Here is a 72,089-nt window from a genome sequence, read left to right as displayed (position 1 = left end):
TAACATACAACACTTTACAATCAATCCAACGCAAAGGCTAACGTCGAACTAGACATAGGGCTATTACTTGATCACAGTCGAGGGCCCAAACTAGGATAAATCGACTGTCTCTTGCATTTACCATCGAGTTCTGCATATGCTGAAGCCCGAACATACTGCCCCGGGTACCCCCGTGGCAGGCTATCGGTGGTGAAACATTTTTCTTTGAAAAAGCACACATCACCAAGAAGACTTATTCAAGACAGACCACTTCAAGGCCTCACGACAAAAAGAACCCGGACCAATCTATATCCGAGTTCTTTTTGATAAAGAACCCGGGTATATGCTCGGGAGCCCTTCGATAAAGAATCAGAGCAATTTCAGGACAAGACCCTCCAGCTCCTTGTTCCAAACAGCAAGAGGCTCGGGGGCTACATGATGGGAGTACTTTTTCTTCAAAAAAGCACACACCACTCAAAGATCCCAAGAAGCGCTACATGGTTTCACTCAAGAAAGTACTCGAGCGACGCTTGTTCCTGCTCGACAAGACCTGGAGGAACAAAACAAGGCTTCTGGAGTTCAACCATGAAGTGCTTGGGGGCTTGTTGATACTGGACCCACGGGATACACCGCAAGGAAGAGAGGAGATCTAGTTTGATTAGGATTCCTCCCATGTAATCCTAGTAGTAATACCACCATGTAATCCTACTAGAACTCTACATTGTAAACCAACTAGGACTCTGGCCTCCTGACTATATAAAGGAGGGCAGGACTCCTTAGATGTAGGACAGAGATAACATAGAACACTTTACAATCAATCCAACGCAAAGGCTAATGCCGAACTGGACGTAGGGCTATTACTCGATCACGGTCGAGGGCCCGAACCAGGATAAATCGACTATCTCTTGCGTTTATCGTCGAGTTCTGCATACGCCGAAGCCCGAACATACTGCCCTGAGTACCCCTGTAGTAGGCTATCGGTGGTGAAACATCGACAGTACCCTTCGGAGATTGTGGCGACGATCTTGTTAGCATCTTGGGCAGTGGGTCGCGCGTCCTTAGGACGCTCCTCCCCTTTGCCATCGTCTGGCCTATCGTCCTTGTGCATTTGCCATTTCTGCTCCTCATCGTGGAAAGCTTTAGCCATGCCATGGCATTGTCGCATGGTGTGGTTGCTGTTCTTGTGAATTAAGCATGGACCATCAAGGAGTTCTTCGTAGGCAGCATTGAAATTTTGCTTAGTGCGTGGCTTCTCTACATTGTCGGTGGAGTTTTTTGGTCGGCGGTGATGTGGCTATGCAACCCTTGATCCCTCTGGCCGATCATTATGATGGCGTTTGTGATTGTCGTAGCACCTACCACGATCTTCATAATGCCGTTCTTCGTGGTGATCATCATCATGACATGGGTGGCGATCCGAGTAGGAAGCATGAGCAACATCGTCCTTGAACTACCAATTAGCTTCTTTGAAGTCTATGTATGAGTTTGCAACCTTGAGGAGTTTGCCGATGGTCTGGGGCCTCTTGTGGTAAAGTTTGGAGCACAACTCCTGATGGTGATGGAGTCCTCTAGTGAAAGCGGAGATGGCCTCACTGTCTAGCCAATTCATGGGTGGCCACATCAAATTCTGGATGTTGTTGACCTAGGGCTGAGCTGCTTTGATCAGCGCTTGAATCTTGAGTATCTCCAACGTTTGTGGGTGTCTAGCCAACTCATGGGTGGCCACAGCCAGATTGGCACCTGGCATCTGCTCCACTCGCTGATTGTCCACCATGAGGAACTCTTGCTGGAGATTACGGGCGAGAGGCGGCGGGCCACCTTTGGTGGCTTGGGTGGCATTTTCTGCTTCTTCATTGCGACATCATTAGCGATCAGTGTTCCTAGCTTCGTGCTCACGGCGCTGGACATTGGTCTCTCCATCGATAGCAATGCTGTCATAGCTAACCATGAAAAGCTCTCTCCCAAAACCCAGAGGGAAAGATGGGTAGTTGTTGGCAGAGCCCTCGGAGTATGGCTTAGGACTTTTGTCTAGGATGGTGTGGAGTGTTTCATCTAGAAGATCTGTTTGGATTTGCACCATGTTTTCCATTGGCGTAGGCCGGTCGGCCGCAGGGAAGGCGATCTGATAGAGGTCATTGACGTGGCTGTGCTTGGCATTGTCGGTGAAAAGATGGTGCACGGTGTCCTGATAGATTGGACCCGCACCCACTAGCCTGAAAGAATAGGGCTTCGGCATGTTCTTTGTCAAGGGGGGAGTGGTCGGTGTTGAACATACACCCTTTTAGAGTTGCCGTGATCACCAGATCAAAATCTGGCTGCCTTAAATGAAGTGGCCGAGCTAGTCGCTTGGTTGTAGCAGCTTGGTGATCTTGGAGTATGGGAAATTCATCGCTCACTCTAGATTGATGTAAGACCAAATCCATGAGGAGCTGACATTCCGCTAAGCGGTCTATGACCCGATCGATGGATGTGATCAGATCCTCATTGCTGATGGATCTTCTAACCCAGCGTCGGGGCATCAGGATCGAAGATGTCGTTGCAAGTATTGGCATGATCAGTGCAGGGTGATCCTGCACCACTTCCATGATCTCCCCGTTGGCGTCGGGGCCAATGATCCAAATCATGGATCCGACCGTGAAGATCTGGTCTGGCTTGGGAAAGGCCATGGAGCTCAGGAAAGTGACCATCTGGTTGGCCATGGAATCAGAACGCACACCCCCTACCTAGCACGCCACTATCAACAAAATATGGTCAGCAGTCTACCGAGGGGTATGCCCATGGTAGTAGATAAATCGGTGGAGGTGCGCGTAATAGGAGCCAGATGGTGACACAAGCACAGAGATAAGGGATTTAGATAGGTTCAGGCCATCTGATCAACATAATACCCTATGTCCTGTGTCTTTGGTGGATTGTATTGAATATGAGATGCATTCAAGGGGGGTCCTTACCCGTCTTATATAGTCTAGAGGATAGGGTTACAGGTCAGTTTAAATCAAGATCTATTCTGCTATATGGTAAGTATTTATAAGGAATACGATATCTATCATATCCAAATAGATCTTCCTTCATTGCCAAGATATCTTCTGATTGCCTTATGGTGAATGCCGACCAGAGCCGAGCACCATAGGCCTTGATCTTATGGGCTGGATCTCCCCTGGCGGTGCAGCCCATGTCCATTATCGTGGGTACCTAGGGTTATACCCCCCACATCGTCCCCTACGCTCGTGGCATTCTCCTCTAGACATTTTTCAAGGTGTCATCATCATGGCGCCGCTTAGTCTTAGCATCCTGCGGGTAGTGCGCCCGCTCTTGTATCAGAGGATGCTAAGCGCGGAGAGTTTTCCCCTGAATTTTAGGCTCCCCTTGTAGCGTGCCCTCAATTCTTGTTGTTGGGGTCATGTCTTTGTCTAGGGTTACCAAAATGCTTGTTTGATATGAGGGGTTGTTTCCTAGACTCTTTCTGCACAACCGAGAGGCTTTTGCGGTCGTGCGTTGGTTCATGGGTCTTGGACCTTTTGTTTATTTTATGTGACTAAGCCATGATCACATTTCTGGTTTCACATTACCTATTACCCCGGCCATCTACTTTGTTGATCTCTCTAGAAGAGATCATGGACCTCTCATAGTTTTTGAGTCTCTAAAGCTGACCTTAGGCCTGAGGCCTAGGATGCAAGGAAGTGTTAATTAGGGCTTGGCTCTGACTTCTTTTCGGGTCATGGGGACCCAACTCTGTTTTTTCCTTGGCGTCTTTGGCAACCTCAAGAGGTCGTGTTGCCTTGTTAAAAGGCAGGTTTTGGTTTCACCCCATGTGGGGAGAGGCATGTCCACCATAACCACGTGGTCGGAGCGGTGCGCCTCATCAGGGTCTATGGGTAATTCGAGTGGGACCTGATATCCTCCCCAATTGATGTGGTGTTTGGCTGTGCCTCATGTGAGACATCCCATAAATTGTCGTCTATCAATCATGCTAGTCCCCAACCGCCTTTGTAGTGGCTAGAGGGCAAGATGCCTCCCCTCTAGAGGGGGTAAACCCAGGAGACTTCGAAGCGGACAACTCGAACACAGGGAGAGATGGTCATGTGGCTCCACACCACTGATTAGAGCCATGGGGCCCATCTTCTCCCTATCCCTATCCCTTTTGTGGCCTCAAGCCCTTCTAAGGACCAGCCTGATAGAGAGTTTCCTAAGCATGACACGGGGTCATGAATGTGGAGGGCCGCTCGGCATGTGAATCTGGGGCTATCGACCTCCCCTAGCCACGTTGCTTCCTGGTGGTGCCTTCTTGTAAATGGTTTTGCACCATAAAACATGGGCGCGTGAGTCAAAAGATAATGAAAGATATGAGGCTTACTATGGGTATGCTACCATGTTGGCGTCCACTGCTTGGCCTTTCATATGACACTTCCCCTATGCTATGAGAAGGTGGTTAGTAAATGGCAGAGTGAACGTGTGCGTTTGATGTACCTCCTATGACCGTTGCTGGGTCTTGTGTCGCCTAGGAGACTAAACCACCATGTCTTCCACCTCTTGATTACGAGTGCGTCTTTAGGTTTGCACCCGTCTTGAATGTTGACCGTCATCTTCTCCGCCTTAGTCTTCGTGTTGCCTATTTAAGTCGAGGGAGAGGAGGATAGTGCGCCTCATCCCCACTTCTCCCCTTCTTCTAAGTTTTCCTCGACATCCAATCCTAGTTTGAGAATGGTTGTCTCCATTGGGCATCATGGTTCATGGTCCATTCCGACGGTTGCGCCATCGCTGGGAGGGACCTTCAGAGATCGGGCTCCGCCACACCTTGCCGGCGTTTGTCCTCCACGGGTGTTAAGAGGAAGTTCTATGAAGATGGGGAGGAATGATGCCATGGGAGGCTCAGGCCGCTGGGCTTCCCCATGGTTGGCGAGCACGCGGCTCCAAGCTTTGGGTCTAGGAGCATTCAAGCATTGACTCGGCAGCCCGCTTGCTGGCTCATCGCTAGGTGCTCCTCCCCCGCTCTACCGGAAGTGGCATCGGGGTGGTTTCTAGCAGGCTCCTCTTCCTCAGATGTTAGAGGGAGCTTCATGAGGCGATCATCCCCGAGGCTTCTTTTGATAGTCCTCTCCTGCCCGCGATGCAGCTCTGAAGGCTAGAGACACCTTGTACAGGTCTCGCCGCTTTATGAGATGTCTATCATGAGCGGGAGGGGATCCGATAATTATTGTAACCTTAGGTCCATCTAGTCCTGTAGCGTGTTGGAATAGATGTCTTTAGTCGTGGCTTTTAGAAGCTAGTGATCCCAATGTTTAGGACAGTGTTGTAATCGGCGAACGCGTGAGTCCTTGAGGCTCTGATGCGCGTGTTGCTTTTTTTATTTCTCTTTTGACATAGCTAGTGCCAATTGTTTGGACTATCTATCTCAATGATTCTCGACGTGAAGGGGTTTTTCCCCAAGCTACTTAATCTTCGTGTTGTCGACCCTCGCAAATCGTCTTGTTTGTCGCTGTGGGGATTTGTGCCCGCGTGCCACGGCGTGCTCCACCGCAATTGAGAGGGGTAGCGTGTTTGTCGCTCCTCGCTGGGCCTCCCTATGAGGGCTAAAATGTGAGCGATCCATTGGATCGACAGGACGACAGAGGATGATCACAGATTCGGCACGATGCGAGAAGAAAGCGAGAGAACAACATGAGCCCCCTGTAACATCCTAGATGTTAAAAAAGCAATTAAAAACTTTCATGAGCATCATCAAGCATAAACATCAAGCATTGAGTTATAAATGCATTCCATGTTTCAAGTATTTCATTTTATGTTTCATTTATACCATGTCTATGTTGCATATAAGACGTTTCATATGTTGCATTATGGTGTTTCATGTGTTGCATATGTGATGTTTCACATGTTGCATGAAATATGTCTATAATAGAGATTAAGAAAGTTGGTGAACTTATATATGTGAATTTGCTTAAACAATTAAAATTTTGTCAAAGTAAACTTTATGGTTCAAAGTATGCTTTATAATATGGGACCAAACATTGATGATGTATCTAAATCAAATATGTTTAAATTTGATCCCAAAGATTGAATTTAAGGTTGAAATTTCATACTTAAGTCAATTTATGTCTAAGTCCCTGATATCAGTTTTAAAGTTCAAACTTTGGTGAATTATTAAATGAAATTTTATAAATAAAATTTGTTCAAACTTTGTTCCATTGCTTGGTATGATACATGATCTGTGTTACTATGTAATTGGTTGTTAAACTTGATAGATGCTTAGCCTTTAAATAATTACCCAAAAATGTTTGATTAAAATAGCTTTCAAAACCTAAAACTGATTTCAGTTTCACTGAACCTCTGTTCACCGTTCAAAATCTCAAAATCCTTTGATCTTTTGATCTGAAGCCTTACAACAATGTTGAAGATCATGGATTAGAGAGCAAGTTTTATTAAGGTAGTTTTCAAGTTGTTTTGCAAAGCTGTGAGATCAGGAGAGGGGAACAAGGCGGGTTCAGTCTGCTGGATTGGAGCAAAGCTCCATCATCGGTAGCAGGCTACCTACTTGCTGCCAATGGCCACCGCCCCCATTACCACCTTAGCGCATGCAGGACACATAGCTACTTTGGTGGCAAAGCCCAAGCAGGAGCTGGCAACCTCGACGCTTCGCCCTCGCCCACTTAAGCCAGGCCGCCGGTCTTCTTCTCTCTTTTCTCCTCCCTGAGCCGCCGCCGCACAGCTCCAACTCGCCAACGAATTGACCGCCACCAATCCATCTCTACCAAATAGCTTGTAGCTCCAGCTTTGGCTCGCTCTCGCGCACCTCCTTGACCCGCTCACGCTGCTCCTCGCTGCTGAAATCGCCTATCACGATCGTTCCTGTCGCGGCGTCTCGCCATGGCCACTGAGCACCACCTTGCCGTGGCCAGCTCATTCCGCTGCATCTCTCTCCCTCCTATCTAGTGTTTTGAGCTCCGTATTCTACCACGATGCTCATAGGCTCCTTGTTTTTACCTCTACTGCACAGGATGCGCCGAAACGTGAGCTCGCCACCAGGTTCACACCGCCGCGCTCATCCTCACTACCGGTAGCCGCCTTTGCGCCACCTTCGCCTCAACCAAGTAGCTACGCTTGGTCATGGTGAGCTTCTCATGCTGTTCGCCACATCAATTTTACTTCTACCGGTCCTTCATGGCCGGTGCGCTGCTCACCGCGCTGCCATGGCCGCCATGGCTGCGGCCAAGCTCGCGAGGAGCCGTAATCCATTCAACCGTCATCTTTTATATGTACGTTAGGTCATAGGGGAGCCATTGGTGCCCATCCCATGGTCAGAGACCTCGTCGCCAGCGTGCTCCGTCACGTCGGAGTGTCGCCGGTCCACCATGGCCATTGCTGTGCTCGTCGCGGTGCCCCAGCTGCTCTCCTAGGGTTGTGAGGAGGTGCGGCAGAGAGAGAGGACCTCGTTGGAGTGGATTCCGTTACCGGAGGTCTCGCCGGCGATGAGCACTCACCGGTCAGCATTGGCGCCTTGCCGGAGTTGACTCGAGCCCCCATTGTCAGTGGCTGTAGGCAGGAAGGGGTTGTGTGAGAAAGGTTTTAAAAGGAATTTATCTTTTTCTGAAAATGATTAAAAGTGTAGTTTATTGTTTCATTCATAATTAAATAATCTAAGCTGCTAAAATTATGAACTTTTGTGTGTAGCTTTGTTATCATGTAATCTACATAGGAAAATTATGAATTGGTCATTTTCAGTAGTTTTGATATGCTTAGAAATTATCTCTTTTAATTAATAAATGGACCTTGCATGATTTTTATAGGCTAAAATAATTATGATTTAATCATGAAACTTTTTGTGTATGATTTACATGATAATACCTGCCTTCACAAAAAGTTTGGTACTCGTTTGATAAATGTAACTTGGTCAATTAATTTAACCATGTTTAAATGTCTTTTATGAATTAATAAAAAAACAAAATGATTTCTATATATCGTTAAATGACCTTGATGTGAATTTGAGTTTTATTGTGGACCTTGGAACAATTATCCCTTGCTGTTCCTTAGCAACTTGATTGCAATCATGCTAGGCTCATAATCAACTTGTTGTTTAATAATTAAAATGAGTTACTTAAGTAAATAGTTATTAGGTACATGTATGTGATTCTTGTGCTTACTGTTTGTATATCATAATCCTATATGATTTCTTAGGTGTGTTTATGCTAGACGATCTTTTGGGTAATATATATGTGTGATCTCTTTTTAAGATAATGGTTAGTGATTGTGTTGCTTATGCAAGTTTGTTAGTGGATAAATACCACATGTAACCTCCATGTTTAAAGCATGTTTAAGGTATTCATGATAGCTTTAACTTATAAAGGGTAGCTATGCTAAATAATGATTTATGTTGCATGAAGTGTTTGTTTACCTAAGCTTGATGTGCCTTGCTATCCTAGCATGATAAGTTTATGTAATGTTTAGTTAACTAGTTAGTCTTCTAGTGCTTAAATCATATGAGGTAATAGTGCCCTTGTTTGCTAGACTTTTAAAATGTAATATGTGTGCTTTCTTAGTAAGCATGAATGACTTGATAATTAATAATTAGAATACCTTGCGAAGTATAACCCTAATTGTAACGCGAAGGAAAGTTGTATTCAACTTTCTTAGATTAGTTTAAGTTCTGTTATGCACTTGAGTGTCTTTCATCATGCATCATGGCATGTAGTCCATCATGTTAAGCAAAGCATCATTTCTTACACGTAGTACATACCAGTGGTGTTGGTGCCAAGTCTGACCCCTGTGATGTTCTGGGAAATCTAACCTTCTCTATAATGTAGGCAAGCCCTGGTGCATACCACCCTTCTATAGTATTTACAAATCTTTATCACACTTTACGTCTTGTGAAATGTGCATTAAGTAATTAGGAGTTGGTTGAATACCGTTGCTGCATGATTACCTTGATAATACAGGTGTTGGGTTCATAAACCCGGGGTCCTTTGTGGACTGGCTTCCTCGCAAAGGCTCGGCCCAAGCAGACAGTGCATGACTCATGGGCTGGCCCAAATATCTGAACGACAGGGGCACAAGGGTGGTCCGATCACCGACCAGAAGGTCTGGCCAAGGAGGAGCGGCACCCGTTTTCCACCTTTGGCCCACCTCTACGACTAGAGCGCTCACTCTGCCTCTAGCCACCTCTAGACGGTCTCTCCTATCGAAAGGCCTGGCAAAGCACTATCTCCAACTCTGACCCCACGTCTCTGACCGAGGGATGCAAAGACCCTACTCATTGCTCCTCTCCGATTGGTGCAACCAGAGCCGACTAGGACCAACCGACCGGGGACGCCTGCCCAGAAAGGACCAGGAAACAAACAGAGAAGAGCAGGGTAAGGCGCACAAGTCAAACCACGATACCAGGGACTATACCCTATACACCTATAGGAACAGTACTCTACAACTGCCCTAACACAAATAGTGTTGTAGGCATCGACTTTTTACCTATAGTATTGTGGGCGCCATTGACTCCCATACGGTAAGGCTCCTCCACATGCCTCTAGGCATCGATAGCGTTGTGGGCGCTGGGATTTACCGTACTGAGTGAATATGGTAAAACTCCTCACATGCCTCTAGGCATCAATAGTATATGCAGGTACCGACATCTGCCATACCCAAACAAGGCGATGTAACCTCCCACGTGCATCTGACATCCAACAGTGTTGTGGGCGCCTACCATCATCCTGTACCTGCCGGCGTGGGCAGTAAGGCTTAGAAGCATATGTACTCCCTCCCTCTCACTTGTAAGGCCATCCCCTTCATCTATAAAAGCGGATGCGCTCTCTCCCAAGAGAGGAAGTTGATTCAAGTCCATACAAGTTATTCTAGATTCATTAGATCGACCAAGCTCACTAGCTCACAACCACAGAACCACTAGGTTCGGACTTCAAGCACACGCTTGAACACTTAACTCATAGCAGAGCTCCTGTCGCTCTCAGTCCTTCTGACCGGAGCCGACCAGACCTCTTTTACACCCCATCTTTCTCCTTCTCGTTTATAACCCCACTGCAAACTTCGAGCACCTAGGATCAGGAATAAAGTTACCAACCAGCTCAAACTGGACGTAGGGCATGTTGCCTAAACCAATATAAACCCTATGCCATTGAGTACTAGGCCACCTCCGATCATAATGTACGATAAAAACTACAAATATTCACTAGTTCATCACTTTCTGCACCGACATTTGGCGCCGTCCGTGGGGAAGACGTTGTACGCTCAACACTTTTTAGTCATCGGATGACCCACTTTTCCGCCACCCTCGACATGGCGGGCTCAGGCTATACGATTTGCTTCGGCTCATTGGAGTTTCTTGTACTCTCACCTGTTGGGATGTGGGTTCCACCCATTTTTGAGCCATCATAGGCCTTCCTCTTTGGAAGCCTGGACTTCGTTGTCGACCGGCTCGGCATACTAAACCTCCGCGAGGAGGCTCTTGTTCCGACACCCATCCGAGGGGCGCCCTCCATTGGCTCTAGGACGCACGATGACTTCAACAACGCGACATCTGCGTTTCATTTCGAGCAAACTCACTGCTCAAACCCCACTACAAGTAATATGTGTACTGTTATTTACTCTTTATCCACTATCTCCCACCGATCATCCGAAGGGACTATATTGTCCATGCCACAAACACCGTATGATCGGTTCCCCTATGGCCTCACATCTCCCGCGAATGCGTACGCTCAGGGGCTCCGAAGAATGCTGACGCCATCCTCCTCACATCTGAATTTGTGGGAATGGCGAGCAATGCTCCTGCCACCTTCCATGAACTTCTGGATGACGAGGGTGAGAGCGACGGCTCCAGCATCGGCGACATGGCACCTCACCACCGTCCGTCCTGGGAGTGCGCTATGGCGGACGCTCCGGGACAGCCACTGGTGGTTGTGGAATCTACACAGACTTAGACCCCTCTAGACCCGTGTGCAGGGGCCCTTGCATCTACACAGGCGCACGCCGAGGAATTATAACAACAGTGATAGGACCAGCCATTGCCTGCGCCGGCACGCTCGGTATAGCACGTTGCGCCCCATGCACATGGCCCGGTAGGTGGCGCCTAGGGTTGTGCCTGCTAGGTCCAACATGACATCATGAACGAGGAAAACGATCTCCCACAGTTCGCTCAGGCTAGCTAGAACATCGCTGCTGCAGCAATGCTCCTACGTGGTGTTCCTGAGCTCATCGACCCCTAGGAGCGGGTAGTCTACCGGAACCTTTGGGTTCTAGTAGAAGCCGTCACTGTTCAATAGGTGGAAAGCTCTGCATCATGACTCCGACACACGCCCTCTCACCCCATCGTGGGAATGGGGACACGCTAGATGGATCACTCCATTCGCCAGGTGCGGCTCGAGGGGCGGCAACCACGCCACGGTCTGACCTGGCGCCTGCTCCACACCGACCACCGGTACACGAGTGGCCCGGTCCACACCAGGACACTTGTAGCATTGTCAGCAACCAGCATCGGGCCCGGCACGATGATGACATCCATCGGGCTGCAGCAAGAGCAGGCGACACGGATCCCAGCCGAACCATCGAGGGGAGCAGTGAAACACGCCCCAAGCATGGTCGTCGGCCGGATGATCGGAGTCCCAGCCCTGAGGGTCTGGGGCCATGGGCCTTTACAGCACTTCCGATAGCCCACCAACATCACCAAGTACACCGGGGAGACAAACCCCTGTATTTGGCACAAAGATTTTCGGCTTGCCTACCGAGCCAGAGGGATGGATGATGACTATTTCATCATTCAGTATCTCCCCATCTATGTGGGGGAACATGTTTGGGCATGGCTTGAATTCCTCCCACACGACAGCATCCGCGACTGGGCGAACCTCAAGAGGGTCTTCGTCGGGAATTTCCAAGGGACGTATGTCCGCCCTGGGAACTCCTAGGATCTCAAGAGTTGCCAGTAGGAGCCCAGCAAGTCCCTATGGGACTACATCAATAGGTTCTCCCAACGATGCAACTCCCTCCCGATGTCGTCGACGCCGACGTCATCAGCGCATTCCTCTTCGAGATGACCTGCGAGTCCCTGATCCACAAGCTTGGATGCCTGAAGCCCCGTACCACCCGTGGCCTGCTCGACGTCGCCACTAACCATGCCTCCGGTGAGGAAGCAAATGGAGCGGTCTTCAATGGGGGCCAAGACAAAGGCAAGGCCAAGCGCATGGCCCAAGATGAGGGCCCCTCCACACAGAGGGGCAAGAAAAACAAAAAGGACCAGCACCGACCGGACAACACCGCGTTGGTCGCCACAACTGACCGCATGGGCAAGCAGCCCCAACAGGGCCTGCCGGACCACTTCAACAAACTCATGGATAGCCTGTGCACCAACCACGCCTACCACATCAAACACCTCTACAAGGACTGTGAGCTCCTCAAATGTTTCCTACGATAGGCTAGCAGGCCAAAAGAAGGGGACGGCAAAGAGGTGGTAGCCAAGAAAGGAGGCACGGTGGGCAAAGACAAAGACAGTTTCCCTAGCGCTGATGAATGCATCATGATCTTCAACGGATCCAATGTCGTTTGGTCCAAGCGCTAGCACAAGGTACGCTATAGGGAGGCATACGCCACTAAGACGACCATCCCCTCCTTCCTCAGCTGGTCAAAATCTTCGATCACCTTCGATCAGAGGGACCACCCCTCCCACATCACAAGACCGAGACGTTACTCACTAATCATTGATCCCATCGTCCATAAGAAGCACCTCACTAGGGTGCTGATGGATGGACGTAACGGCCTCAACATCCTCTACGTCGACACCCTCGATGCCATGCGCATCCCTCGATCGAAGCTCCGCCTGGTAGGCTCTCCCTTTCATGGGGTTATCTCGGGAGCACAGGCATACCCGCTTAGGCAGATCAACCAGCCTGTCACGTTCAACAACCGAACCAACTTCCGCTCGGAGGTCCTCACCTTTGAAGTGGTGGACTTTCTAGGGTCCTACCATGCTATCTTGGGGCGGCCATGCTACACCAAATTCATGGCAATCCACAACTACACCTACCTCAAGCTAAAGATGTCGGGACCAAATGGCGTCATCACCGTGAGCAGCACCTTCACGTGCGACCATGAGCACTACGAGCTTGCCACTACGATCATCAACTCATCCGAGCTCTTGTGGCTCTGGGAATCATCGATCCTAGTAGTCCTAGACTGCAACAAACCAACCTCCTCGATGGCCTTCCGCCCGCTCAAGGAAACCAAGCCAGTGGGGGTCGACCCCACCGACCCAGCCAAGATGGTGCGAATCGGGACCCAGCTCCTGGCCAAATAGGAATGCGAGCTCGTTGACTTCCTACGCGCCAATCGCGATGTATTTGCATGGCAGCCCTCTGACATGCCATGCATACCATGGGAGGTCGCTGAGCACGCACTGCGCCTCATCCTAGGCTCGAAGCCCGCCAAGCAACGCCTGTGCCGTTTTGACGATGAAAGGCGTAGGGCCATAGGCGAAGAGATCGCCAAACTCCTGACGGCCAGATTCTTCAGAGAGGTATTCCACTCTGACTGGCTTGCCAATCCCATTCTTATTAAAAAGAAGACCGGGAAATGGAGAATGTGCATTGATTATACTAGCCTCAACAAAGCATGCCGAAAGGATCATTTCCCTTTGCCGCGCATAGACCAGATAGTTGACTCCACCTCGGGTTGTGAGATCCTCTCCTTTTTGGATGCCTACTTGGGCTATCACCAGATCACAATGAAGGAGTCTGATCAGCTCGCAACCTCGTTCATCACCCCATATGGTTCGTACTGCTACGTAACCATGCCATTCGGCTTGAAGAACGCTGGCGCCACCTACCAAAGGTGCATGCAGCAATGCTTCACTGACCAAATCGACCCGCTCGATCAGCCTGATCAAGCCGAGCGGCCAAGACCAACGATCATCGTCTATGTTGATGACATAGTGGTCAAAACAACTCAAGCTTGCGACCTGATCACAAACTTGGCCGCAACATTCACGAACCTCTGAAGGTTCAACATTAGGCTGAATCCTAAAAAATGTGTTTTCGGGGTTCCAAAGGGGAAGCTGCTAGGATACATTGTGTCCAAGCACGGCATCGAGGCCAACCCCGAAAAAATCATGGCCATCTCCAACATGGGTCCCATACGCAACGTCAAGGGCATACAAAGACTCACCGGCTGCCTGGCTGCTCTAAGTCAATTCATCTCCCAGCTCAGCGAACGGGGGATGCCACTTTACAAGCTCCTAAAAAAGACGGACACTTTCGTCTGGACTGAAGAAGCTCAGTAGGCCCTAGAGAGCCTCAAAACGTCTTTGACGTCAGCCCCAATCCTCGTCGCTCCTGAATAGGGAGAACCCCTTCTCCTCTACATCGCCGCGCAGCAACCATGTGGTAAGCGCCGCGCTGGTCGTCGAAAGGGAGGAGCCGGGACACCAACTTAAGGTCCAACGGCCCATATACTTCATCGGCGAAGTACTCACTGACCCCAAGGTCCGGTACCCCCAGGTGCAAAAACTCATATACGCCATGCTGATGGTGACCCAGAAGCTCCTGCACTACTTCACCAACCACGAAGTCATGGTCGTCACTTCATACCCACTCGGAGGCATCATCCGCAACCACGACACTGCGGGACGAATCTCTAAGTGGGCACTTGAACTCATGGGCCACGACATGAGGTACATCCCCCGTACTGCCATTAAGTCTTAGGCTCTTGTGGATTTTGTCATCGAATGGACAGAGGTATAGCAACCGACCCCGGACATCACCCACAAGTACTGGACAATGTACTTCGATGGGTCCGTAATGGCGCTCGGCTCGAGAGCTAGAGTGGTTCTGATCTCGCTAGATAGGAGTAGGCTCCGCTATGCCATCCGCCTCCACTTTTAAGCCTCAAACAATGCCATGGAGTATGAGGCCCTCATCAACGGACTACACATCGCCATCGAGCTCGGTGCTACATGACTCTACGTTCATGGTGACTCGGAGCTAGTCGTTGATCAGGTCATGAAGGAGTCCTCCTACAAAAGCCCCCTCATGGTAGCATACTTCCAAGAGGTGTGCAAGCTCGAGGACAAATTCTAGGGGATCGAGCTACATCACGTCCCTCGAAGGGATAACGATACCGCCAATTTTCTTGTGAAATTGGCCGCTAGGCGAGATCCATCCCCAAGCGGGGTCTTCATCAACAACGTCCATGAGCCATCCACCTGCATCCAAGAAGGTCTGATCCAAACACACCCCGATGCCCAGCCGGCACTCAGGGGATCCGACCCCGATGCCAAGCCAGCACTCGGGGGCTCCGATCCCAGTACCTCCATGATGACGTCGCCCGCAAACATTGCCGTATTGGCACTCGATCAAACCGACTGGTGAGCACCGCTACTCGCCTACCTCCTCGAGGAGGTTCTCTCACTCGAAAGGACTAAAGCCCGATGGATTGCTCGATGCGCCAAGACTTTCATCGCGCTCGGTGATGAGCTCTACAAATGGAGTCCATCAGAGGTGCTCATGAAGTGCATCCCCATCGACTAGGGGAAGTAGCTCCTCCTCGAGGTCCATGCCGGGATTTGTGGACATCATGTGGCCCCAAGGTAGCTGGTCGGAAAAGCCTTTCGCCAAGGTTTTTACTAGCCCACCTCGCTACGAGATGTTGAGGAGGTCATCCGTAGGTGCGAAGGATGCCAGTTCTACGCTCAGCAAACCCATTTGCTGGCATAGAAGCTCCAAACCATCCCCATCACCTGACCATTCATGGTCTGGGGCCTCGACATGGTGGGACCCCTCAAAAAGGGCCTAGATGGCTTCACTCACCTACTCATAGCAGTCGACAAGTGCACCAAGTGGATAGAGGACAAACCCATCACCAACATCCGTTTGGAAGAGGTAGTCAAATTCTTCCTCAACGTCATCTACCAGTTCGGCGTTCCAAACTGTATCATCACCAACCACGGTACTAACTTCACTGGAAAGAAGTTCCTAGACTTCAGTGATGGGTATGACATCAGGATCGACTAGGCCTCGGTCGAACATCCATGAACTAATGGTCAGGTCGAGCGTGCTAATGGCATGGTCCTCCAAGGACTTAAGTCGAGCATCTTTGACCGACTCAACAAATACGCTAGGCGATGGGTTGCAGAGGTCCCAGTGATCCTCTGGAGCCTAAGAATGACCCCAAACTGATCCATAGGGTTCACACCCTTCTTTCTAGCCTACAGAACTAAGGCAGTGCCGCCCTCCGACCTCGACCACGGCGCCCTAAGAACGAAGGCTTTCAACCATGACCGAGCCATGGAGGCTCAGCAAGACACAGTCGACCTGCTCGAAGAGGCCCGTGAGACGACCGTCATCCGTTCCACCTGCTACCAACAAACCCTGCACATGTATCACAATAGGAAGATCAGGGGGAGGATACTCGAAGTCGGTGATCTCATACTCTAGAGGACCCAATCAACGAAGGAAAAACACAAACTCTCTCAACCATGGGAAGGGCCCTACACGGTGACTGAAGTAATCCGACCAGACACCTACCGACTGGATGACAACAATGGCAACGTTCTCACCAACACTTGGAACATTGAACAGCTATGTTGTTTTTCCCCTAAATTTGGTCTTACCACTTTTTTAGTCAACACTTGCCCCTATAAAGCACCCCAACCCAAACACTTTTAGCCCATGTCGCTTGGGGGCTCCATGAGGGTGGGTACAATACTGAATACTACCCCTCTTTTTTACTCTCTTTTTTACTATCACATGGTAAACAACTTTGTCCCTGAACGGAAGTGCACTCCTTCTCCTTTGATTGTCCTACATAACTTTATTCTTACTCCTAACCAAATGCACCCCACCACGACCTATGATTACGAGCAGCCGAGCCCCGTGGGCCATGCCTAGGCTCTTAAAAAAGCTACAGCCTATGGAACTAATGGGCATGTGAGAAAAAGAAAGGACAGAAACAATAGCTATGCCAGGATAAAAACAAGGAACGGATAGCAATTCTATCACAAGAGCAGTACTGATGTATTCATCGATACAAAAAATTGTTCACATGGGGACTCACCCACAAACTCAACTATTACATTTTCTACTACTACTCCAAATACTATTGCGGTCGCTCGACGACATTGCCTAAACGCTAAAGGAGAAACCATGGCACACGCCGCCAGACATAACCACTGCCACTGGGGCCCACCCGGTTCCGCTCCCTCGACTTCGGCGAACACAGCGGATACCTCAAGGGACCTGCCCAGTTCCACTCCCTCGACTTCGGCGAGTGCAATGGGTACCTCAAGGGACCTACCCGGTTCTGATCCCTCGACTTCGGCGAGCGCAATGGGTACCTCAAGGGTGTCGCACCCATAGATACTCAGCAGAAGAGCATGGAGCTCCTAACCTTCTCATGCAGTTGAGGCAGCTCCTGGGTAGGGACGCGGCCATCGGGGTATGGCCACCATGGCTAGAAGAGATCTCATCAAACTTTATTAACTGGCCAACCCGAGCAGCTACAGGCGTGGAACCCTCCACCGGCATGATCCTAAGAGACTTCCCCTCCGACAAGGCACGCCCGATGAAGATCCACTAGAGAAAGTCCACACATGGCTCCATCCTAAAGAAGGCCTCGCAGATAAATCTAGCACCGCCCCAGGCAACCTCCAGCTCGACATCATGCTCCAGATTCACAAAAGGATCTATAAGACCTCCCCCTCACTCATCCCCTCTCTCACTTAGGAACCACCATGGCATACAGGCACTGTCGGCAAAGAGGAAGGAGGAGGAGAGACAATAGTTGGAGAATAGGCAAAGGACTATGACGGAGAGCCCTCTCCCTCCCCCTATTTTAGGAAGAAACACGGCAGCCAAAGAGGGGTGAAAGATTAGAGCGAAAAACTCTCTCCCTTCCCCCATTCAATGCGGATGGGAAATGATGGGACACATCCTAACCGATGGGACGCACGCTGACCGATGGAACAATGCCTAGTTAGACAGAACGCCACCTGGTGAGACGAGACGTGGCCTGGGTATGGCCCATCACTATCGCATGACCAGGCACATAAACCAAAACATCACCACACATAGGTAGCTCTCCGCATCCCTAGGCGGGACTTGGAAAAGCCCAAAACAGGATCTCCGTCGGGAGAGACCACCGGGCTTCCTAAGTCAATCAAACGGCTTAGAAAACACACTGAGAGACAGGTAGGGAGCAAAGGGATGCCCCATGTAGGCCATGCCGACTCTATCATGAACGACGAGCACAGGTCCCGGTCGGACATTTTCGACTAGAGCTCTCCAAACCCCGTCACTCAAGTCATCAAGGTAACACTACCAAACCCCCTCTATTTCTTTATAAATCATTTCATACATCCATACGTGCATTCATTCCTTATGCCCGTGCTCCCGGATGATTCAGGTCCTGAACCGCCTAAGGGCTCGGGAACTATGCATCGCACGTGCAGCGAAATGCATCACAACGCTCTGTGTTGTGTCACAAAGCAGCAGTTGCCTCATTCAACATGAGCAACGATAGAGCCATGGGAGAAAAACGCAGATGAGCCCCATGTGGCCCTCGCCTAGTCTGGTAGACAGGGTCATCTCAACCTTCTCGTTTGATCCTAAACCTCTGCCAAGCCTATAGAATCTCCATCGAGGGGAGGCCATTAGGCCACTCGAGTCAGTCTCCGGAATGACCCAGGCATCTATCGGGTTGTAGGTAAAGGAGTAGTGGAATGTCACAAGAGGGCTATGTCAACCCTGTCATGAACGATGGACCCAGATTCCACTCGATCATACCCATTAGCAAACTCACCGAGCACGGCACTCGAGCCCGAGCGATCAGGACAACCGACAAAACTCAGCCTGACCGGTTATGAGGAACCGAGGACGGGGTAATGCACACAATTCAAACCGACCCCTACTAAACCCCAATGGGGCTCGGGGGCTCAAGACACCAAATGCCAAGGTCTGTAACCCCGAACTCGCCCCATCTGACTATGCTCCAACTGCACTCCAAAAACACCTAGATCTGTGACCCCAAACTCACCCCATCCAGCTATGCTCTGACTGCACTCCAAAAACACCTGGGTCTGTGACCCCAAACTCACCCCATCTAGCTATGCTTCGACTGCACACCAAAACTACTGGGTCTGCAACCCTGAACTCGCTCCATTAGGATCCACGAGCTCTAGCTCGTCCGATCCCTATACTAACTGCCTCGGCTACGTGAACTACACCGAGGCCAAGGTCTATGACTCTAACTCACCCGATCCCATGGTGCGCATTGATGCTAGGATCAGCGAGCTCCGCCTTGTCCGATCCCTATACTAAACTGCCTCGCCCAGTCCCATGGCATGCATCGATGCCAGGACCTACGAGCTCTGGCTCATTCGATCCCTATAAAAACTAACTGTCTTGATCCCACGACGCGCACCGATGCTAGGACCTATCTGTGACTCCAACTCGCACAATCCCATGGCGTGCACCAACGCCAGGATCTATGAGCTCTGTCTCCCCCGATCCCTAAAAAACTAAATGCCACGGCTATGCAATGATGCCTTAGTTGATGACTCCATCTCGACTAAAAACACGTACACACGCCCGCTGACAAACACCCCCAGATGATTCTGCCCAAATCACCCAAGGGCTACACTTGCGGGTGCGCTCGTGCATACCCGCTGATAAAACAAAAACCTCCCCCACTGGCAACACAAACCCCCCCCCATACGGTTCTACCTGAACCACCCAGGGGCTTGAGGGCTACACTCGTGGGTGCGCTCGCGCGCACCCGCCGTCAAGGCAAAAAAAAACCTAGACGATTATGCCCAAATCGCCCAGGGGTTCGGGGGCTCCTGTCGGGTTCATAAACCTAGGGTCCCTCATGGATCAGCTTCCTCGCAAAGGCTCGACCCAAGTAGACAGCACGTGACTCATGGGCCGGCCCAAATATCTAAATGACAGGGCAGATGGGAGGTCCGATCACCGATCAGAAGGTTTGGCCTAGGAGGAGCAGCACCCATTTTCCACCTCTGACCGGAGCGCTCGCTCCACCTCCAGTCACCTCTAAATGGTCTCTCCGATCAGAAGGCCTAGCAAAGCACTACCTCTGACTCTGACCCCATGTCTCCGACCAGGGGATGCAAAGACCCTGCTCACTGCTCCTCTCCGACTGGCACAACCAGAGCTGACTAGGACCAACCGACCGGGGACGCCTGCTCGAAAAGGACTAGGGAACAAATAGAGAAAAGCAGGGCAAGGTGCACAAGTCAAACCACAATACTAGGGACTGTACCCTATACACATGTAGCAACAGTACTCTACAACCGCCCTAACACAAACAATGTTGTAGGCATCAACTTTTTACCTACAGTATTGTGGGCGCCATTGACTCCCATATGGTAAGGCTCCCCCCACATGCCTCTAGGCATCGACAGTGTTGTGGGCGCTAGGATTTACTGTACCAAGTGAACATGGTGAAACTCCTCACATGCCTCTGGGCATCAACATTATATGCAGGTACTGACATCTACCATACCCGAACAAGGCGACGTAACCTCCCATGTGCATCTGACATCCAATAGTGTTATGAGCGCCTACCATCATCCTATACCTGCCGGCGTGGGCAGCAAGGCTTAGAAGCATACATACTCCCTCCCTCTCACTTGTAAGGCCATCCCCTTCATCTATAAAAGGGGATGCGCCCTCTCCCAAGAGAGGAAGTTGATTCAAGTCCATACAAGTTATTCTAGATTCATTAGATCGACCAAGCTCACTAGCTCACAACCATAGAACCACTAGGTTCGGACCTCAAGCACACGCTTGAACACTTAGCTCATAGCGGAGCTCCTATCGCTCTCGGCCCTTCTGACTAGAGCCGACCAGACCTCTTTTACACCCCATCTTTCTCCTTCTCATTTGTAACCCCACTGCAAATTTCGAGCACCTGGGCTCAGGAATAAAGTCACCAACTGGCTCAAACTGGACATAGGGCACGTTGCCTAAACCAGTATAAACCCTATGTCATTGAGTGCTAGGCCACCTCCGATCACAACATACGACAATACTACAAATATTCACTAGTTGGTCACTTTCTGCACTGACAACAGGTATCCTTAGTTCTACCCTACTAGTAATTATAGGTCGATACCTTTTATGCTTAGTAATGCTTAGATTCCGATAGATGTAGAATGATGGTTTCATCATTCGTGGGAATAGGCTTTACCTTGTTCTTATCAGCTTTGTTTTTGGACCATGAGAATACCATGATGGTAATAATGATTAAATCGAGACCAGGCAGGACATGATGTTAAGGTAAGTATGGGCAGCCAGGTTCGCCTGGCCATGCTTGTCCCACCTATGTTGATTGAGGACCATACCATTGTAGGCCACCGTGTGGTCGAGACCTTGTAGTACTGGCCACATACTTCAGTAAGCCTGATACCTTAGCTATTCCATTATGGGAAAAGACAACTATGCACCAGGAGTGTGGAGATGGTGAGAGTAGCATGTACACATTCTGTGTACCCACTAGGAGTGGCGTAGGGAGGTGGAGTACTATGCTCTCAGGTAGCACAGACTACTTCATGTTTTGGAGGATCCAAGTGAGGGTTGATATATGTAGGTTCAGGTCCAAACCTAGACCTTGCATATGTCATGTGGTAAGGAAACCCTAGCTGGGCCTAATCGATTCGAATCGTCATGCTCCTCGATGATGGAGACTCGATCCTCTAACCTACATCGTAGTTAATCAATGGAACATGGTTACTTGTGGAAATGAGATGAGAAGAGATGGGATGATTAATGAAGTGCTTGAGCTAGAATAGGTGCTAAGTGGATACTGATAATTTTTTAATACACAGCTAAAAGATTAAAAGTAAGGACCCACTTGTAGTGAGCTTTTATGCAAAAGTAATTCTTGCTCCAAACTTTCCTTTAATCTAGCATGCCCTTGGAGTCTTTTATTTTAGTCGGGTAAGACTTATTGAGTACCGTCAAGTACTCAGGGTTTGTAACCCCTGTTGCAGATTATGACTTGAGCTGCTAATTGAGGTCATGTCGCTGGGATGGTTGAAAGGTCCTTGTTTGGTTTTGGTAATTGAGTGACAACCTAGGTGGACTAATTATGTTTATGTGAGATACACAGGTGATTAGTCCACAGGTACATGTGTGTGAGCAACATATGCCATGAAGGTGAAAATGGCTTGGAGATGTTGCGAAGCTCACACATGTGATAATGAAGGAGCTTAAATGCACATGAGACATGACATTGAGTCATGTGATCAAGGTGGAGAAGATCAAGACAAGACTTGGCTTGATGGACCGGTTGCAAGCGTGAAGGGCAAGTCGAAGGCTTTGGAGTGATGGACCGCGTGGCGGTGAAGCTTGAGCAAGACTTGGCGCCGATAGACGATGGCAATGGTGAAGAGCAAGTAGAGTCAAGATCGATGAACCAATATGATCATGTGATGATATGAAGTGGATCATATCATTGTTGATCGTGTTGGTGCATGTGTTGCATCAACATTGAAGGAGATGGAATGGAATGCGCAAGGCAAAGGTATAACCTAGGGCATTTCATTTCACCGGTCATAGGTGTGTAGAGAAGTTTATGACCGGGTTTAGGATCGATGGCCGTACTATCAAGAGGGGCAAACTTATTTGCATATCGGTCATCTAGTGCCACTCGAGTGATCTAACTTTGCATTGTCGCTAGTATCGAGTGGCGTGGCAAGTTGAGTGGCTAACATCCTTTGGGAAATGATTGTGAAAATGCTAACACACTTACACATGGTGATGTACACTTGGTGGTGTTGGCACATTTACAAGGCGGTGGTGTTTGCAGGGTTGAGATGTGTTTGCAGGATTCGGCGCTTTCGCGAAAATGGAATGTCTATTTTCTATTGCGCCGGATGCAAATTCTTGTGGTTAGCACACTTGAGCAAGGGTGAAGAGAATGGAGAAGATGCTGGCGTCGGTCAACTGACCGAACGCTGGATCTGAATGCACCGGACACTGGAAGGCTGCGTCTGGTCAGGCTGACGTATGGTGATGCAGTAACTGGAGTGTGACCGGACGCTGGCTGCGTCCGATCGCGTTCGACCGGACGCGTCTAGTCATGCTCGGGAGCTTACTAGAAACGACCAGACGCTGGGGGTTTAGTGTCCGGTCAGTTGAGTGCTGCTGCGTCCGGTCAGGTCAAGTGACCGTTGGAATCGGGACACGTGGTCGTCTGTGGGCGACCGGACGCTGAGGTCCAGCGTTCGGTCAACACGACCGGAGCGTCCGGTCGGCTCAACCGTTGCCCAGTGAAGGGGTAACGGCTAGTTTAGCCCTTGGGGCTATAAATAGAAGTGGCCTTCAGCCATGGCTGGTGCTGAGCACCTTGAGGGACTTTGTGTCCATGCTTGAGAGTGCTTAGGAGCCCTCCATCACACATATACTTGATAGTGATCATTCGATTGTGTGAGTGAGCGATTCTAGTGTGATTGCATCATGAGGTTGCATCGAGTGGCACTAGGTGATCGAGTTGCAAGCCGGTGGTGCTTGTTACTCTTGGAGGTTGCCACCTCCTAGACGGCTTGGTGGTGGTCTCTGTCGAAGCGCGCAAGAAGCTTGTGCGGTGCTCCGGAGAAGTGCTTGTGAGGGGCATTGTGCTCGCCCCGCGGGAGCCGCGAAGAGGAACTCTAGTAAAGCGTGTCATTGAGCTACCCTCACTCAAGGGGTAGGTTCTTACGGCGCCCGACGTGCGGGCTTAGCGGGTGATGCTAATTAGCCGCCGAACCACCAAGTGAGCGGTCGACACAACGGGGACTAGCGTGTTGGCAAACACATGAACCTCGGGAGAAAAATCATCGTGTCAACCTTATTCTTCCCGTTGGTTTGCATCCCCATTACACAAGCTTGCAATTACTTTTATACATATTAAGCTTGTGTAGTTGCTCTTGTAATTAGATAGCTTGTGTAGCTTGCTAATTACCTTCTTGCTTGTGTAGCATAGAAGTAGCTCCCTTGCGTGGCTAATTTGGTTTTAGTAACCTTGTTAGTCACATTGCTTAGTTTGTGTAACTAAGTATTTGCGCTCTCTAATTAGGCATTGGTTGCCTTATTATTGAGCATTACTAGTGAGCTTAGTTAGCTTTGTGCTTTTGCTTACTAGCATGTGTAGGAGCTCCCTTGTCGCTTAAAGTACTAGTGGCATAGGTTTGTGTAACCTTGCTCCTAGAATTGTTTAGGAGAGCTCTAGCTAGCCCGACACCTTTGTTGCATAATTGTTATCTTTGCAAGGTGCTAGTGAACATATATAGTGGGGTATAGTCTTGGCTAGACCGATAGTTTTAATTCCGCATTTGTATCGGTTAGCCGACGCGATTAAGTTTTAGAAAAGACTATTCACCCCCCCCCCCCCTCTAGTCGCCATCTCGACCCTTCAACGGTGACAAGCAGTGCTACATCGTAGGACATGTATATGCGCCCTCGTGTGCGGCCTCCATGAGTGACTCATGTCTGGCTACTAGCATGAGCTAGATCGGGTGACTTGGGGATCTAAGCGGCTCTAGAACGGGGGGCTCTAGCGTGCTACTTCCGTGGCTCGCTCCATGGGTTAGTTGTGATTTTCTGGAGCTAAGGGTGAACCTACATGTGTATGTGGACATGTTTGGGCAGAGAGGTTAAGGTCAAAGTGGATGTGACTGACCGATGTACCAGAAGTTGTCATGGGACTGGTTAACGTTGCTCATGGTGTGGTGAGCCCTTGAGTGCCTGCTCATGATGAAGTTGTTGCGATCTTCGGTCCGCGAGCTGATGAGGGCACTTCTTCAGTATTTGGAACGGTCACAGACGGCGTGGATAGACCTCTCAGCTGGCTTTAGGTCGACTCTTGCTGGCTCAATACCGGCGGGCTAGTGAGCCCCCGAGTGTGCCTTCTTTGTGTCCAACCCACTATATCTTCTAGCTAGGAGGGCCCATTTGTTCCAATGTTTGAGGCCTCATGGTGCGACGATGTCGTGAGCATCATGCCCCAACCTCTAGGTGCGGTTGCTGCTTCCGACAAAGAGCTGGCATGACCTATCGCTACGAAAGAGGGTTCTGAGTGCAACGTGGCTTGGTTTGCTTGGTGCGATGCGCGGCGTGCTCATGGGGCCCTCCTCCTTAGATGCATGCGCCCTCGGGTGACAGCTGATAGTTTACGCGGACTTGTTGTATGGCTTGCTCATCATGCAGATGTGGATTCTGGTTCTAGGCCTGGCCCTACATGGCGTGGCATCGTGTGGCCACCTGGTTAACAGCGGCGTTGCTGCGTGGCAGCGGGTAGTTTTGCCGCTCATGTGTGCCCAGGCTCGCTACGTTCCACCGGTGGTGGTGGCGTTGTCCGGGATGTGGCTCTACCGTATTGTCTAGTTTTCCCGCGTGGTAAGTCTGGACTAGGTGGGAGCTGGTGATGGGCGTTGACCTGTTGGTTTGAGCGATCTCATGATTCCATAGAAGGATGTGGCCACCGTGGGCCATTCCTTGGGTGAGATCACCGTGAGCCATGGCCATCTGGTTTCCCAGGTGGAAGTCTCGGCCATGGCCAATAATAAGAGAGGGCACTAGGCCCCTCATGTGGGTGCACTCTAGGATGTAGCCCCAAGGACAGTTCCAAAAGTATGTCCGTCATGGATCATAGGATCCAGACCTATGAGATGGAGGTCCAATTCATGACTGAGGGCGGACGCGAGTGTTGACCCTTCGGCACGGTTGACCACGTGGTTTCCCAAAAGGATGTGGCTGGTTGAGGCCATTCCCGGGGCGAGTTTGTTACAAACCATGGACCTCTGGTTTTCTGGACGGGAGGCCTGGCTGTGGCCGATGGTGAGCGAGGATACTGGCCTCTCTAGGTAGGTGAACTCTAGGATGCTGCCACCAGAGGTAGTTTCAAGAGTGTGTTCGCTATGGGCTACATGTCTTGGGTCTCTATGGCAGAGGTTTGGGCCATAGCCATAGTCGGTCGTGGGTGCTGGCCCTATGATGTTGGTGAACTACTAGTTTTTGCGGCGGATGTGGCCACTGAGGGCCATTCCACCAGTGAGTCCACCGGCAGTGCGAGGAGCTATTGCTTCCTTCTCAACAAACAAGAGTGTGCGACTGTCCCCTACCCAGCATGCCAATTGTCGGTGTTTTATAAACCAGACTAGTAAACTTATTTGATTGCTGCGCTCCTCTAGAAAGACGATAGTAGCATCCAATATACACGAGGATTTATACTGGTTTAGGCCATAGCCCTACATCCAGTCTTAGAGATAATCGAGTACGTGTTCCTCGCTTGAATGCTCTAAAGTTCTTACAATGGGGGTGCAAGAATGGTGGAAGAGATGGAAGGTCCTATGTTAGGCAAAGGGTTGCCTGAAGAGAAGCTCTAGGAGCCCTGCTACGATGGAGAATGAATGGAATGGTAGAGGATTCAGAATGTCTAGAGAGGGTGCCATGGCTACCCTTATATAGAGTTCGGGGCTAGGGCACATACAAAGCAGGAGGTTCTCCTGGCCGAAGGGTCGAGAGCCTGAGGGAGGTCCTAGCTAACTTGGCTTGCAAGCTACGCCATCTTCTGGTGCTCGTTCGATCGAGGCTATCATCATGGTCTTCTGGCCATGTTGCGATAGGGTGTGGCATGGCGCTACTATGCTAACCATGGCGGCACTATAGCCTCGATGATGATTTGTCAGCTGTCCTATGCAACACGGTGTCTATTGTGGCCTTTGTCATCATCTTCGGGTTCCTAGGGGTGTCATACCCAAAGTAGGTAGCCGTCCTGGGTTGTCGTTCGCTTGGTCGCTTCGTGGGCTCAAGGGCCACCATCCCAATCATTGGGGTTGGGGCACTCTACCGGTCTGGATGGCCTCTTCATTGAGCCCCTTGTCATGGATCTCCATCCCATAGTGGGTGGGATCGTACAAGCGTCTAGTCGATCCATATTTAGACAGTGGGTGTCGTACCTGTTGCCACCATAGTGTGGTATTGTCTCATCGGTGCGGCATGGCCCAAGGATGCTGTCTGACCGGGTCGAGGTGACTACCGTCCCCTCGATCCTTGCAGGGTCAGTGCAGTGTGCTCATTCTTGTCAGAGCAGGCGTGCTTATCTAGGATCCACCATTCCCCGTTCCTTCTAGGGGTCGTGATAGGGGAGAGGTCATGTGCCCTTCGAGCGTCATGTGGCTAAGGCAGGAGGAAGGGGTCATAGCTGGCCTCGGCCTTAGCATCCCGTCTGGTTTGCTTGGTTAAGCCAGACCTTGGTCGCTTGGGCCTTTACTGGCTGATACGTTGCGGGCTACGTGGCCTACTTAACTAATCGATGTTTTGAGATACCCCGGGGTTATGACCCCGACAGGGTATGAGATCAAGTCTACCCATATAGACATGTGGATGTACATAATATCTTACTAGGTGAGAGAGACTACGAACCGGTCCTTATGTGACCGAGGCGAGTATCTCCCATAGGAATCCTCTCTAGGAATTCCTACCAAGGCAATTTACCTCCATAAATTATCCTCACTCGCCCCTTGTCGAGGTTTAGTCAAATTTTACCATTCAAGTTCCATAGTTATTATTCTCAAGTTCATAATACTCATATCATATCAAGGTAACCATTACCTTATCATATTATCATAATCAAGTTTATAATTGTAGTTTCATTAATTCATGAGGGGTTTCAAGTAATATAGGTTGGGTTATTATTTAGTGGTGATGGATAGTGGAGGGTTTATGGTGGAGGCTAGCAATATGTGGTGGTGGTGAAAGGGAGGTGGTTAAGGGATGGCATGTAGTGTAGAGGGAGGGGTTAGGTGGGTGTTATGACTTGCCTCCATTCGCTGATGATTATATCCTCGACCAATTCTTGTACCTTATGTTCCTATCTTCGGGCTTCATTGGGTTCTCTCACATCTTCTATCCTACATGGTCTAGCGTCGGCAAGGAAGAGAATACAAACAAGGAAAATAACAAACAAAGCATGTAAAACAAATATAAGCAAACAAACGATCCTAGATGGGTTGGTCCTTATTGGGTGATGGGTTGTTATCTAAGGTTATCACTATTACGCCAGTTTGAAGTAAGATTTGGATAGAGGTATTCCATCCAGAAGGTAGGGCTTCTACAGGTTAGGTTAAGGTGGGTGGTCGGTCTGATGGAAAACCAGACCACATTATTATGTTCACTATTATGTGAACCTAAAGGAGAAAGTCTGACCAAGTCATCATAGATAACTTAGTCTGACTTTTACAGGCCCACCAGGGTTAGTGGCACATACGCACATGCATATGTATATGCCCATGATTAATTAAAATTGGGGAACTAGGTTGCTAGGGTTAGCCATACATAGACGTATACCCGGGTATCGGGCTTATCTATGTATGTATAGATATCCTATTATTTTAGGTGATTGGGTACGGATATATTTGAGTATGTGTCATGGTGTATACACATACGCGAATATATACGGGGTTAACTACAACTATGGTGGCGGCTACTACTACTATTAATATTTAATTAAATATAAGAAGGAAAAGCAATCAAACTAGAATTTAGATGGGCACCGAATAATAGAGCAAGTGGTGTGGATAAATGGAGCTTGAATTTCAAAGAATTTTGGTGGTGGAATGAATTAATTTTGGGGCTAGAATGGAGAAGTTATGATTTATTGAAGATTTAATATAAAATGATATGTGGAATGTAACTTTGGGAATTATTTTTGGAAAGTGGAATAATGGAAATGGGGTGTAAATGCTTGGGTAGGGTCTAGGGTGTACCTATTTAGGAATTTTCTAGGAATTTTTCTATGCCTGGAAAGTGGATTTTCACTCTCCTATGTACACTCTCCGGGTGTACATAGTATTTTCTCCTTGGACAGTGGCTGACGCGTGGGCCAGCACGGGCGGGGTCAGCCTGTGGCACTGTGCGGTGCACCGGGCATTGCACTCTGGGTCTGTGTGGACCGAGCGCACGAAAGGAAGGAAAGGGGAGGAAGAGGGTTGTGGCTGCCATGTGGGGTCAGTGCCATCTACCACTAATGCGTGGGCCATCACGGCTCCACCCGTCTTGATGGTGTAGGCACCGTTGCCCCACTTGACCGAGAAGGGAAGACAGAAGGCGACGGAAAGGAACGATGACGTTGGATTGACTGCAGGAACAGGGTAGTGCCATGGAGCTCACCGGAGTGGACTCCGTCGGCTATGCCCTTGACCGGAGCTCACCGTATGGGGGTGGACGGTGCTTGTAGTACCATGGCGCAACTTCTGGGGTGGTTTGTGGTGGTGGTGGGTGCTTGGGTGGCGGCGGTACCTCACCGAGGCCGCGGCGGTGGCGCGGTGCCGAGCCGGTGCCCCTGCGAGGTGTTATAGTGGGTAAGAGTGGGTGGTGAGTGTTCAGGGTGAGAGCATGGGTGCGTAGAGAGGGTTGTTTGGCTTGATTGTGCATTGGTGGTGGCAGGTAGCGGTGGTGGCAGTGCGGTGGTGGTGGCTTGCGGAAGCAGGGTGATGCAAAAAGGGAAGGAGAAGGCTAGAAGTGGCGGGGCAAGTGGAGGAGGTGTCCAGGAGCTCGCTGGCTACTCTAATCGAGCTGCGACCTACCGGAGAAGGAGACCTTGAAGCTTGCGCCCATGGCGAACACGTCGAACCAAATTGGGGAGAATGAGCTAGCGCTCGGGAGAAGGGGGAAAGAGGGAACAATAGAGGGGAGAGGCGTGTTCTAAACCTAGGTGGAGCTTATGAGGGTGGAGGTTGAAGCGGAGGAGCTCAGGGCAAGCCTATTTATAGGTGGCGGAGGGTCGGTTCGCCGGCGAGATATTTCTCACCGTGCGCCCGGCTATGCTGGTGTGGAGCTGTCTTCACGCACGTGTTCAAGCCCAAGGTGGTGGCGCACAGGGTTCCATTGACTATCCCCTAGTTGGCGGTGAGCTGGATCAGGGCACGTCCATGGCAGTGGCTCTGCTGGTCGACAACTTAGGTGACCTCAGCACAGTGACCATGGTCCCCACGCGTGGGTGTGCTCGGTGGAAACATGCGCTCGGGCGGAATGGCGACGGCGGACGAGGGCGGTAGAGCACAGGAGGTCAACGACGGCGGCAACATGGGCACAGTGCCCCGTTGATGCGTTGGAGAAGAAAGAGGTGATAGGTGGGGTCGTGGTGTCGGTGAGAGAGGAAAGGGGTGTGGGCTTGCGTCGGTAGCTGGGCCGGGTGAGCGAGCGGCCCAAGTGCGAGAGAGAGGAGGAGGGAAAGCGCTACGCAGGCTCGGGCTGGTGGCGCGGGGCGGCCTAGTGTGGAGGGAAAAGGGGAGGAGGGAGTGGGCCGCGGCGCGGGCCAGAAAGGGAGAGGAGAAGAGAATGAGCCTGTGGGAGTTTTTTTCTTTTATGAATTCCCTTTTCTATTTTCCATAAATAAACTAAAGCACATGATGTATGGTTTGAATCCAAATTCAAAGAGGTTTGAAATATGTGGAGCTCGGTGAATAAAAAAAAGGGGGTCAAGGAGAAGTGTTTATGGTGAGGATGTCAAGAAAAATTATTTAGTGCCAAATAAATTCTAGGGCAAACACACATGCACTCGTACAAGCAAACAATTCAAGCAATCAAGCAATCAAGCAATCAAGCAAGCACTTCATCACTCAAGTATTCTAACCTAAATGTGTATGGTGAATTTTGATGCAAGGGTTTTAGAAAATATTTTTTTTTGAAAATGGTTTTATAGAAAATAACTAGCCAAGTTTTAATTTGTTGTAAAGTTTTAAAAATTCAAATTTTTAATGAATTTTAACATGATGCAAAAACACGGGTATTACACTATTGCATGCAGTGCACATACCGTACGCTTTGTTAGATGTATATTTATATTCCAGTCATGCATCCCACTTTAGGTAGCATCGGAATCCCTTTGGATTTTAGGATCCAGATTTCTAAAATCCCGATTCTGGATAATAAAAATCCCTCCCCGTTTGAAAGCTTATTTCCCAATATGCCCTCAACATTGTCTTCTCTGATATCATGCACTTCTACATGAAACAGTCATACATGCATGCTGATCACCCTCTATCCGTCCCAAATACACCCTATGTCCGTTTGGATCCACCGGAGATTTTAGGAATCTAGATTCTAGGCAAAGATTTTTTTAAAAAAATTATGGATGCAAGATTAGCGAGAGATTTTATGTACCGGTTCAAAACATTTTTTGTCTATAATACCCTTGAGCATTTCTTGTCGCTGTTGTACTGCAGTTTGGGATCGTGAACAGGCAAACGTGAGCTCTAGGCCCAAACGTGAGTACTCCCTCCGTTCCAGGAAAAGCGTAACTCTGCACTTTAAATCTTGTCTAAAAAGAATGTAACCATAGCCTTGAGATTAGCTTTCCAGTGGAGCCTGCATATTAAAGAAACCACTGCATGCCTAAAAAAAACTGCCGTAGCCTATCCATCTACAGCCTGTTCGGTTGGCTAGTTCGTATCGTCGCTGGTTCATGAAGAAGTACTGCTGGCTGGTTTGTGTGAGAGAAAAATACTATTCCGACTAAATATTTACGATCGTTTACGATAAGCCACGGCTAAATGAACATGCTGCTATCCAGTGGGACTCAGACGAAGAAGACTCCACACATGGAGGTGGTGAGGTGGAGCTGCCGAGCTCCTTGCAGTCATGCCTTAAAAAATATTGAAGAACGCTCCAGAATGAGAACAATAGAGGAGTAAATGTGTAATTTTATTTCTATGCTAATCTCACCTTGAAAAGTGAGATTCACGTGCTTTCTGAGACGGAGCGAGTAGTAACGGACAGAGTGACAGACTGTGCGGTGGAGGGTCTCGGTAGGGAAGACAAGACATGGGCAATATTGTCTTTTGATGTGCAGAGAGGAGAAGAATCCACCGTTATATGGGTTTCCAAGGATTCCGAGATTTGAAGAATCTGGGTGCCAGATTTTTTTTTTTATCCGTTGCATTATCTCTCCCGTTTGGAGACACCGGATATTCTTGTTAGCTGAATCCCAGAATCCCAACCCCATCCAGACGGGCCCTTATGCAGGTTGTGGACGTTATCGGAGAGATCCCTCTGCTATGGATCCTTGTTTCCCGACAAGGTTTCTGACATACGAGTTCTAATTTTGGGTGTTTATAGTTTCGGTGAAATTTTCGAAATATTGTATTCTTCACTTGGGTCTGAAAAAAAATTATATTAGTAAAAAAAATTAGTTAAATTCATCTTTCGCTCTTTTCGCTGGAGTTCGAAAAAATTAAAGATAAAAATGTTTCACTTATGATAAAGCTACACGACATGAGAAATAACGGAGCGAGTACAAGTAAATTTGTCTTGAACCGTTGTTTCATGAAAATACATCATTATTCTGATCAATTAAAAGACTCAAAAGGTAAGCATAGTAGACAAGACTATCGGCCTGTTCACTGGTTGATTTCTGGGCTGATAAGTCTGGTTAGTGTTGGTTTGTTGTGAGAGAAAAATATTGTTGGCTGGCTGATAAGCCCTGGCTAAAACCAACCAGCGAACAGGCTATATGTCTCAGAGATCAAATCGATGTCCATAACTAAATTTACCTACTCCCTCAGTCCTAAATTATAGGTTATTCTAATTTATTTTTTTTGGAGTCAAAGCATCTCAAGTTTAACCAAATCTATATAATAAATTAATAATATTTATGATACCAAATAAGTATCATTAGATTCTTCATTAATTATATTTTCATAGTATAACTATTTGTGTCATAAATCGTTGCAATTCTCTCTAAACGTCCAATTCCCATCGAGAGCATGCACGCAAAGACTGATAAGTAAACATTTGAGCTCGTGTTTAGATCCAGGGGCTAGAGTTTAGTCCGTGTCACATCGTCGAACGTTTAGATGCTAACTTAGAGGACTAAACATGAGCTGATTATAAAACTAATTACATAAGAGTAGACTAATTAGCGAGATGAATATATTAAGCCTAATTAATTTATGATTAGCACATGTTTCTTGTAGCACCACATTATCAAATCATGGACTAATTAGGCTTAATAGATTCGTGTCGCAAATTAATCTCAATCTGTGCAATCAGTTTTATAATTAGTCTATGTTTAATACTATCATGTCCAAATATCTGATACGATAGGGACTAAACTTTAGTACGAGGAACACCTAACGGCAGTGAATTCGATGCATACTGGATGCATTGTGCTTCCATATATATATATATATATATATATATGCTATAAATAGTTGCCACGTGTCTAGTTTGACCGATCCAATTGCGCGCATCTGCTTACCTCTCATGCGCTCGGCTCCGGGCTCTCTCGTCCGTGGTTTACAGGCTACATGTGTCGGATGCTTGGTGGTGGCCGCCGTACATCAAAGCTGTATATGCATGCGGCCTGTTCATTTCGGCTTATTCGCTTGTATCTGGCTTATAATCTATGGCTTAAATAGTATTTTTCTCTCACACCAAACCAATGAACAGTACTTTCAGTCATGGCTTATAAGTCAATTCAGCCGAAATAAACAGGCTCATGGATGTTGTGTGCATCCAGCACCGAATATTTTTCCCAAACGGCAGTGTAGCATCTTCCTGTCGAGCTCGAGCATACGATTTGTCAGACGACGGGCCCCATATCGAGCATGACCTACGCCTAGCGCCTGCCACGTTATCCGAACTGGCCGGCTGGAGCAAAACGCCAAACCTCACGTCCCCCCCCCCCCCCCCCCCCCCCCCACCGAGAAGGCGAGAACCACAGCCGGTGCACGAGCTCCGCGATGGCGTTGCGGCTCGCCGTACAGGCGCTGTCCGCGACCCTGTTGTCGCGCGCAGAAACCACGACTCCCAATAAGCCACCGAGCAAGAGCAACAGCAAGCAGCAGTCTCAGAGGCCAGCAGGGGCAGCCGCCTCCGCCACCACCACCAGCAGGAGGCGGCTAGCAACGGCGGCGGGGGCGGCGGTCCTGGCGTCCCAGCTACTGCCGCCCGTGGCGAGCAGCGCCGCCGGCACGTTCGACCTGCGGCTCACGCTGCCGGAGAAGTCCAGCGAGGAGGCCGAGGCCGTGGTGCGGACGCACGCGCGCAACCTGCTGGGCGTGAAGCGCTTCATCGACGCCGGGGCGTGGCGGGAGCTGCAGGCGGCGCTGCGCGCCAGCGCGTCCAACCTCAAGCAGGACCTGTACGCCATCATCCAGGCGAGGCCCACGGGGCAGCGCCCTGAGCTCCGCAGGCTCTACTCCGACCTCTTCAACAGCGTCACCAGCGTAAGCGTGCAGCTCGGAATTGTCTTATCTCCGTTGCAGTGCAGGTGGCCAGGTGGGTAATGGCATGGATGTGCTTGCTCATCTTGTGTTCTGCTCTTGGCTGTAGCTGGATTACGCCGCCAGAGACAAGGACGAGCTCCAGGTGCAGGAACACTACGGCAACATCGTCTCCGCCCTCGATGAGATTTTCGCCAAGATCACATAGATGCTCATAGCTCATATATTTAGGCCCTGTTTGAGAGATTTCTTCTCACAAAACAGCTGTAGCTTCTAGGGAATGTTCTGCAGTGTAACAAGAAGCCGTTTTTTCTCTCTTTTCCAGAAACGAATTAGGAGCCGATAAAACCATTATTTGTGGCTTCATCGGGCCAGAGCCAAAAAGAAACCCTGCCAAACAGGTCATTATATTTCTAGGACTAGGATACAAAGACGGAGCACGGATATAGAACTAGGAACTTGGATTGCGTTCACAACTTCACATGCAGGAAGAGCAACAGATGGCGACAGGCAAAAAGGTTCCTTCTTGCTATGTAGCGGGTTCTTCCTAGAGAGAACGATTTAGCAAGTTCTTGTGAGCTTCCTCCGCTACATCTATTTACCCTGCTGTCTGAAGGAGAAACCAAAAAGAATCATAGTAGTTATTTACACGTGCAGCAAGGCCACAAAAACTGCAGTTCCTAAAAATCCTCGCTGTTTAGCCACCAATGTTTAAGGCTAGTTGCAGGGTGGTCTGGAGGCTGGGCAGCTGAAAGGTTTCAGTCACCTCTCCTTTTGCTTTCAGATAGAGAAAGCAGGGGTCCTTGGTAACCCTATTGATCGCCACTTGGTGTGCAAAATGAAGCAGTAATTCTCCATATTTCCATCCCAAAGTCTGCCTAAACTGAAACCTGTTGGCAGTGACCTACCATCCTCTTGGCTCCTCCTTCAAATGGTTGCTTCCAAGAACTTGATCCTGATAATAAGGAACATAAATTGGTCAGTAAGCCAAGAACAACACAGTTGGTGCATTTTGAAGTTCAAGAAAATTCATGAAAGGACCTGAAATCTCAAGGTAAAATGCAGTCGTCTGTGTGGGAAAAGAGTGTTAATTGGCAAACGGCTTCAAATTCTTACCATTGTAATGCCAGGAAGCACGAAGCTAGCAAGGTTTTCATCCACTGACACGCTAAGTGGAGGCATCTTGGTCCTCAGTCCAGGCAGTTGGCTCGTGCTGTTTATAGAAGAAGCATTATTATCAGAGGGAGAAGCAGCTGTATCACAAAACCGAGCCTTTTCAATCATAACTCTAATCTTCTTACAAAATAACTGCAAAGGCGTTTCATTAGATAATGCTTACATTTGTAGAAGATCATTAATGTTCCTTCTTGCCCGATGGAAGAGATCGAAATTGTTATGAGGCTGCAAGGGAGAATAAAGATAACTATGAAATAATGCTCCTCGTGTATTATTGGAGGAAAAAATAATGTTGTTACCTATGCAGTCTAACTGAAATTGAAGGGGTTATGCTATTCTAAAAGAAATATATGCTTTTTCTATTCGGATGTGCATATCTTGCTAATATTGAATAATAGAAATTATGAATTAAAAAAATTGTAAACAGAGTAAGTAACAAAAGGAGAACCATACAAACCTGAAAACTCTGAATATTTGTTTCGATTTGATTAAGAAGCCTATTATTTTCCTCCAGTAGATGCTGCACTGGACGATCTATCTCAGAGGCTACATGATGGAAAATGCGGCATTGTCATATCATATTACAAACAAAGCATTGGTTAAATCTTGTCGAAGTTTAGGACATGAATCTGTTATAGTGCACTACTGAAAACTACAAGGATCTCAAGTGCAATTTATATGAAACAAAATCAACTGATTTACAGTATCTCATTAACCAAGGGAAACAGCATGCTACATGTTTGTATGTAGTTCCAAATACTAGCAAGTAGAAGGCTGTGTAATCTCTAATTTGTTCTAACAAGTTCCACATACCAAAGCTATTCTCATTCATGTTCTTGAATAGTAAACATCCAAAGTGTCAACTTTTTTTATCCCTTTCTGTCACTTGACACTAGACACTGTGACAATATATACAATTATAGGCATCCAAGACTTACAGATAAAAATATATGCATTTAAGATTATATATTAAATATCAAGCTCCAGTGGGGTGCCTACCTGCGATAAACTTAGCAATGGAGTCAATATAAAGTGAAATAGTTCAGTCACTCCAGTATTGGCAGCAGTATTTATCCTCTCAAATGCGAAAATTTCAAATGCCAGATCATAAATTTTGATAATTGCGCAAGACAGTTAACAGCAGATAACAAGAAACAAAGAAGATACATGGAAGCAAACAATTAGACCCGATACTCAAGTAGTCAAGTGACCTACCAACCTCCAGATAGAAACATATTGTTTTGAACATTATGTGGCATAAATGAAGAGGCTCTCATGCCTGTTTGAAGAGGATGATTTGCTCCCCACAGTGCAGGCTCTACAAATTTATCCTGATAAACAACCATAATGGGCACCATTTAAAAATATATAAATGCGAGTGATGTATGAACAGACCCAGTAGATAACTGACATGGTATACAATGACGACAATGTATCTGTGCTCAGCCCCCCTAGGTGCCCCAATGACCCCGCAAAAGAAAAAAAAGAAAAAATGCACGAAAAATTCCACCAGAAACATGGATGGATAGTGATGCAATGATCTATGCTGAAGCAAATTTAAGGGTTGACCAAAATTTGTGCAAACAGAAAAAAAAACTAAAAATCAGCATGCAATTGGGTCAGGTGCAGTGTTCATCTGGATCAGCAACCAACACCAAATCACATGCTGATTCTCTCTTTTTTTTGTTTCTCCTTGCACAATTTTTTTTCAACCTCAATATTTTTCCTTTGAATACATCATTGTATCATCTAACCACCCATATTTTGGTGGAAATTTTTATGTGTTTTTTCTTTATCATGGGAGCATGGGAGCACATGATACATTCTCATATATTGACTTTTACTATACTTTCTATCGACTTCAAATTTGGATTTGGAAACGCGCCTTAACTTTTCGAAGTGAATTATTTCTATTTTTCGTATAATCAGTGGCAGTAAATATAAAGAGAACAATACAGAACAAAGTTCATCAAACAGAAAGCAATATTAATACCTTTCTTTCTTTTGTATTTCTCCCAGTATGGTGTTCTTGGGGCTTCCTTCGTCTTGTATTTACTTTCTTCTACAAGATTTATCCAAATTGTTGGTAGTATTAATATTAAATAAAATGAGTAAAACAGTTAAGTTGGATTGAAAATGCACATTCAAGTAAAGACGGATTGGTGCAGAAATTATCTGTTATTTAGCTAGCTACTAGCTATACTTCTGATGGAACTTCAAAATAAAATAAAAAATTCAGTTCATCATATACATCAAATGAAATAGTTATCATGCATTCATACCTTAGTTGAATTTGAATATTACAGTAACCATATCAATCAAAAGGAATATGTAAGTGAGGGTCAGTTTATTTCAGCAGTAGATTTATTGCAGCTAACAAACATATATATAGAAAAAAAAGGTGGAATACTGCCAGCAGAGAGATGGGCGTGCTTTGTCATGAAATAAGGTCATGCTGTCTTTTGATAGCCCTTCCTTTTTCTTCAGAATAAAAATCAAAAGCGATAGAATAATACACCAAAATGGTACAGTGATTGCCAACTCAGGTCTCACTATGATCATGGTCCAAATGCTCAAGTCTTTTAGATTGAAAACAAAGTCATCTATCATTCATGGTAGTATTAGTATATGCACACATGGTTAGTGGAATTTTATTCAGATCAACTTTCAGATGTAATATAAGTTTTGGCATGGCAAGTCGGAAAACAGATCAAGGAAGAAAGGAACTATGTACGTGTATACCCAAGGAAGTGATTGATATTTATGAACATTTTTGCACAAGTTGCATATATTCAGTGTTCTTACACATTATGCTTCTTATGCGCATAGTATCCTCGTAGTCAGAAATGAAAAAAAAATGGATCCTTTTTTAAAGAAGAAATATCATTTTACAACAGCATTTACAGGCTAGAGACTGCTTACCCCTACCCACTGGCACCTCATTGCGACATCTCTTACTGTCTTGTTCGGTAACGATGCTGCTATCTTTATATACTTCATGATGCCTTGTTCATGAACATATCTGAGAAGTTTTCATGATTGTACACAAAAGAAAACAAAGGGTTATTTTAGCAACGAGTTAAACGGACCCAAACTTCAAGAAGTGATAGAAAAACTTTGTGGCAGCATCGTTCATATAATCTGAATCCATTGGACACAGCACTAAGATAAAAAAAAAAATTCAACAATAACGGCAAAAAATTCTGAAAGGAACAGAATTACAAAACAATATGTATGCATATGATGGTTGAGATAGCTTACTTCTCCATGCCATCTCTCAGAATTTCAAGCTCAAGCTGTGTCCAATCCGCAGCCAGCGGCCCACCATATTTGAGGTTCTGCCCGGAATCTGTTGGCATATTAGATGAACCAGTGGAAACAACCACTGAAGGTGTGGTCAGCATCCCCACACTGGCATCCATCCCAGTGGAACAATCCAGGTATGTTGGCATTCCTCCTGAGCCACTAATGGCTACGCTTGTCTGAAATGAAACTACATGCTGGTTGCAGAGTGGCTGGGAGAATGCCCCAAAGTTCATATTAGGGTCGTCTGCCATCTGTAGGCACAGTAAATTTTCGAGAACAGATTTTGGATCTTCCAGCCTAGAAGGAAGCTCAGCTCCCCCAAACAACTTCAGAGATGCCACAGTACAAGATGAGAGAGCTCCGTTAGCTACAGGTTGCACTGCATTTTTGCTCAACCTGGACGAGTTTGGTGCCTACTGCTCCAAGAACCTGCACATGGCATTAAATATGTCAAAGAAAGTTAACCTTCCAAACTAAAAGATTTGCTTTAACAGAAGAATCTCGAAACTTCTATTTTAAGACTCGGCCTGTTCACTGATTGGTTTCTGGGCTGGTTTGAGCTGGCTGGTGCTGGTTTATTATGAGAGAAAAACACTATTGACTGGCTGATTTGGGCTGGCTGAAAACAACGAGCGAACAGGCTGACTGCCGGCAAAAAAAGGAAGTTCAAGATGTATGTTTCAGAAACAGATTTTCTTTCACTCCGCGTGTATCCAATTCAAAACTGAAACGCTCAGTCAGTTGTGTAACTGACCACCTGCCAAATTATGCTCAAAAAGCTGTGTAACTGACAAATTTTCATAAACTCTATGAAGAACACAACACTAGAACACCAAATGATCAAATTGGTAGGCACAATTAGGCATAACTGAGTATGCTGCATGCAAATCCTCGGAACAACAAAAGTAAGCCCATTAAAAAAAGTAAATTGTGGACAGGGACCTGGCCAGCGTACACCTGCAGTTCATAACTACTAGAAAATGACCTAGGAAAACCAAATCCAGTAGCAGTGATAATGATTAGGAGTACTACAGAAAGTCAGACTCTGAGACCCCGCCAATCAACCGCGGCCGTACAATCTGCACGCAAAGCGCTGGCAAGAAACTGAATTTTCACACGAGCGTTCATACCAAACCCAAAATTTAGTTAAACCACGCACGATTCCGGCGAGAGAAGCAATCCAAAAGAACGCTGGGAAAGGGACGCCGGTCCCGATCCTGCCGGACCAGGATCAACCAAGAAGCACGGGCGGCGACAAGAACAATCATGCTCAACAAACTTACCCAGCCCAAATCCGATCTAATATCTGCTCTCACGCCGGAGCAAGCAGGGACCCCTGACGGAGAAGGCAATTAAGCTAAGGCCGGTCTAATCCTCGCCTGCCTGTGCGTTGGATCGTGTGGCGTGGCGGTGTGCTTGGTGGTGGCGCCTTGGTGCTGGTGGTGGTGTTAAATGGTGTGCCGCCAGCTTTGCGCGCTCCAATGGGAGGGCCGGGGAGAGGCCAGCAGAAAAAGCGGCGGCCCCGGCGCACCAGTGAAACCGTATATGCCCCTCCTCCACTCCAAAAGCAGAGGTCGTGTGCCGATTTAACAACTTGCGCACGCAAAAAGAATCAGAGATGGCGGACGGAAGGGAGGGAGGAGGCGATCTCTGTTGGAGTTCACCGGAGGTCCAGAGACCAGAGCTGCTGCTACCTGCTGCTAATACGGCTCAGCCTGAGAAGTTGTATTACGGTTTTTATGTGTGATTTTTCATAACCTGTTCAGACCAAGAGCATCAAAAGTGACTGCAAAAACTAAGAAACAGCTTCCAAATCTTTCTTGGCCCTGTTTCGTTGGGCTGCCAATCTTTTTGGATGTATAATGCAGTAGTTGGTTAACTTTATTTACTCTTTATTTGCTTTTTTGAATTGCTACTATTCTTATATCTTAAAAAAGTTGAAACTGCCAGAAAACTTCTATTTCAACACAAAATCTAATGCCGGATCTAATGATAACCCAAAATATTAGACATGCTGTAAGATCCGACATTCTAAAAAGTAGTCGAAAACATATCTAAAACGGTGAAAGAACATCGCAAGTGCACCGTTAGGTACATCATAGGCCGCAAATTCTTCACCTCCAGCCCCAGTGCCATGTTGGATGTCTAATTTCCTCTCCACGACTATTAACAATGAGAGCGATGACCCAAGGTTAGTGTCCTTGCAAATAATGGTCATAGATTGGTTCCATGTTGATGAAATTGGTGCTTGTAATGACGGACTCGTCGTGGCAATCACCAAAGTTATTTTAGATAATAACATCTCGACCAAAAATATTTGATTTCGTCGATAATTTATTTAGACTAAATATAAGCAAACTAGATCCAAAGAGCTAAAGAGATGGGTGCCCTCTCTTTTCTTGCCACCGGCGAACTCGCTAGAAAGGAAGAAGGAGAAGGGCCCTAGACAATGACAGTAAGGACTTGAAAGTGGTGACGGCAATAAGGACCAGCAAGGGGAGCAGGGGCAGCAGTGATAATATAGACATCTATTTCGTAGTTTTAGAATTTTACAGATGAAAAATGCAAGAGTGCATTATATTTAAGTCCCACTCCCTCGGTCTGTCTAAAAGTCAGCCAACTAATAGCTGTTATAACTCCCTTCGTCCCAAAATAAAAAATAATCAATTGACCTTGGTTCTCTTACAATATATTTTTATGTTTTAAAGAATCAATGGCATCTACAAATCCATCGTTGCAAGTATTATGTCCTAAACTTATACATAATTTGACTAATTATTAGTCCAAGTTTGTAAAGTTTGAATTTCTCTAGTATAAGTTTATACGCTTACAATTTTGGGATAGAAAGAGTATTAGCTAAATGAATTATTAGTATGGGCTATTTGGATCCGTCTAGTAATAATAAGTAGTTGGAGCGACGTGCATATGAATTATTAGTACCCCTCCACCAACTAATAAACTAATTGTTAGCAGATCTATCGGTACGCCTGTTAGATTCTTATATGCTGATTTTAGCTACTAATTAGCACTAATGAGTCTAAACATACCTTTATTCCATCATTCGTCTTATGATACTTTTTATTGTCTTTCCAACCTTGCGCAGAAGAATTCTTTAGCAAAGTAAGGTAAGACAAACCTTGCTAGGTGAGGAGAGCACTTTGGCTTCCCCTCAAAAGCAAGAAAATCTTGTTCACACTACCCAAATTCAAACAAGCAAAGCATCCAAAAATGATTTCTTCTTCTCTAACCTTGCCACGCAAGGCTAGGCAAAGGTGAGCAAGAGAAGCAATCAAATCCTTAATTAGTAGTTTGTTTCATATGTGAATCATATTTCCTGTTTTGATAGGCATGTTCAACTATAGAACTATAAAAGCTCCTCTGGCTTAGGGCCTCTAGAATTTACACAATTGGATCTTGGAAATAATGAGACTAAACTTTCCTATCAATTTGTTAATTTACGCTTGTTGAACAAAGCATTCAAATTCATGACAAACAACCACAATGTTAAAAATGCCCAAATATAGAAATAAACACCATTTAAATGAATTATGGGTAGGTGTCTTTAAATCTTGAACCATGCAATTCGAGGTCACGATTATATAGTCGATTTTATTTTCCAATGAGACCATTGCGCCAACATCCTGAGGAAAAGGGAAAACATGCGACCATAAGAAGCTTAACTGTCCATAAGCCACATGGATTATGTGGACTATTCCACTAGGAGGATGAGAGAGGAAAAAAATCAATGAGGATGGTACTCATATTGAGCAATCGTGGCCACCTTCCGTGGGATTCGTGACATGTGTCCGGCCCATGCATGCATGCAATGCATGAGAGAGTAATAGTTTTTTTCAACTATTCCTTCCAAATTTAAGCAACAAATTCACCTCCTAAATTTTTATCCCTAGTATCGGCTCCGTCCTCCACCGTGATGTCTCTATTGTCCCGCACTGTCCCCATCGTATTGTATTGCCCGCCACCGTTGCTTCATCACCGCCCTCTAGCATTACCCCCCGTGCCGTGCTGCCCTCCAGCTTGATCATTTCCACTGGCGTCAGCATGATCCCCCTCCCCGGTGTGACATCTTCCCTGGTAGCCCCTGTACGTTCCTCCTCTCCCGGCGGCTCCTCCCCTCCTAGCAGGTGAGATCTTGGGATAAATGAGGGCCATGACAAACATGGCCGCCTTGCCAGGGAGGAATGAAAACAAAGAGAAAGAAAAAAGAGAAAGAAAAGAAAAAAGGAACATGCTGTGGATCCTATGTGTTCGTGTCTATTGAAATAAATTTGCAAACCCATTTCTATTGTGAATTAGGTGCAATAAAAGTAGACCCTAAAATGTACAAGGGTCCAAATTTGTGGTCTCTGCTGAAATTGTTCTAATACGAGAGCTTGTTTGGATTGTTGCCTCCACTTGCCGTACTTTAGTGAGGCATCACGTTAGTTATTAGATACAGTGGTCTGCCATACACCTAGAATCCAATTCTCTCCACTTGGTGCAACCAAGATACCCGGTAACTATTTTCTTGTTGGACCTCGATCGCTGCCATGGTGGTAAAAGTTTTTTTTTGTTTTTGCCTTGATCCATGGTGGTAAAAGTTTGTTGCCCCAGAAAATATGTGGTGAAACTACTTTAACTAATACCCCCAGAAATACTTTAACTAGAATATCAGTTAAAGCAATTTTTATTTATATTGTGGCGATCGAGTGTCCCTTCCTAAACTTGCACTTGCACGTCCTTTTTTGCAAGTGACCGAACCTAAAATTTGCATGTCCTTTTTATTTTTATACTTCCCCCCTTTTGATGATTTTCTAGTGCAACCTGAGACTGAGTGGGCATTCCATTATTCTCTCACAGAGAACCTCCCTTTTTGATCTGAATGTGGACTTGGAATCGGATCCTACTAATTTCCCCGAGAACCAAAACTAAGATCGCATTGCATGTAAAGGCAACACGGCGTGACTCAGCTACCCCAATTACCATCTACCAGGCGGAATCTGCCCTGGGAGGCTGGGACTCGTCTGCTGCGCACAATGATTCACTAGGGTCGTACACCCCCCACCCCCCAAATCTGCTGCAAGTCGAGACAAATTGTTATAAAACATGTTGCTAGCGGTTAGAATCTTTCTCTCTTCGTCTTTCATGATCAACATAGTAGATGAAAGTAGAACACATAGACACAAGAGATAGAGAGACTATTCTTTATTTCTCTCAATATTGGTGACTACAACATAGAGCTCCCATGTGTATATAGTCCTGCCAAGATCTAAGAGTTTGGTAAGAGCCCACATACAAACAGAGTAGGATTAGAATTTCTCTTTTTTCTTTCCTTATAGATTATAGTCCGTATGTTTTACAACACTCCCCCTTGGACGATTACCACGATATGCACATGCCTCATTAAAAACTCCATCCGAAAACCTAGTAGAAAAAATAGTTCTTGGAGAAAATAGTACATCGCATTCGTTAATTGCATTGCACATGTTGACTCATTAAAAACCTTGCGTGGAAAACCTTCAAGTAAAAACTCACATAGGAAAAAAGAGTACAACATTTATCCTTCTTGATCATGTATTCTTCATAATATTCCATTCTTCATGAATAGATATTTATCTTCATGGTCTATGCATAAACTTCAATGTTTTAGCAAATATGATCTACTTGATCTTTGTAATTCTAGTGGTTTTAATTACCTTCAAGGTAGATTTACTCAAATTGCTCCCCCTCATAAAGCCATCATTTGAATTTCATTGTTCAGTCCATATTTTTCATAAATGTGTGCTTAATAATGGTATGCAGTACCATAATACTATATCTTTCAAAATGTTGGCTTACCATTCTTCAATGAATTATAATATGAGTAAACAAGAGCAATATGCTTCATGCATAAATAACCACTTGTTAGTTGTGCAAAACAAATAAAATTTATCCTTCAGGATAATAAATCCTTTTAGAGAATTATGGGAGTAAATAAGTAACAATATTCAGTATCTTCTGCATAGTGCATCAAATTTTATACTAGAGTTTGAATACTTCTCTAGTTCTTACTTAGTGGATTTTCAAATTATATTTTCTATAAATCTTCAGGATTTTGATTGTACCACTAAATAATAAATACAGTCTTGCATTTGGCATTTAGGGGATAATTCAATTGCCAAAATGATCATTATTCTCATACCTTCTATGATATTTACAGGATACCAAAACGTCATTGCTAACTTTACGATATACACTTTCTGAGTGTTTGTATGACACATTCATGGTGTTTATGATTTCTCTTTTGCTTTCTTTCGGGTCTATATTCACTTCAGGGATTAATGATGCTTTTTAAGAATTGACTGGTTAATCCTTCATTGATTAAATTCTTCAAGGATGTTCTCATTCTTAGTGAATAACATTTCTCTTCTATGAGATATATTCTCTACTATACTAGAGATTATTATGTGATATACACAATGAGATAGTGTTATTCACTACAAAGTCATTCGATGACTATTCCTTCTAGGATATGCTCTTCTTAAGACTTTAATATTCATTCAGGAATATATTATACCTTAGACTTCTTAATACTTTGTATGAGATTTAATTTCTATTTGTTGTGGTTTATATTCTTCAGGAACTATATGGATCTTCATGATCCATTTATTAACTGCATATTTCATATTCATTCATTTGATTTACCAGAGATATAGCATAACATTTATTTTTTCTTAGTAGGAGGTTCAACCTCAATTGCATTCTTCATTGACCCGATATAATCGCTACAGATGACTTTGACATAGACTTTATTTTCTGGATCTGGGTTCTCATAAGAGAAATATTTGCAATTATAGAGGTAACATTGTCGACAACTATTATTTTCTCCCAATATTCTCATAATATGAGATTATTCTGTCTCTTTGTTATTTCCCAAATAAGAGATGATTTATTGTTCTACATACCCAACACTAATGATGCGCGCGCTTAGTGTGTTGGATTTCATCTTCATGATGATCCTCTTCATGAGGTGCTTAACCTTCTTCATGAGGTGTTTTCTTCATGAGAATGGAGGAGTTTTATTTTATTTCTATCCAATAAGTAGACACTAAACTAGAATCCACAGGTGTCCCCATAGATTTTAGCTTCATAGTATACAACATTTAGTTTACTACTAGTAAACATAACTTCTGGTTTATAACTTCAAGTTACTACTTGAAAGCATCTAGGCCCCTAGTTGGGTTTCGGTGATTAATGACAATACGTGATTGTTGTGACTAATGTGTGTTTTGCAGAGGCAATTAAGTTAGGTCACAGTAATAGAGATCATTTGGGCTATCATGCTGGTCATGCCCCTACGATGGAAATTATTTCGGTTTTCAAAGGATGGACGATAAGGTTAAGGATGGACTAGTTCTAAGTGTCATTTGTTGTTGAGGAGACACTTAAAGTAGTTTAGAACTTTATTTTTTCCTTTGGTCGTACTATTAAGGGGGTATGGATGGGTAGCTTGACCTAGGTGAGTCTAGTGGGTTAGGTGTGGTGCACACTTGCTAAATCTAGCACTAGGTAGCTCCTAAAAGCCCTTAGATCCATTAGAGCAAACTTTATTCATGTATGATCGAGAGTTGCAAGTGAATGAAGGGTCAAATGCTGATCGGACGCTGGTTCCGGAGTGATCGGATGCTGGCGCAGAGTCCGGTCAGTTCATTTGATTAAGGTGAAATCGTCTAGCGCGACCGGACGCTGAGAGGTGAGTGACTGGAGATTGGGTGCCAGTGTTCGATCGACTCCAGTAAGGTTCTAGAGAGGGAAAATTGTGACCAGACCGGTCACAACTTAAACACTGGAGTTCGGGGAGAACTGACCAGAGCGTCCGATCAACATGATCGGAGCGTCCAGTCACCCCATAGAGGCACATAATGGTTTATTTTCCAACCAAGGTTATAAATACTTCCTCCATTCGTGTGAGGGGGCACTTTTGCTCATTCCAACAGCTGAGAAACACCTTTGAGAGTGCCAAAAAGAGCAAGGTCCTAGTGAAGTGATTGAGATTTGAGAATCCTAAAGAGAGCCCTCATTAGTGAAAGCAAGAGTAGCAAAGTGTGCATCCACCCTTCTCATTAGGCTTGTCGTGGTCAAGTGAGAGTTTGTGCTTGTTACTCTTGGTGATCGCCATCACCTAGACGGGTTGGTGGTGATTGGGAGCTTAGTGATCATCTGGCGGAGCTTGTGGATGACCCAACGGTGTGAGCGGTTGTGGGAGATTCACCGCGATGGAGTGTCGAAGAATTAACCCATAGAGAGCACTTGATCCTTGCACGGATCAAGGGGGAGCTACACCCTTGCGCGGGTGCTCCAACGAGGACTAGTGGGGAGTGGTGACTCTCTGATACCTCGGCAAAACATCGCTGTGTTCCTCATTCTCTCTTTACTTTAAGCATTTACTTCGAGTAATTCAATTTTTGTCATTTACATTCATAGAATTACCATGCTAGAGTAGGATTGGAACATAGGTTGCTAAACTTTTATGCGGTAGATCAATAGAAACACTTTCTAGGCACAATGGATTAATTGGGCTAACCATAGGACTTAATTATTGTAAAGAATTTTAAAAGTAGCTCAATTCACCCCTCCTCTTGGGCATCTTGATCCTTTCACTCCTCTCATTTTCAAAAATATCTGGCATATGCTCCACTTTATGCTTCACAAGAGCATTAGTCAAACTATTATTTGATTTAGTGTGTGATACTATTACTACTCCAAGCTTCAAGGAATATTTTTTTCTCTTAAGACCATTTTCCTTCTATAGAAATAATATTTGGCATTCAATATAGGCTTTCTCTCCCCCCTAATACCAATATTAGATCTTTAATAGCATACTTCAAAAGATACCCCCTGTCATGGGCTTAAAATAATTCAAATTCATGTATCTCCAACTATAAGTGGAGGCCCATTCCTATATGCTATGATGTAGTTTTATGGGAAATATTCACGCACATATTTTAACACGGGGGTTATTATTCACTAAATGCAGCGAGCTAGAATACATAAAATGCACTTAAGAATGTTCAGCATTCCTACAAACTTAGGAATGTTCTTCCCCTGATTTGCACATATCATGGTTTAGAAAACTATTTCATTGTCTACCTTTTTTATTGTTTAGCAAAAAAATGATCCAATTACTCATACATAAAAAATGAACTATATACTTTAAATGTATATAATACGCAATATTCAAAATCACATGGATTTTCTTCTAGAAATTTCTAATTGTCGTTAATACAAAATTCCCAAAATGCCTTTTCTTAAAAAATCCCAAATCATCTAAGTGTGTAATCCACCATCTTAATTTCATAATTATTCATCCCATCAATTGGGTCACTTCTCCATTTAGCTAATTTCATATTAACCAGCTTCCCCTGATCTTAGGCTACTTGGCCATAGACTAATGTATTGCTTATGCATGCAACGCATTGAAAGCAAAATATTTCTTAGTTCAACGAAAACTAGCGTGCTAGCTAGCACATTTAATTATGAGGGGAAAAGGTAGTAGCTAGAAGCTAAGAATATAGCTTCTATGCTAATACTTATGCAGGAGTGGAGAAGTTGCAGCTCAACAAGAGCACAACATAGTGATATACATTTATGTGTAATGTGGAATATTGGTATTCAATCCAATGTAATAGATAACAACAAAATGTAAATGTACAAGCTTACTTGCAATTCATGCAATGTAGAGAAAGTTAATTAGGTCGGAGAGGACGCGGCTAGGACTTTAAGTCCTGATACATGCACTTAAAGATAGATTTAGGAAGGCTATGCCTATTAAATATATATTACCCACATTTTCTTATGTCTTTACCCAAAATTCCTCTCCCTTTTCAAGTAGTAATAAGCTTCAAGCATCCATGAATAATCATTTCAAATGTTCCATAGAATTCAATCATACTCCTAGTATTCAATGATTGTGGCATGAAATTCACATATCCAGTATACTATTCAGTGTACAACAACGAATTCAAGGTAGGACATAAACTTCTAGTTTCTAGGCTAAAGTATTAGATATTTAGTTTTAGGATTATACAATTTCTTGGCTAAATTGATCCTTCCAAGATCAGTTAATATGCCAGTATAGTCCAATTATTCATGTGCTTAAAAAAAATCCAGTTTCCCTTCTACCTACATGGTAATAATACACAAAGAACTATAACCTTCATGTTTAGTTGAGGCTTCTTTCTGGATAAAATTAATGAAAAACTTATTTAGATAGACAAAAATAGACAATTGTTTATATGTGAAACATATAAATCTAATTTATTCCATGAGAAATAAACACATATTAGTTCAAGTAAGAATTGCAACTAAGAATATTAAATGTTTCATATTAGTCTTCAAGCTAATAAAATAACCATTAACCACTTTGAAAGCATCTAGGCCCCTAGTTGGGTTTCGGTGATTAATGATAATACGAGATTACTGTGACTAACGTGTGTTTTATAGATGCAATTAAGTTAGGTCATGGTAATGGCAATTGATTGGGCAATCATGGTTGTCATGCCCCTACGATGAAAATCATTTCGGTTTTCAAAGGATGGACGACAAGGTTAAGGATGGACTAGTTCTAAATGTCGTTTAGAGTTGAAGAGACACTTAGAGTAGTTTAGGACTTTATTTTTCCTTTGGCCATACTATTAAGGGGGGTATGGATGGGTAGCTTGACCTAGGTGAGTCTAGTAGATTAGGTGTGGTGCACACTTGTCAAATCTAGCACTAGGTAGCTCTAAAATAGTCCTTAGATCAATTGAAGCAAACTTCATTCATATATGATTGTGAGTTGGAAGTGAATGGAGGGTCAAATGCTGACCGAACACTAGCGCAGAGTCTGGTCAGTTCATTTGATCAAGGTGAAGTTGTCTGGATGCGACCGGACGCTGAGTGAAATGTGACCAGACGCTGGGTGCCAGAATCCGGTCAACTCCAGTAAGGTTCTAGAGAGGGAGAATCCTGATCGAACACGTTTAGTTAGTGCTGACCGAAGGTTGGTCAGGTTTCAGCTACTGACCGGACGCTGAGCAGCAAAGTGACCGGACGCTGGGTGCTAGAGTCTGATCAACATCAGTAAGGTTCCAGAGGGTAGTTTTTGTGACTGGACTCGTTCGGTCAGTGCTGACCGGATGCTGGCCAGTGTCTGGTCACAACTTAAACTATACAGAGGTGGGTGAATTGACCGGAGCATCTGGTCACCTTGACCAGAGCGTCTGGTCACCTTGACCAAAGCGTTCGGTCACCCCATAGAGGCACATAACGGTTTGTTTTGAATGAGGGGTTATAAATACTTCCTCTATTCACTCAAGGGATCATTTTTGCTCATTCCAACAGCTGAGAAACACCCTTTAGAGTGCCAAGAAGAGCAAGGTCCTAGTGAGGTGATTGAGATTTGAGAATCCAAGAGAGAGACCTCATTAGTGAAAGCAAGAGTAGCAAAGTGTGCATCCACCCTTCTCATTAGGCTTGTCGTGGTCAAGTGAGAGTTCGTGATTGTTACTCTTGGTGATCGCCATCACCTAGACAGCTTGGTGGTGATTGGGAGCTTGGTGATCATCCGGCGGAGCTTGTGGATGACCCAACTCAAGTTGTGAGCGGTTGTGGGTGATTCACCACGACAGAGTGTCAAAGAATCAATCCATAGAGAGCACTTGATCCTTGCATGGATCAAGGGAGAGCTACACCCTTGCACGGGTGCTCCAACAAGGATTAGTGGGGAGTGGCGACTCTCTGATACCTCAGCAAAACATCACCACATTTCTCCTTCTCTCTTTACTTTAAGCATTTACTTTGAGCAATTCAATTCTTGTCATTTATATTCATAGAATTGCCATGGTAGAGTAGGATTAGAACATAGGTTGCTAAACTTTTATGCGTTAGAACAATAGAAACACTTTCTAGGCACAAGGGGTGAAGTGGGCTAACCGTTAGGTTTAATTATTGCAAAGAATTTTAGAATTAGCCCAATTCACCCCCTCCCTCTTTTGGGCATCTTGATCCTTTCAATTGGTATCGGAGCCTCGTGCTCATGTGTTTTAGGCTTAGCTGCCTAGAGAAAGATGTCTCATGAGGATGGACCTCCTCCAATCTTTGAGGGGGATGATTTTCCTTATTAAAAAATCCACATAGAGGCGTATTTAGAAGCTCTAGATGTTGGAATACTTAGAGCCACCTCACAAGGATTCTCAAAACCTCAGGATCCCACGCACCTTCAAGGCGATGAAGTGAACTATGAGAAATAGAATGCGAAGGCTCGAAACATCATCTTTAAAGGCCTTTGCAAAGATGTGTTTAACCTGGTGAGGAACCACAAGGACGCCTATGCACTATGGTCAGACATTTGTGCGCTCCATGAGGGAACTAAGAGCGAGCGTGAGGAATGCTACCATCTCGTTATGAAAAAGCTTAATTCTTTGGAGATGCTTCCTAAAGAGAGTGCTAATGAAATGTACTCACGCTTGAATATTCTTGTAGATGAAGTCAATAGGCTTGGACTCACTCAAATACAACCATCCGATGTCATAAGAAAAATCTTGAGTGTCCTATCCATTGATAAATATGGGCATATTGTGGCCGTGCTTCATCAAGGTGATCTTTCTACTGCTACACCGACTCAAATCTTGGGAAAGACCAATGCTTATGAGATGTACATGCACATCACACCACAAGATGGCTCATCCTCTACCAAGAAGAAAGACAGACTTAGCATTCAAGGCTAGCCAAGAGAAGGGCAAAGCAAGAATTGAGTATGAGAGCTTAAGTGATGATAAAGTTGACGATGCAAGTCTTGTTCTCATGGTGAGAGAAACCGCCAAGATGCTAAAGAAGCTCAACAAGAGTGGCATCAAATTTGATGGCAAGAAAAATAAGTTCTTCACTAGCTCTAGAAGAAAGCCAATCTTCAAGATGGATTGCTACAATTGTGGAGAACTTAGTCATCTAGCACATCAATGCACAAAGCCCAAGAAAGACAAGTAAAAGAATAAGAACAAAGGCAAGAAAGATGACTCAAGTGATGAAGATGAAAAGAAGAAAAACAAGCCATACAAGAAGAAAGATGGCAAGAAGAAGGACTTCCACAAGAAGAAGAAAAATGGGAAGGCATACATCGTCGGTGATTGACTCACGAACATTGATTCATCTAGTTGCTCATCCGATGATGATAATGATAATGAGAAGGTGGCCGCAATTGTGATTGACTCTCCATCATCTTCACTGACACCACCATCATCATCCTCTACACACCTATGCCTTATGGCCAAGGGTGAACGGAAGGTACCAAATAATGATGATAGTAGTTGTGATGATCATGCTAACAATGATGATAGTGATAGTGATAGTGATAATGATGATGAATATGAATCACCTTCATATGATGATCTTGTTAAATTGCTAAATCAATATACTAAGATTATTAGAAAGACTAGAGCTAAGAATGACATGCTAGAAGCTAAGAATGATTCTCTTTTAGCTAAATGTGATATAGCCGAAAAGGCTAGTGTTGAGTTTAGAGAAGCAAATGAAGCTATATCATCCAAACTCAAAGAGCTCAAATCTTCTAAGAAAGAGCTTAAAGATAAACATGATAAACTTAAGGGGACGCATAAAGAGCCCATCACTAGCCACAATATGTTAAAAGAAGAATATACAACTCTCAAGATAAATCATGGTAATCTTGTTATTGCTCAAGAATTTTTATCCAATGAGCCACATGATGCTACTAATAATGTTGTTAAGATTGATATAGCTACATCATGTGATGATTTAATTGTTGAGAGCATTGAGCAAGGATCTAGTAGCAAAGGCAAGCAAGTGGTTGAAATCGACAACTATGATGAGTATGTCAAGCTCAAGCATGATAATGAAAAGCTCAAGAGAGATCTTGAAGAGCTCAAAACCACCAACACTATAGTGCTAGAAACTCTTGATCATGAGGGTGATTTAATTCTTGAGAATGAGAAGCTCAAAGAAGAGAACAAGAAACTCAAGGAAGAGAAAAATAATGATGCACTCAAGAAAGAGAATAAGAAGCTCAAGTTGGAGAAAGAGCATCTCAAGATTGGATTAAGCAAGTTCACAAGAGGCAAGCATCTTAAAAGTGAGTTACTAATGAACACCATCATGAATATAGATAGAAGTGGCATTGGGTACTTGGTAAACTAAGAGAAGAAGGCTCAAGCTCAACAACAACAACACAAGTTAAAGCCAAAGCCAAAGAGATATTTTGAGTGTAAACAAGAAGGCCACTTTGCCCATGAGTGTCAAACTCCACCACCACAATCCTTGTCCAAGCATGCTAGACCCTTTGCTTTCAATGCTCATTACATGCTTAGAAAGGACTCTAGTGAAAAGATAAAAGCTATGTTCTTAGGACCTCCCAACAAAAATAGGCCTAAGAAAATTTGGGTAGCAAAGTCACTTATTGAGAAAGTCAAGGACCCTCAACAAGTTTGGGTTCCTAAAGCTTAATCTCTTATATGTAGGTGAACTACAAGACCAGTGGAAGTCATTAGGTAATTGATTGTGGTTGCACATAACATATGACCAGTGATCCTTGTATGTTCACCTCACTAGATAAAGAAGTAGATGGACAAGAAAGAATCACATTTAGAGATAAGTCAAAGGGAAAGGTTAAAGGATTGGACAAAGTGGCAATATCAAATGATCATTCAATCTCAAATGGGCTATATGTTGCTTCATTGAGTTTCGACTTGCTATCCATTGGACAATTGTGTGATCTTGACTTTCAATGCCTATTTATCGAGAAGGAAGTGGTTGTACCCAAGAAAGATGATGATCAAGTGATATTCAAGGGATTTAGATACAATAACTTATATCTAGTGGATTTCACCTCCGAAGATGCTAATTTGAAAACTTGCCTATTCACCAAAACAACACTTGGGTGGCTATGGCATAGAAGACTTGCTCATATTGGGATGAGCTCACTCAAGAAGCTAATGAAGAATGATTTGGTAAGAGGGTTGAAGGATGTGAAGTTTGAGAAGGACAAGCTTTGTAGTGCATGTCAAGCCGGCAAGCAAGTTGCAAATACTCATCCTACAAAAGCCTTCATGTCAACCATAAGAGTGCTAGAGCTCCTTCACATGGACTTATTTGGACCAACAACATACAAGAATTTGGGAGAAAATCTTTATTGTCTTATGATTGTTGATGACTACTCAAGATACACATGGGTGTTCTTCCTTCATGACAAATCCGATGTTGCATCATGCTTTAAGAAGTTTGCCAAGAGAGCATAAAATGAGTTTGAAGTGAAGCTCAAGAAAATTAGAAGCGACAATAGGAAAGAATTTGACAACATAAACATTGAAGCCTATTGTGATAAAGTTGGGATCAAGCATGAGGTCTCTGCAACATATACTCCTCAACAAAATGGTGTAGTTGAGAGAAAGAACTGGACATTGATCACATTAGCAAGAACAATGCTTGATGAGTACAACACTCCTGAAGCTCTATGGACAGAAGCTATCAACACCACATGTTATGCATCCAATCGCCTATTCCTTCAAAAGTTTCTTGGGAAGACACCTTATGAGTTGCTCAATGGGAAGAAGTTGGACGTCTCTTTCTTTATGGTGTTTGGTTGCAAATGCTACATCTAGAAGAAGCGGCAATACCTAGGGAAGTTTTAAAGACGTTGTGATATTGGTTTTCTTGTTGGTTACTCATCAAAGTCCAAAGCATATAGAGTATTTAATCATGCCACCGACTTGGTTGAAGAAACATATGATATGGAATTTGATGAATCTAACGGCTCCCAAGGACCACATAAGAATCTTGATGATGTAGGTGATGAACTATTGAGGGAGGCTACGAAGAATATTTTGGTTGGAGACATCAAGCCACAAGATGATGAAGATGATGTACAAGTGACTAATCCATCTTCTTCATCAAATGTGCCACAAGATGGTGATAAAGATAGGAGAGTAGAAAATAAAGATACTCATGTCTCCCATGAGCAAATGGTGGTACAAGCACAAGATATTGATGCTCCACAACCTCCCCCTCAAGTGGTTGATAGAAAAAATTCACCTCTACTACAAGCTCATCCACAAGATCTTATCATAGGGAGTCTATCAAAGGGAGTAATGACTTGCTCTCAAAAGCTTGCTTCGTTGAACATCACTCTTTTGTCTCTTGCTTTGAGCCTACTAAGGTAGAAGAAGCTCTTCAAGATCCGGATTGGATAAATGACATGCATAAAGAGTTGAACAACTTCACCCGTAATAAAGTTTGGACTCTTGAACAGCGACCACAAGGTGCAAGAGTCATTAGAACAAAGTGGGTGTACCGCAACAAGCAAGATGATCAAGGTGTTGTTGTGAGGAACAAGGCAAGACTAGTTATAAAGGGGTTCTCTCAAGTTGAAGGGTTGGATTTTGGAGAGACCTTTGCATCGGTTGCAAGACTAGAAGCCATTCATATCCTCCTTGCATATGCATCATATCATGAAATGAAACTATATCAAATAGATGTGAAAAGTGTATTTTTAAATGGCTTTATTAATGAACTAGTCTATGTTGATCAACCTCCCGGGTTTAAAGACCATAGATATCCTAATCATATTTATAGGTTGTCCAAGGTGCTATATGGGCTTAAGCAAGCCCCAAGAGCTTGGTATGAGCATCTTTGGGACTTCCTCATTGAGAAGGGCTTCACCATTGGGAAGGTCAATACCACACTATTCACTAAGAAGCTTGATGGATATATCTTCATTTGTCAAGTGTATGTTGATGATATCATATTTGGATCATCAAATGAAGATTCTTGCAAAGAGTTTGGTGAATTGATGTCGAAGGAGTTCGAGATGTCAATGATTGGAGAGCTTATATTCTTTTTTGGCTTTCAAGTCAAGTAAATGAGAGAAGAGATTTTCATCTCTCAAGAAAAATATACTAATGATCTTCTCAAAAGATTCAAAATGTATGAATGTAAGCCAATCAAGACACCAATGCCAACAAATGGACATCTCGACCTAGATTAGGGAGGTAACACGGTTGATCAAACTCTCTACCGCTCTATGATTGGTAGCTTATTATATTTAACCGCATCTAGGCCCGACATCATGTTTAGTGTGTGTATGTGTGCTTGATTTCAAGCTAATCCTAAGAAAACTCATTTGATTGTCGTTAAAAGAATCCTTAGGTATCTTAAGCACACACCAAGCATTGGCCTTTGGTATCCTAAAGGAGCTATATTTAAATTAGTTGGCTATTCCGATTCGGATTATGCCGATTGCAAAGTTGATAGAAAAAGCACATCCGGAGGGTACCATTTGCTTGGTAGATCACTTGTGTCTTGGTCCTACAAGAAGCAAAATAGTGTGGCTTTGTCCACCGCTGAAGCGGAATACATTACCGCGGGTGCTTGTTGTGCCCAAATACTTTACATGAAGCAAACTTTGCTAGACTATGGTGTAGTTCTAGAAAAAAAATACCTCTTTTGTGTGACAATGAGAGTGCGGTAAAACTTGCTAATAATCTGGTTCAACACTCTCGCACCAAGCACATAGATATCCGTCATCACTTTCTTAGAGATTATGTTGCTAAGAATGATATTTCATTAGAAGGTGTAAGGTCTGAGGATCAATTGGTGGATATCTTCACTAAAACGCTAGATGAGGCAACATTTTATCGGTTGAGGAATGAGCTCAATGTGCTTAACTTTAGCAACTTCACTAGAAAATGAGCTTGTGTTGTCCCTTGCATTGCATTGTAATATACAACATGTTTACTTTATGGTAATGCACTTAGGGATTGTCTAACATCGTTAAGATAAATGTCAAAAAGCGTGTGAAGAAGCTTAACCTTGGATCAAACTTGACAAGCAACTAGAATTACTTTCAAGTATTGCATTGCATATGCATGAATGTTATTTTGTCATTTCTCTTCAATCACCCTTTTATTGCCTATTTTCTTAAAAAGAATTATAGCCTAAAGCAAAATATTTTAAAAATTTTGAGGGTTTGAGAGAGGTCACTCACATCAGTCTCAATTAGTGTTTATTTGGATCCTATTGGACTTGGGACTCGATTGGGAACAGGAAGCTCGAAGGACTAAAGAATTGCTGAAAAGGAGTGACCGAATGCTGGACTGGACAACAGTGTTCTCCCTGCATCTGGTCAGAAGGTGATCCTGTGTTCGGTCAAGCGAAGAAGACAAAGATAGGATCGACCAGACTCTAGTTGCGTCTGGTCAGTTGTGATCGGACGCATCCGGTCGTGGCTCCAGGGGATTTGAACCTCTCTAGAGTCGATTGTACTCTAGGTGGCAGCGTCCGGTCAGTAGAAATCATGCGGGATTCCAACTCTTATCCATTTCCTTTTCTATTCTGTTAGGGGCCACCATATAATGTCGCGTCGTCATCGCCGTTCCTGAGCTAAGCCGCCGCGCCGCATTGCTCCATGCCACCGCATCCCACACCGTCGTGCCCAAGCTACTCCCATGCTCATGCCTCTACTCTGCTGTCGCACCACCACTCTCACGACATTCGTGCCCACACCACCGTAGCACACCCGTGTTGTCCTCTACGCCTCACCTACAGCAACAGCACCGCCATGCTCTTGCCCTAGCTCACACCAGTGCTCCCCTGCCGTATTGCTTCATGCGCCAGTGCCCACATAGCCTCTCCACGGCCGATCCAGTGCTACATTGCCTCACCGAAATCCCAACCCTAGCCTATCCGGTGGTTCCCTGATTCGTTCCTCTTCTCATCAATTCATCGGTTCATCAGGTAGCAAGCCCTCGTTTCCAATTTCATATCTATTTCTTGTTTTCTTAGGGTTTCGTATCTCTAGATGTATATTGAAATTATTCATATATCCAATCTATTCTAACGTGCAACAAGTTAGTGTTTTTTGAGGTCTCATTGGCAGTTGTCAGTCAACTTGGGGCCAAGCTCGCGAGTACGGATCGAGGCCAAGCCTCAGAAGTGACAGTTGGCAGTTGATCTTTGTCAGAGGCAGTAGTTCATTTTAGATGGCTCATGTCAAGAATACCGAAGGTGGTCTAGGTGATGAGGATCCAAGGCCTCTACCTCACTTGCCTACTTATGTGAAAGGCAAGGCGATGAAGAACATCACGATGAAGAAGCGAAAGTATGTAGATGCTGATACAGCTAGAGCAGCCGCAGTTGCAGCCGCCGTAGAGTGTGTAGAGGTAGGAGGTGCTAGGAGTGGAGTCCAGATTATAGATCAACTTTCACCAGCACAGAGAGTAGCTATAGAGCAGGTTGAGTGTCATCATGGTAGTCCAGCTAGGACTATCATGCTTGAGGGATGCCGTGTTGCTTTGGAGGAGACTCAGCCTCAGGGGGAGCCACAACAGCAGACAGAGGAAACAGAGCCGGCACCACAGCTTCACCGCTCTAGTCGTACTTGTACCTAGGTGACACCGAGGACAGAGACACATCGGAGGGGTTCTCGTATGCCTCTCAGACTACAGGGTCCACCTCTAGTGACTCATCTGGATTTGAGGGCCACCATAGCCAAACAGGTGCAGCAGCTCAGATTTGTGCAGTTCGAAGAGTGGTTCCTGCCTAGGAGGGATGAACGTGCTTCTGAGGGGTTCTACACACCACTATAGGAAGATTTTTATAATGCATATCTTAATAGTGGGATTGCATTCAGGTCTTAGAGGGTCTGTTCTATTGAGGCCATAGTAGTAGCAGCTAGAGAGTAGATTTGTCCTCACCTTTCTTACCTGCCAGGGCTGACAGATCTACTTGGATGGACAGACAGATATGTTCTATCTTGGGTCCGAGAGTTCTATGCTATACTTTGGATTGACCCAGGCCACAGGTTTATTCACTTTGCATTCAGAGGCTAGGATTACAGGCTGATGAGCTTCAGGGTCAGGGAGATACTCAGGCTATAGGATTCACCCATCTGTATACATGAGGTTTGCTATGGACATACAGAGCCTCCTAGACGCCCTCATGGCGGTCTTGTGCCTCCTACAGATTTGGTCCGCCAGTGCTTCACAGATCCATTCGGCGAGGAGTCAAGCATGACTCCCATGGATCTTACTCCTATAGCCAGACTGCTAGATGCTATCATGAGGAGGACCCTACTTCCAAGGATGGGATATCATGAGGGATTGACTCACATTCAGCTGTGGCTGCTGAACGCCCTAATGTAGTAGATAGTCTTTGATGTTTGGGATGTTATACTTTCTGAGATGGAGGATACCCTTGCAGAGGGATTTAGAGGACATAGACAGCTTCCATATGCTCACTGGATTACATTCTTGATTCATAGGGCAGTTATAGTGAGGCCTCTAGAGATGTTGGAAGAGTATTCTGGTGCTACTACCGAGTTCCCTGCATATAACTTGACCTAGATGCTCCATCATAGCAGGCCATAGGCACCAAGCCAGCGACGCCATCGCCCCAGAGGTGCCAGAACTATAGCCCTGCAGGATGAGACTATTAGGGGCATTACAGCTACAGAGGAGGAGGAGCTTGATGCTCAGTAGGAGGGTATGGTAGAGAGCGACCCCAGTGACAGCTCAGATGATGACTACCAAGATATCCCTCATATGCCTCCACGATGACATGACCATGAGGCCGACAGCTCTAGCTCACCTCCACCTACACCACAGACAGACCCCACTCTATTTGCTATACTTGAGCGGATGAGGCAGGATCAGGCTCGCTAGGCTCAGGAGACTGTTGCTACATTTGCATAGTTTAAGGCTAGACAGGATGAGTTCCAGCGATAGTAGTAGGCCATCCAGCAGCAGCAGCTCCTCATGCAACAACAGTTACTTGGATTCATGCAGCATATTGTCTCTGCTATTGGAGCTCCACCGCCACAGCATACACCTCAGCTTGGTTAGCATGCCATCACTTCATAGACTCTAGTTGTACAGCCCAATGGGCTTCTGAGTTAGGGATAGCCAGTAGCTCAGTTTCCTTCACCTACATAGCAGGTGTCCTAGTGGTTTGCCTCGCCAATGCTAGCCCCATAGTTCACACCTCTTTAGATGGGCTTCACACCGGCTCAAACTTTCTCGCTGTTTGTGCCATATACCAGTCTCTAGGAGCCTTGGTGCTACCTTCAATGAGTTGATAGGGCAGCCTACTCTGCCATATCTACATGTGCCTGGTCCTTCCATAGTTTCTCCTATTATGGGGACTACAGAGACGCTCTCTTCTTCAGTTGCATCATCAGAGCTACCTGCTACAGTCATACCTACAGAGTCACAGGCCGCACCAGTCCCTGATCTGACCTAGATCACTTCAGCATCGCTTCTAGCTATAGAGGGTCATACAGCTTAGAGCTCAAGATCAGATGATGATGGCGCCTAGTTCCAGCTCGCTCCTCGCACCTCAGCGCCCGACTCATCTACTACAGCCCCACCGACCGACCCTTAGATTTTGGTGTTTGACGCCAAAGGGGGAGAGGCATCGAGTATGTTAGACTTAGGGGGAGCGATTCATTTAGGGGGAGCTTATCTATTATATTTGGTTTTTTATGTGTGATACACTATTATGCATTCATGTGTTTACTTTCAGACATCGAACTATATTTATGTGATAGTGATATCTATGTGATCATGATATTTATATAATATGTGACATGTGTGCTCTCTACTTTGATTTATTTATATGTGATATCACTTTTGTTATGCTCATTTGCTTTGCTTCTGCGTTTTACTCTGATGCAAATGAGCTTTATTACTTGTACTCATGCTTATTTCATATCTTTTGAGTACATTATGTTAGCTTGGGTCATATAAGCTTGCCTAACATTTTTGTTCTTATTGTCAAAAGCTTATATGAACCAAGCATGTTAAAAATCTCATCTCTTTTACATACTTAAGGTGGTATTGTCATCAATCACTAAAAAGAGGGAGATTGAAAGCATCTAGGCCCCTAGTTGGATTTCAGAGATTAATGACAATACGAGATTACTGTGACTAACGTGTGTTTTGCAAATTCAATTAAGTTAGGTCATGATAATGGCAATTGATTGGGTAATCATGGTTGTCATGCCCCTACGATGGAAATCATTTTGGTTTTCAAAAGATGGACGATAATGTTAATGATGGACTAGTTCTAAGTGTCGTTTGGTGTTGAAGAGACACTTAGAGTAGTTTAGAACTTTGTTTTTTCCTTGGGCCATACTATTAAGGGGGTATGGATGGGTAGCTTGACCTAGGTGAGTCTAGTGGGTTAGGTGTGGTGCACACTTATCAAATCGAGCACTAGATAGCTCCAAAATAGCCCTTAGATCAATTGGAGCAAACTTTATTCACATATGATTGCAAGTTGGAAGTGAATAGAGGGTCAAATGCTGATCGGACATTGGTCCTAGTGTGACCGAACGCTAGCGCAGAGTCCGATCAGTTCATTTGATCAAGGTGAAGTCATCTAGATGCGACCAGACGCTGAGTGAAATATGACCAAACGCTGGGTGCCAGAGTCCGGTCAACTCTAGTAAGGTTCCAGAGAGGGAGAATCCTAATTGAATGCGTCCGGTCAGTGTTGACCGGACGCTGGTCAAGTTTCTGCTACTGACCGGACGCAGCAAAGTGACCGGATGCTGGGTGCCAGAGTCTGATCAACATCAGTAAGGTTCTAGAGGGCAGTTTTCGTGACCAGACGTTGGCCAGTGTCCGGTCACAACTTAAACTGCACAGAGGCGGGTGAACTGACTGGAGCGTCTAGTCACCCTGTAGAGGCACATAACGGTTCATTTTGAATGAGGGGTTATAAATACTTTCTCTATTCACTCAAGGGATCATTTTTGCTCATTCCAACAGCTGAGAAACACTCTTGAGAGTGCCAAGAAGAGCAAGGTCCTAGTGAGGTGATTGAGATTTGAGAATCCAAGAGAGAGGCCTCATTAGTGAAAGTAAGAGTAGCAAAGTATGCATCCACCCTTCTCATTAGGCTTGTCATGGTTAAGTGAGAGTTCGTGATTGTTACTCTTGGTGATCGCCATCACCTAGATAGCTTGGTGGTGATTGGGAGCTTGGTGATCATCCGGCGGAGCTTGTGGATGACCCAACTCAAGTTGTGAGTGGTTGTGGGTGATTCACCGCGATGGAGTGTCGAAGAATCAACCCGTAGAGAGCACTTGATCCTTGCGCGGATCAAGGGGGAGCTACACCCTTGTGCGGGTGCACCAACGAAGACTAGTGGGGAGTGGCGACTCTCCGATACCTCGGCAAAACATCATCGCGTTCCTCCTTCTCTCTTTACTTTAATCATTTACTTTGAACAATTCAATTCTTGTCTTTACATTCATAGAATTGCCATGCTAGAGTAGGATTGGAACATAGGTTGCTAAACTTTTGTGCGTTAGAACAACAGAAACACTTTCTAGGCACAAGGGGTGAAGTGGGCTAACCGTTGGGTTTAATTATTGCAAAGAATTTTAGAATTAGCCCAATTCACCCACCCTCTTGGACATCTTGATCCTTTCACACTTAATTCAAAGGGAATTAAAACTTAATGCACTACCGCTACTATATACTTGTCGGTGCGAAAAGTGACCAACAAGTAAATATTTATAGTTTTGTCGTGCGTTGTGATCGGATGTGGCCTAGCACTCAATAACATAGGATTTATACTGGTTCAAGCAACGTGCCCTACGTCCAGTTTCAGTCGGTCGGTAACTTTATTCCTGAGCCTAAGTGCTCGAAGTTTGTTGTGGGATACAAACGAATAGGAATAAGAAGGGGGTGTTAAAGGCCCGGTCGGACTCTAAATTGAAGGGCCGAGTGACGAGGGCTCTAACGTGCGCTAGTATTGGAGCGTATGCTCTGTGTAGCTTTAGAGTTCTAGAGCTATTGAACTATTCGAGTTCTTAGGTCCTCGAGTGCTCGAATTATCTAGCTTCTCTTTTTTTCCAGGAGACTAGATAGCTAGAGAGCTCATCCCTTTTTATAGTAGAAGGGGATGGCCTTACAAGTCAGAGAAAGAGAAAGAATATATACGTGTGCTTTCTAGTCTTGTTGCCCACATTATCGGATACGAGACAGTCGTCGGTGCCCACAATATTGTCTATGTTCAGATGCATGTGGCAGGCTCTACCGTGTTCGCCTGGTATGGCAAACATCGGTGCCTACAATACTGTTTGTGTTCTAACATGCCTAGAAGGTTGCATAGTGCCCATCTAGCATGGCCTAAGGCATCGTCCGGTAGGTGCGCAGGGTATGGTAGGGTACGGTCCTCAGTATTGTGGTTTGACTTGAGCGCCTTACCTTATCTGGTTCGCCTAATCCCTGGGCCCTCACCGAGCAGGCGTCCCCGGTCGGTCGTTCCCAGTCGGCCCCAATCATATCGGTCGGGGAAGAGTCGCAAGCAGAGGTTCGACGTATCCCCGGTCGAAAAAGGAGGTCGGAGTTGGACTGTGTCCTACCTTGGACAGGCTTTCCAGTCGGGGACCGGATCATTCTCCCGGCCTGTCATTATGTATCTGGGCCGGCCCAGGAGGCGCGTGTTGTCGCTACGCCGTCTGCTGGGCCGAGTTTTTATAGGGAAGCAGTCCATTGGGGACCCCAGGTTTATGAACCCGATAATACTAATACTTCTATATAGTATAAGTTTAAAGACAATACAAGTAGCACATGGTTTAAGTTCTTCTTCTAGAGAAACCTTAAAAATTCATTACCCATTCTTACATGTCTTGGCTTCTATGCTTCACATTTAGCAGCTTCATGCATGCTTTATTTCATAGTGGTGACATGTAAACATGATCCTTCTAGGAGTGTAACATATGCAAGTCATATATTCTGGTTCATAGAGCTGTCTAAAAATTCTAACTCAACTTCCATTTGAGTAATTTCGGATGATAAATTCAATACTTTGTGTATTACATTGCTCTTTGATATTCTAAACACAAGAGACATTTCTTCATGAATATACATTGATAAAATCTTATTTACCATCTTGTCTTCTAGATATTTAATACAAAGCTTCAAGTTATTGTTTATAGAGCAGCATTATACCTCGATCTATAGGCATACAAGCTTGAAAATTCGACTTTCAGTATAATATGATATTTTGTAATCATAATTTGAGATTTTTCTCATGCAGTGAGTCCCACAATAGATTTGTTATTTCTCATGGCCATATACTCATTCTAGAGAGTAATCAGGAAATATATCCTGAGTTCACTACACTTCAATGGTAGCAAAATATCATACATGGATTTAATAATGACTATAACAAATCATTCTACTATTCTGAGTAATTTCAGGAAATTTCTTCTTCTTTTGACGCATGCATATGCTAACATAAATTGCACCATGTGCATATAAGTTTACTACATGTAAACAGGTAGCAAGGTGCAAAAAAGTAGTGGACGGTTATTCAAAATATTCTTAGAAGCATCGTAGCATTTTTCAGGATGATGGTATATGCAAATTTTCAGAATTAATACCAAGTATTCATTCATCAAAAAATTATTCACTGCTAGGAAAAAAATAGACATGAGCTTCTTGAGGATATAAGACTAGGGTCTGTAGGATTTAGAGAGCCTATATACCTTATACCATGTTTCTAATGTAATCATTCAAGATTTTATTCTTGCAATTACATGGTATATACTTCATAACGTGTGATATATAAATAAATGCATTCAAAGAAGCATAAAAAATCAAAGTGGTACATATACATGAACATAAATTAAATACTATAAATGTATACAAATAGAGGGATTTTTTTGTCAAAATGATTTTCATCTAGAAATTTGTAGTACATGTAGCTGCAAGCTTGATGATTAGCCACGGTGATGAGCTACTTGCTAGCATCAAGTTCACAATTCTTCATGTGTGCTAAAACTACAGGTTATAAAAATTTTAAAGCCAAACAAAGACATAGATTATTGAGAGAATTCCTTATTTGACACCAGACAAATGACCCGTTCCTTTCTTGGCCCTCAAAAAAATTTCGTTCCCTATTTGACACCGAGTTCAACTTTCATTCCTTATACGACACTCCGTTGGATTTTTCATCTGTGAACCGTTAACTGCCATGTAAAAAGACGATTTTGCCCCTGTGGGCCCCACCACCCTTCTCCCTCCTCTCCTCCCTTTCTCCCTCCAGTCCGCGCCCACGCCCCTTCTTCCTCTTCCTCCCTCTCTCTCCTCTTCCTCCAGATCTAGCGGCGCAGCGGCCGGGCCCCCGCTACCGCCGCCCTCCGACGCGGTCGGACACTGCCGGTGCCAGCAAACCGTGGGCCCATAGCCGCTATCCCGCCTCCCCTCCCCCGCCGTGCGCGCATCTCTCTCTCTCCTCCCTCCTGATGTGGCCACCCACGCTGGAGGCGCGCCGGCGCAGGCATGGCCCCTCTCGGGCGGCGCACCGACGCCGCAAGGGAAGCCCTCGACGCGGCCGATCTTCGAAGCGGCAACCCTAGCACAGGCGGCCCGAGCGCGTCAGGCCCATGCGCATGCGGCGCACTACCGTGGGCGGCCCCCCAGAGTGGCAGCCCCCAGCACGGTCGCCTAAGCCACCATAGGTATGGTCACCAGGAGGAACCGGTACCCGACTCGCTACGCCTCCGCTGCTGGGCCCTTGCTCCTCTCTCACTGCGTTGTGTGCGCTGCTCGCCGCCGTAGCCCCTTTGCCATGCGTGGTCGCCTCTTCCTCTTCCCCGTCTGCGGCTCCGGTCCATGGCTGGCCCTGTCGGCGGCGAGTCGCCTCTTCTTCTCCGTCGGCGGCGGCGGCAACGCACCTCAGCGGCCGGATCTGCCAGCAGCTCACCCTCTTCTCCTCCTCGGAGGAGGAGGGTGGCGCGGCTCGTCGGAGGAGGGAGGGGGCTCTCGGGCGACGCGCCTGTCTTCTCCACCGCCGGCGTGCTGCTTATACGGGCACGAACAGGAGGGAGAAGGGGAGGAGAGGAGGGAGAAGGGTGGTGGGGCCCACATGGGCAAAATCGTCTTTTCACATGGCAGTTAACGGTTCGCGGATGGAAAATCCAACGAAGTGCCGTATAAGGAATGAAAGTTGAACTCGGTGTCAAATAGGAAACGAAAATTTTTTTAGGACCAAGAAAGGAACGGGTCATTTGTCTGGTGTCAAATAAGAAATTCTCTCTAGATTATTAGCATGTTGGAACTACATGTTCCTGTGCCTGATCTAACAATTGTATGATCAACGGGATCAAGACAATATTTTTACAGCTTCATGTCGTATTTTGCTTTCTTTAATGCAAAATTCTTGCCTAATATACAAGTAAGCAGCATTTAGGCTGGCTGGATTGTACAATTACGTGTGAGCCAAGGATATGGCTGAGCGACGTGCAGGCCGCGGAGGACACGGTGTCGATGTTCCTGCGAGGTAGGTTGGGCTTATGACATGCGAGCTTTGTGGAGGTGCTTCTTGCACCGTGCAGAGGTGGCGTTCAGGCCAGGCCAAGATGTCTATGACTTCAGGTCGCGGCACATACATGCAGCTGTTCGGCGGTGTGCGTGCTGGAACATGAGGTATTCAGGCTTGCGAGTCTGACGTGGAATTGCGGAAGTCTTCGGGCTTCAGCATGCTCGGTGCGGCATGTCCATAGGCCTGCCTACGACATTGCTCTGTCTGGCCTATGAGTCATGTGCAGACATGAACAGGTTACGGCGTTCGGTCCGTGCAGGTGGCGGCCGCATGCTCTTTGTAATGGAGCTTAGTGCCTCGATCAGCGCATGATGTTGCTGACGTGCAAGCCAGGAACAAAAATAAAAAGACCTTTGTGTTCTTTCCTTTTTTATTTTATTAACCCACAATTCAGGTCTTCTAGATGCAATCACGCAGCATGTACGTAGTTGCCTATGTACTTCCGGTAGAAATTCTTATGCACACGTCATGTATAGTAATTGCGAAAAAAAAACATAATTACCCAAGTCGATGGTAAGACAAACGCAATTTGATCTGCAAGATCCGTATTGGCGGCATGTATCTACGAGATGTGATTATTTCATACCTTGCAGGATGTCAATTTGATCTATCTCACATATCGCGTAGGGCAGTGGTTAGTAGATACATACCGTGTAGGGTGTTTGGCATTGTCGTAGAACTGTCTGCTTAACGACAACGGTGTATGTCGATGTAGTTCATATCGGCAGCACCTCCCATTAAACGGGCTAAACGGCCAATTAAACGGGGTAAACGGGTGATTAAACGGAAACGGTGCACCCCCGTGTAGCGTTTACACGGTGTTTAAACGGGCTAAACAACCGTTTAGGTGAACAGTGAGTAGAGGTAGCAGATCCGTTCCGTTAACGACGTCGGAGAAATCGACGTCGTCGAAGTAGTCGCCGCGAGATGTCGGCACAAGCATCGGCATCGAAGATCGGCGGCAGCTTCAACGGCGATGTCGACGTAGAGCTTGTCATACTGATAATGTGTTATAAAACATATTGCCAGCGGTTAGGTCCTTCATCTCTCCGTCTCTCATAATCAACATAGTAGATGAATGTAGAACATATACACACAAGATATAGGGAGACTATTTTTTATTTCTCTCAATATTGATGATTACAATATAGAGCTCACACACACACATATATATATAGAGAGAGAGAGTTCTGTCACTAAAATTAGGATTTTTCTTTTTTTCCTTTCCTTTGGATATGTTTTACGACAATATATATATATATATATATATATATATCCTAATTTTAGTGACAGAAAACACACTCTCTCTCTCTCTATATATATATATATATATATATATATGTATATATATATATATATATATATATATATATATATATATATATATATATATATATATATATATATAGAGAGAGAGAGAGAGAGTTCTGTCACTAAAATTAGGATTTTTTCTTTTTTCCTTTCCTTTGGATATGTTTTACGACAAAAATGACTCTGCCGGATAGTCACGGTAACCAAAAGTTTAGCCATGTCACGTCACGCAAAAGTCGTCTACAGCCGTGTGACCATGTAGGGAATCAGTTCGGTGGAGCAATTGAGTGTATCAGAGTAAGTGGCCGGTGTTATTGCCTAGAATATACTTACTCGTCCTTAAATATTTATCGTTATTAGTATGTGTGTCATAAGTTTATCTCGATTAGTAGAAAATACGTGTAACATTTATATCTCTAAATAAATTTGTTAAAAACGATATTCAAAAATTTTTCTAGTGATACTAATTATATACCATAAATATTAATATTTTTTAATATATATTTAGTTAAAGTTGTTTCTCAATAAGCGAAAACAATAGATATTTAGAGATAGAGAGCATTATTATAAAAAATATATGAATCAGCCTCGCTCAGATTTTTGCTGGGAGGATCAGGTTCACATTCCGTCGGCACGTGTGAAGACTCAAGATCAGTGGCTGCAGAGAATCTGGGCAATTCGTTTCCGGCAATGCAATCGCCACCGTGCAATTTACTCTTGCATGTATCCATAATAATGTCCAGGGACTCTTGTCCACGGTGCGTGCTAGCCTGAGAGCATCTGCAACAGTATCTAATATTTTCTTCTTTAAAACATGATGTTTTTCAATTTTAATTATTTATTGCTGGCTAGTTTGATGTGAGAGAAAAATACTATTCTAGCTTATAATCTGTTAGCCTGTTCGACAGGGCGTAAATGATCGTGGATTATTTACTGCTGGCTGATTTGGTGTGAGAGAAAAATAATATTTCAGTTTATGATCCACAATCGTATACGAGAAAGGGAACAAATTGTATGATGCTATACGATCCTGTAAGCCTAGCCGACGGGCTGATAGTTTTGTTAGCGGCGGCGGTGCCCGCACTACACCTTCTGCTTGCTGCAGCAGTGGTGCCCCATGGGGCCATGGCTGCCCGACCGCTCCTCCCCTTGCTCTCTTGTCCGTGCGCCTGGGCAGGTGCTTGGCGATGATGGTGCGCTCCGGAGAAGGTACCGCACTTGAGGTCCAGCCGGAGGTAGTTAATCCGCCGGAGGCGGCAGCTCTTGCCAAACCGCTGCCGCACTGGCCGATTCGATCGGCAAGAACGCAACACGCATCAGGACGCGAACAAATCCAATTTCTTTGAATTGCTAGGACGGGTGGCCGGAGAGATTTGGCCCGACCATACCGGCGTGCTTGGGGACGGCGCTCCAACAGCCGTGGCCATGGGCGGTGATGTACTTGACGAGCTTCTCGTCCTCCTCGTTGTCACGCGAAGGAGGAAGATGCTGCGCCGCAGGGGATACGCGTGACGGATACGTCGACGCGCGATGCGCGTATCTTTACGCGCCGGGGCCTGGTTTTTTTTTTTTTAAGTGCCAAAAAATTGGGAGGTGCGACTGGGAGTTGTTGAATTTTTCTAATTTTGTCAAAAACCAAAGGATTAGGGAACTCTGGGAGACGCTCTAAACACTAAAAAGGGCTCGAAGGCATGGGCCGGCGCCCGCAGGCAAACGGCACCCAACGCCATGCCAACGGCCATTCCGGGCGGTGGCAGGAAATCATGCACCAACCCCCGCCCCGCTCCGCTCCGCTCCGTGGCAAGCGGACAGCGGGGGCGTTCACACGGGCATGTATGGCAAGTGGGCGCGCGCGAGCACGGAGAGCGGCCGACCGTTGCATTCCGTGCCATAACTCTCTCTGTGAGGGACAGGTTCGGTGCACCGCATTGGCACTCCGCATCGCACGCGCGCAGGCGCATTATTGTGAGAAGACTGCTGGCCGGTCCCAACTGGCATGCCGGTGGGCCGTAAAGAATTGCTAGTGTCAGCTGCTACAGTATGGACTAGTACGACAATCCTGGCGTTGGCGTTCGTCCGTGGCAGGTTGCGCCGTGCATGGATCCACGGATCTGGATGGATAGGCTCGACAGGAGGAGGAAGAGGAGGAGGCGGCGGCTGCCACGCACTGCACACTGGCTCTCCTCAAAACTGTACCAAGCAACAACCTGGCCGGTGGCGGCTGCAACGATCCGGCGATGAGGCCAACAACGTGTTAAACGCAGGTGCATGGATCATGACACATAGCACGCGGTGTGGGGACAGGCTGTCACGTGTCACCAAGCTTTGATGTTTTTTTTCGTTTTTAGGCTGTGTTTAGTTCGCGAAATTTGGGAATTTGGCTACTGTAGCACTTTCGTTTTTATTTGACAATTAGTGTTCAGTCATGGACTAATTAGGCTCAAAACGTTCGTCTCGCGATTTCCAACCAAACCGTACAATTAGTTTTTTTCGTTTACATTTAATGCTCCATACATGTATCGCAAGATTCGACGTGATAGCTACTATAGCATTTTTTAGAAAACTTTTTGGAAACTAAACAAGCCATTAAAATGGTCCAAGGCGGAAGAAGTCTTGTTTGTTGTTCCAGGAGACAGGAGCACATGTATAATAGTACATATATATAGTTTCTGCTAATATAACCTGGAGTGAGCGCCAACTTGAGTTTCCTTGCAGGATGCAGAATAGTTTTAGCTGAAAGGGCTTGGTCGGACTGTTCAGCTTGTATTAAAATTGGCTAAAGTTATTTTATTATGAAAAAAAATTATTCTAGTTAATAAATCGGCTGATAAGTTGAAGTGAATAGGCCCGTGCCATCTGCTACACCTCTCATCTCTTTTCCTTCTTTGAGAGGACGCGACGTGTATTTTTATTCCTTTTTCACTTCCTTTGGAGTTTGGCCTACCGGATTGGACCTCTCTTCCCAGTTCCCACCACCACAATGCACAAACCACACCTAGATCCAATCACCCACGCACGCCACAGAGGAAAAAAAAAAGAGAATTATATTTTGAGCACTAAAAAAGTTTCGCTTCCTTCTTCAGCCTTTTTACCTTTTATTAAAGTTGCCCATTTGGTCCGAAAGCTATATTTGATTCCTTATATGGCTCTTCCGTTAGTTTATGCCACTTAACAGTGTTAAGTCATGAGTAAATGATGATTTTACCCTTGGGCAAAAAATGAATCAATGTAGAGTTCAATTTTTCTGTGTTTAATTTCGAGCAATATTTTAAATGTATAAAATATGGAATATATTATTCTTAAACATGGAAGCATTTTGGCCCTGACTAAATATTGCTCAAAGTTAAATATAGACAAATTAAACTGTGCACTGATTTATTTTTCACCAAGGAGTAAAATCATTATTTTGTCCCTAACTTAACACCGATAAGTCCCACAACTAATGGAAGGGCCATGTAAGGAATTAAAGGTAGCTTTTAGGGCAAATAGGTAACTCCAAAAATAAAAAGACCAAATGTTAAAAAAAAAGACCAAAGAAGGAAGCAAAACTTTTTTAGACCATGGAAATAATTCTCTCAAATAAAAAAAAAACTTTTCCCTGACTCTCTCATTCCGTCATGCGGCGATCGTGTGAAACGTACGGGCGCATATTAAACTGCGGCGGGCCGCACTCAACTCGCCGGAATTGCAATGCAGCGCTGGTGGTCACTACTCCAATTCCAAGCAGCACATGCACAGCAGCTTTACAGCAACGCCATCGCCAGCGACTGAGAGGCAGGCAGCTATATACATAGGTGTGGATAAAATACTCACCGCTTGTCAACTCGCTTGACTTATGGTTAGCTCGACTCGACTCGTTTTAATTTTTTTACGAGTTAAGCTATAATTCTAGCTTATTATTTTAACGAGCCAGCTTGAGCTAGTTCGTGAGCTGCTCACGAGCTAAGGCCTATAAACTCACGACCATAAATCTAGAAAATGATGATACTGACCTAGAAGTGTACACCTATTCTATTGATATGTAATCCTTATTTTCAGCTGTTTCATATAAATTTTAATTTTATAATTGTTGTGGTACTTAAATATTGATTTTATGGATTGTTTTCAGGAAGAGGATGATGATGCTGACATTGAATCTGTGGACTTTTCTAAGTTTGTGGTAGCAAGCAACTAGTTAGTATGCTGGAACTGCATGATCATGGATGTACCAGCTATGTTGCATGGTTGATACTTTAGATGAACCTGATATGTATTAATCATGTATGGTTGTATAATGGTAGACATCACCTTCTGAAATTAATGTAGCATAAACATTATAAACATATGTGTCCTATTTTTTTAGTAGCTTGCAAGCTAAACGAGCCAGCTCGAGCTCGATAACGAAACGAGCCGAGCCGAGCCGAGCTGCCCCTCTAGCTTGACGAGCCAGCTCTGGGCCGAGCCGAGCCGAGATATCCAGCCCTAGCTGTAGACTAGCAGTAGTGGCCCAGCATCGTTTCGGCCTTTCGGGTGGTCCCTTCCCCTTTCTCACTCCCCATCCCCCTCCCAGGTGGGAGCCTGGGCCCACCAAAACCGCTAGGCGGCCCATCAATCAGCCCATCGCCCCACCAGACCAGGCACGCGCTCCTCCTTTCCCGCACAGCAGCCACGTCCGTTTCGCGGGCACCGTCAGGCTCCGTGCCGCGCAACCCTCGTAGGACTGTAGGAGTAGTCGTTTTGGCTCCACACATCGACCGGA

At 45.4% G+C, this 72,089-nt stretch overlaps 2 protein-coding genes across 2 annotated transcripts; one reads left to right on the top strand and one right to left on the bottom strand.

Moving 5' to 3' along the window:
- The first annotated feature begins 33,645 nt into the window (after positions 1-33,645).
- LOC136491066 (psbQ-like protein 3, chloroplastic) lies at positions 33,646-34,426 on the top strand. Its single transcript, XM_066487280.1, has 2 exons — positions 33,646-34,180; positions 34,287-34,426. Exons 1-2 carry the CDS (start codon positions 33,695-33,697, stop codon positions 34,383-34,385), a joined length of 585 nt encoding a protein of 194 aa, XP_066343377.1. The 5' UTR covers positions 33,646-33,694; the 3' UTR covers positions 34,386-34,426.
- Positions 34,427-34,621: 195 nt separating this feature from the next.
- LOC136491063 (uncharacterized) lies at positions 34,622-40,368 on the bottom strand. Its single transcript, XM_066487277.1, has 9 exons — positions 39,943-40,368; positions 38,615-39,088; positions 38,276-38,375; positions 37,347-37,415; positions 36,573-36,684; positions 35,811-35,899; positions 35,517-35,578; positions 35,294-35,390; positions 34,622-35,132 (listed from the first exon to the last, which is right to left on the bottom strand). Exons 2-9 carry the CDS (start codon positions 38,908-38,910, stop codon positions 35,082-35,084), a joined length of 876 nt encoding a protein of 291 aa, XP_066343374.1. The 5' UTR covers positions 38,911-39,088; positions 39,943-40,368; the 3' UTR covers positions 34,622-35,081.
- Between the last annotated feature and the right edge of the window lie 31,721 nt (positions 40,369-72,089).

This window comes from Miscanthus floridulus, chromosome 11 (assembly GCF_019320115.1).
Source record: "Miscanthus floridulus cultivar M001 chromosome 11, ASM1932011v1, whole genome shotgun sequence".
Classification (NCBI taxonomy): Eukaryota; Viridiplantae; Streptophyta; class Magnoliopsida; order Poales; family Poaceae; genus Miscanthus; species Miscanthus floridulus.
This window is presented reverse-complemented; position numbering and strand designations above follow the sequence as displayed.

What these genes read in the sequence shown, in the direction of transcription:
- LOC136491063 (XM_066487277.1), bottom strand. Translation starts at nt 38,910, where the DNA reads ATGGCAGACGACCCTAATATGAACTTTGGGGCATTCTCCCAGCCACTC. An exon ending in CTGAGAGATGGCATGGAGAA is followed by an intron (nt 38,376 to 38,614) that starts GTAAGCTATCTC and finishes AAAACTTCTCAG; the next exon opens with ATATGTTCATGAACAAGGCA. An exon ending in TGCTTCCTGGCATTACAATG is followed by an intron (nt 35,133 to 35,293) that starts GTAAGAATTTGA and finishes CCTTATTATCAG; the next exon opens with GATCAAGTTCTTGGAAGCAA.
- LOC136491066 (XM_066487280.1), top strand. Translation starts at nt 33,695, where the DNA reads ATGGCGTTGCGGCTCGCCGTACAGGCGCTGTCCGCGACCCTGTTGTCG. An exon ending in TCTTCAACAGCGTCACCAGC is followed by an intron (nt 34,181 to 34,286) that starts GTAAGCGTGCAG and finishes TCTTGGCTGTAG; the next exon opens with CTGGATTACGCCGCCAGAGA.